The sequence below is a fragment of the Danio rerio genome, chromosome 6, assembly GCF_049306965.1.
Source record: "Danio rerio strain Tuebingen ecotype United States chromosome 6, GRCz12tu, whole genome shotgun sequence".
Taxonomy (NCBI): Eukaryota; Metazoa; Chordata; class Actinopteri; order Cypriniformes; family Danionidae; genus Danio; species Danio rerio.
Window position 1 is genome coordinate 44,291,078 of NC_133181.1, and position 72,089 is coordinate 44,363,166.

Consider the following 72,089-nt stretch of genomic DNA (forward strand, 5'->3'; position numbering starts at 1 on the left):
GTAAACAGGATCCCTGAAAGATTATGTAATAAAACACTTGTGCTGTATAGTCCTTTTTTCCCCCAAATGTGACGTTCTGCAGCTTCAGATTACCAAACACCTTCTGCTGTCGTCTCCCGAGAGAGCTGTAAACGCAGCCTGAGAACATGCTGTGAAACTGTGATCAGTGGATGTTTGCTTGCTCTGGGCTGAATGAGACATGAAGCAAGCGTGATTTAGGGGCTACTGGGACTGAAAAATACGCAGTCATTGCCAGTTTGTGCACTTTTGTTTGGTTTGTGTGAAATCAGCTGAGGAACATGATTTATACTCTTAAAATAAAGGTTCTAACAGGGGGAATCTGCTGTGATGCCAAAAAAGAACTGTTTTCAGTTTCCCAGAGAACCTTTTATAAATGCTTCTTATACTGCAGAATAAAAGTACTTAAGAGTTTTGTCTCGTTTCTAGTCCAAATAGCTAACAATTCTTAAATCAAGAACCATTTTCAAGACAATTAAAATATTGTTTTGTTTTTAGAAGTAAGAATCAAAATTAAATTAGCTTTTCCTTAAATCAAAGAAAATAATCTGCCAACGGGGTAAGTAAAACAATCTTATTATCTCAAAGGGAAAACAACATTACTTTGCTTCAGTTTTAATTTATTATTTCTGAATTATTATTCCTTTCTTTTTTTTTGCTTGTCTAGAAAATGCTTCTTGATTTAATACTTTTTACATATTTGGATTAGAATAAGAAAAAAATCTGTAAGTAAGCATTTAAAGGATTTTTCACAATGTGTTCTTTGTTCTTTTTACAGCATAAAGGATCTTTGGTGCTACAAAAAGTCTCTACATATTAAATAAATGTTCTTTATTAGCATTTCTGGTTTTAGGAAGAACTTTTTAAAATGCATGTAACCTTTTCTCTCCAAATAGTGGGTTTTGTAGTGGATAACGGCTCTTAGGTTTTTAAAATGTTCTTTACACTGAGAATAATATGGTTCTTTTAATTATTTATCGGTTCTTTGGCATCATCAATGTTATTGCTATTAAAACAAATGGTTGTAATATTGATAAATTATTAATATAATATTTATATTGTTGTTAATATTTTCTTTTAATTTCTGAAGAATCACTAAAGGCTAAAACAACTCCAAAATATTATTTATTTATTGTCTTGTTTCTAGTCCAAATATATTCATTTTCTTAAATTAAGAAATATTTTAGCCAAGTAAAAGTATTGTATTGTTTTCGTAAATAAGTAAAAATTGAGCAGGCTATTTCTTTAAATAAGCCAAAATCTGCAAATGGTATAAGAAAAATAAAATTATTTTTGCATTATTTTGCTTACACCACTGAACTCTTAAGATCTCAAAAATAAACAACAAATTTCAACTATATTAAAGGGCACCTATGATGAAAATCAACTTTTGTAAGCTGTTTGAATAGAACCTAGGTATAGTATGTCCACAGTTATGTTGGAGTGATATAAAGACAACAAGTCTCTTTTTTTTAATGTCCTTACGTTAAAATAGGACCCAAATCCCAGTGATTTTAATGCCCACTGCAATGTGATGAAGGAGTGCGTTTTTTGCCGCCAACTAAATTAATTGACAGGCGCCATGTTTGTATAATAACATGTATACACATTTCCACTGCACATTTTTTGCAAAGAAACTGAAATTAAAATATCTGCTCCAACTCTCTGTGATTTGGATAAGTTTGATAAATTTAAAACGTTTTTAAACAGTTCTCATTTGTAATAAAAAACGCTAATAAAATTCTTAACTACTATATTCACCACGACTGCATAGTGTCAGTAAACGCACTTATATTTTCACGTGTTTTTTCACGTGTGTTTACTGCAAGCGGCGTTTGTGTGTGACTCATCATTTCAGAAAGGCTTTAATATACTCTGCCACAAATACATAAACTTACTTGGTATTTTAATAATAAGGTGCTGTATTTCAGTTTCATCCGTGTCTCTCTCCATTACTGACTGCTGCTTAACTGCTGTAATGCAGGAGAAGCAGACACTCACATGGGAGCAGTGGGTGGGGAGAAGCAGTTCATTTACATTAAAAAGCCACAGGTTACAAAGACAGCTACACTGTACTCAGACACCAAAATGGACAGATTCTGGAGGCTTTAATAAATGATCTGATGGGTGTTTTGATCTGAAACTTTACAGACACATTCTGGAGACGCCAAACGCTTGTCTTACATCTTGTATAAGGGGTAAAATATGTGCCCTTTAAAATCGAAAATGATTTTAAATTGTACAATTATTTAATTGTATATGCTACTGTTTTTACTGCTGTTTTGTTTTACTGTGATGCACAACAGATTTGCCTACAGTTTAAAGTACCTGTGCTGTATGTATCATTGATCTGGTAATTGGACATACGTGTGTGTCTGTTTGTGTAGGGATGATGCGTTCTCTGATAGTCTGAGTCAGAAGGCTGACAGCGAGGCCAGCAGTGGACCTTTACTGGACGATAAAGCTTCATCCAAAAACGATCTGCACTCCCCATGTGAACCTTCGGCTGATTACAACTTCAGCGGGGTCATGGGCCGGTCAGTGGCTGATTATGATAACTTCTGCTTGTATTTATTTCACATAGTTTAACCCTGACCAAAAGCAAAATAGTCTGTATTAAAGTGCTTAATCCCATTTCTCCTTGCAGCTGAATCACTCACTCACCTCTACATGTTTTACTGTTCTCTTTAAATTTCTTTTTGTTTTTTTATACATCATTGAAAAAGTGAGAAGATGCCATATTTCTCAGTTTACAGTTCCTGTTCAATATGTATTTGTGTAAAACTTATTTTTGATTCATTCTTTAAACCAGTGGTTTATCCGGTGGTCTCAACTGGTTTGGCCATGGGACCCACATTTTTAAATGGTCATCAAGCCGCGACCCAAATTTTTAGGAACTATAATATAATTTTAGGAATTACAAATAATTTGTATTTGTTAAAATACACAAGTAGTGACAGATAATTCATCAGAAAATCAGCAAGACTTACAAATAAACAAAACTTTATCTCTGTCGTTTAACAAAATGTATCAAATTATAGTAATAATACAGAGTAAAAATGCCTAATACTGTAAAGAGTGGTTAAGGTAAGGAAAAGTTCAGTTACCATTAACTAAACTCTTCATTTCATTTCATTTTCTTGTCGGCTTAGTCCCTTTATTAATCCGGGGTCACCACAGCGGAACGAACCGCCAACTTATCCAGCAAGTTTTTACACAGTGGATGCCCTTCCAGCCGCAACCCATCTCTGGGAAAATTAACTAAACTAAACTGTTAATAAAACGTCAACACTGATCCTGTTGAACAGAACAAACCAGCAAATGAAATTAAAATGATAAAAATAATCATAACCCTTTTTATAATAATCACCAGTTATTTGCTCTTCTCCTTTTGTGTGGGCTTTCTTGGCCTTTGCTACACGGTGAGCACAGTAAGATGCCCGGAGTGCATGTACTTGTTTTGAACATGAAGATGTTAGGCACTTTTGTGATGCCCTCAGCTATTAGAGTCATCTTTGAAAATAGTCCACAGGTTTGTCCTTGCAACTGGGATGTTTAGTTTCTGAATGTCGTTTTAATTTAGAAGGTCTCATGCTCTCTTGTGAGAGCACCTCACTACATATGACACACTGAGGGTTTTAAGCCTTTTTTGTCGTCAATATATGTAAATTCACACTTTACATATTCGGGGTCGTACTTGCGCTTCAACACATTTGTTGCTATAATGAAATTAAATTTCACATGTCAAATGATACGGTTGTCGCGCGCGCATTTTAAAATAAAATCCTGATATAAGCAAAATAAGTTAAAAATTAAACTCTTGTTGTATTTTTGACCACACTCAGCGAGCCACTGAGAATGTTCCCGCAAGTGGGTCACGACCCACCAGTTGAGAAACACTGCTCTAAACAACTGATGGTATGTTTTATTATATTTTTCTTTAAAATAAAATGTTTTCAATTTTGCTACAGTACTCTAGCCTTTTAAATGCTTGGACTCTATTTTAACAATCTAGACGCAAAGTGTAAAGAGCAGGACGCTAAAGGTTGTGTCCCAATCCACTTTTGCTATTTTAAGGATGGAAAAATATGCTCTGCGCTCTAGTGCGTGGTCTAACAGGACTGTACTTATTTTTTTAATAAGTTATGGGTGTGTTTTGAGCTGAAAAACTGAACGCTTCCCTAACAAGTTAAGTTAAACAGACCGTCTGCAGGGAGGATAAGGAAGGAGCCTCCTCCATTCTGCCTTTTTACTTTCTCTTTTCTTTATTTTTACTCTTTACTTCACTCCTTTACTTGCGTGGATAAGGAAACGGTGTTGTCTGCACTCCACTGGAGACATCTATTAGCCTACATATTTCATTTTGTTTGTTAAGTGCAATAAAAGCAACAAATCACACTAAACACATCTTGCACCTTATTATGCGCTGGGTGTATGAAAGCGACCCTTAAATGCACAATATGTACGTTTTTATTTTCATTAAATTGTCAAAAAAAAAAAAACACTAATACTACTGTCATAAATTCTGTTGACTTATGAACAGGACTTGCATTATCCCAAGTGTATTAAAGAATGTTGAAATACAGATATCTGAGGCTTAAAAAACATATTGTGCCTTTAAGTACGATTTACATCTGTACTTTCAACTTTCACTCAAGTATAATTTCGGCCAAATAGCCAAATGCACTTTCATTTGAGTATCATTTGTGACTTTATTTTTACCATTTGGTTGTGTATTTGTGCAGGGTGAGGTTGCGTTCAGATGGCTCTGCTATTCCTCGACGCCGCAGTGGCACAGACTCTCACAGTCCTCCTCGGGACACACCGCCGCGGGCCGCCGCTTGTCCCAGCAGCCCTCATAAGGTGGCCGTCAACAGGAGCCACATCGAAAGCCCTGAGAAGAGGCGTCTGGGCACGTTTGGCAGTGCAGGCAGCATTAACTACCCTGAGAGAAAGATCTACCCTGAGGGTCACCCGCTCAGACCTGTGCCTGGAGCAACAAGACACAGCAGCCTCGGAGACCACAAATCCTTAGAAGCAGAGGCTTTAGCTGAGGTGAGACTGTGTGTATTTTTAGAGATCTCATATATTTCAGTCAGTTTCACATTTTTTTGTTTATTTTACACACACAGTACAGTGTTCGAGCATCTCTTCACTACATAATAAGTATTATGTAGTGAGCATCTTTGAACTGCATAATATAAAGTGTTAAAAATAAAAAAATTTCACAATTATTTAAAGTTAAAAAGAGAACAAAAATGTAACATGCTAAATGTCACAGATGGTTTTACCAACAATAACTTGACAAAAGTGGCAAAAAATGTCATTTTGACTATTTAAACTATTTATTGTTCTTCTTATTATTGTTATTAATATTATTATTTTGTATTTATTTTTTTATATTTTTTATAGCCTTAAAGATTACAAACTATTTAAAATTATTTTGACTTTTTTTTTACCTTAGATGTTTTGTTTAGATGTTAATGTATTTAATTAATTAATTTATTTATTTATTGCATACATCACTATCTCAAATGAAACCATTTTTAATAGAATTACCATAAAGATATTATATTTTATATTTTGTAGAGTTTATATTTGTAAAACAAAAGTCTTCGTTCAATTTTGTTTTATTTATTTATTTATATTCATTTAATATTTATTTTATGTTTATTTTTATATTTATTGTTGTATTTATTTTATTTTTATTTTTATATTTATACATATATTTTTTATATTTATTTTTATATTTTATTTAAATTTTTATTCAACGAAAATTGAGCAGAAACTGAAGTCATGGCTTACATTGCTTTTGGGCCAAGTAATAAAGCGCCACTAATTACTCTCTGAAATTAATTCATAATAACATGAAATGCTTCAACACAAATCTCTGTTGCTGTAAGATCAAACGTTGAAAAATTCTCAGCAAGTGTGCCGCAAATCCACTTTAATGTTTTGCACCCTTATAAATCAAAGCTCGAAAGGATTCAAAAGCACTTTTAAGTTATAGTCATGAAAGATTTGGCTGTTTCTCTCGAGTCCCGCTATTAGCGCAGAACTGAGCGTGGCTGAAGAAGCTGGCAGGGTTTAGACTAGCAGAAACAAAGGGCTGGCACTGAAGCAGCGTGAACGGGACAGGCTGGCACTCATCCATCTGTTTCATTAGCGCACGCTTAAATAATGAAGTCCGTGACACACAGAACAGTTAATGATCTTTTGTAATGGCCCCTTTGTGTCTACACACACCTAATGAATGGCTTATGTGAGTGCAGACATCAGAATGAAAGCATGAGGAGTGAATTGTGTTGTTATATGAATTGATAATGTGTAGATTTTAAGCATTATCTAAATGCATTTTGGATGTATGCGAGCGTGTTTAGTAAGAGTGTGTACACAAATAATCTGTGTTGTTCACTCATAAATTAACTCATTGAATCACAAAACTGTCAACACAACTGGCTGTGCACTTTGTGCTCTGAACATTCATCCAGACACAGCACAAAAATAAACTAATAGAGCACAGTTTTTGCAATGCTCTTCGCACTGCCGAATGACCACAGATGGAAATATGTTTTGCATTTGCTGTGAGTAGATTAAATCATGATCAATAAATAATACATATTTATATTTAAATAAGAATTGAATATATATTTAATTACATTTTTATTATTTATATTAAATTATTCATTCATTCATTTTCTTTTCGGCTTATTCCCTTTATTAATCTGAGGTCACCACAGCAGAATGAACCGCCAACTTATCCAGCATATGTTTTACGCAGCGGATGCCCTTCCAGCTGCAACCCATCACTGGGAAACATCCATACACTCTCATTCACACTCATACACTATGGACAGTTTAGCCTACCCAATTCACCCATAGCGCATGTCTTTGGACTTGTGGGGGAAACCAGAGCACACAGAGGAAACCCAGGCAAACATGGGAAGAACATGCAAACTCCTCATATAAACGCCAACTGAACCAACCAAGGCTCGAATCAGCAACCTTCTAGCTGCGAATGTGCTACTCACTGTGCCACCGTGCAGCCTATATTAAATAATAAAATATTAAAACACTGTTTAAAAAATGCTGGTTGAAATGACTTGATAATTGGTGGATGTTAGGTTGTGTTAGAAAGTCACCAAAATCCAACGTCGAGCCAACATCTTAAACCAATATCATGTTGAAGTCAAATACTGACATTTATTTGTCAGGTATGGCAACCAAAATCTGACATCTCATAGACGTCATAGTGGTAACGTCCACACAACATCAAGCTGTAACATCATTAGACGTTGATATTTTGTTGTTTTTAGGTTGTGTTGGAAAGTAACTAAAATGCAACGTCTGTCCGACGTTAGACATTGACGTTGGCCTAACGTTGTGTTCTGGCGTCATTGCGATTTTCATTTCCAAACAAAATGCTATGTCCAACGCGTTGGGGTACAGCATCAGTCTGACGGCATGTTGACATCCTGTGCCTGCTGGGAAGTAAGGCATAATGTAAATCTAGGTAGTTGTTCTGATTGTTTGCCATTGGGTGGTTGTTGGTGAGCATCTATCAGGCTATTTTGTTTCGGTGTGTTAAGCTGCACTCACACTAGCGTTTTATCATCGTGCAGTTGTAGCAGCAGTTTTAACAGTCGTACAGTACTGCAAGAAGGAGCGGGATTAAACAAGATGATTAGACATTAAAAAAGCGAGCGATTGCTTTATACTTTACATTTCTGTCCAGAGAGGTTATGTTTTGATCTTCAATTGGTCCTATGCTGTCACATGATGCGATTTCGCAGGTCAGAGTTCACCAAGCTTGAACTTTCCAACGTAGCCAACTGCAAAACCTGAAAGCTTGTGTTCCCGGTCTGCCACATTTGCATTTGTATGAATGGAAGTCTATAGAGAGAAAAGTCCAGTGTGAGTCCAGCTTTACATGTCACCCACGTCTGAAGGAGTTTGGCCAATTCAGCACGTAGAATCATATTCTGCTGCCCGTGAATGAGAGTGCTCTGATTGGCTGTTAAGCTATGAATCAGAGTGAGGGAACAAAAACTGAAGTGAAAAAAATTAAATGTTGTTTTGTTTTATTTAGTTTTCGATTATTGTTAATTTTTTATGCTATTTTAGTTAGTGAAAATGTTTTTTGTCCAATAGTTTTAGTCATAGTTTAAGTTTGTTTACAAAAATATTTTTGGTTCTTTAGTTCCGCTTTCCCCTTTTGAATTGACAATACAAACCAATATTGCTGTGAGTATGAAAATGTGCATCCTCGCATGCAGACGCAGAATGTACATTCTTGTTTCAGTTGGCTGCTGTCCAATTGGAGTGTTCAGGTGCAGCTTTTTAGTCCAGACGGAATCAGACATAGCTGACGTGAAGCGACAACACAGTTGTTTTTAGTTGCTACTGTTTTTTAATGTTGACTTGGTGTGTCTCAGGCTGAAGATTGAAGGCCTTCACTCAGCAAAAAAAAAAACACCTAGATGCACATTACCCTGTTTATTACATGGCTACTTGCCCCAGAACTAAACAATTAGGCATAAAACATTGATCTGAGCTGTAATAATCTCTTAACTCTTTAATTAAATGTAAAGCTGACATAAACAAAAATGGCTGAATGCAACCTACTTATTATTCAATCACAATATGGTGCCAAACAGTCAAGAAAATCCATGTGAAAGATAATCATATAAAGACTGTATTCACTAACAGTCAAATGATTTAAAGTACCCAGATGACCCTGTGTTTCAGTGGTTGTTATCTGGGAATAACCCACCTTGAAATGTTGTGATTGACCAATCAGAATCAAGTATTCCAAAAAGCTGTGTAATAATGTTATTTATTAATAACACATGGTACATAATGGATAAGCTTCTTGCTAATATAGTTTAATTAGTGCATTTGGAAATTTGCCAAAAATAATATTTGATTAAAAAAATAAAGACTCTCTTATTAGACCTCATTTAAATAAATATTTTATTAGCATTAAAATGGAATAATTGTAAAATGCAGTATAATTCTTTTATTTTGAGGTGTGTGTGTGTGTAGGGGGTAGGGTATTGATGCCATCTGCTCAGTAATAAGACCTTGCAAAGTATTTTTGTGAGTGTGTATGTGATCGTGTGTCTTCATGAGCCTTTTATCTTCTGTGCATTAAATTTTTATGGCCTGCTCAGCTGTGAGACAGAGCGGAGATGGTCGGTCTTGAAAGAGGACGGGGAGGCAGTGAGTTTATAGTCTATGGGCTTGGCAGAGACACTTTGTGTATATCAGACATAATCTGCTTGTGTGATATATACTGTACCGTTACGCAAGAAAGGAAGATGAAGCTCCCGGAAAGATGAGCGATTTCTAAGGCCATGTAGTTCCGTAAATACTTTCTGTCAGAAACCGACCAAATTTATGTACATTTCTTACAGTGTTAGAGGAAATCCCTAAATGCATGGATTTACTGTATTAGCAATACTGGATACATTTAGAGAAATTAGGCTAATCCACCTGATAGACAGCTAATTTCAACATAATGCCTTAAAAATAGTTTTTTTTTTTTATTATGAATATTTGGATCTTTGTTCAGTGTTATTCTTGTCCTCAAAATGTAGAAAATTTTTATTTTAAAGTTAATTCCTTTTTCTTAGCCAGCAGCTAGGTTTCTACAACTCTCACATAGTCGCCCACTGAAGCTAAGCAGGGCTGCGCTTGGTCAGTACCTGGATGGTTTGCATGTGAAAACTAGGTTGCTGCCGGAAGTGGTGTTAGTGAGACCAGCAGAGGGCGCTCAACTTGCGGTCTGTGTGGGTCCTAACATCCCAGTATATTGATGGGGACTCTATACTGCTCAGTGAGCACTGCCTTTCGGATGAGACGTTAAACCAAGGTCCTGACTATGTGGTCGTTGAAAATCAAAATGCCAGGATGTCTTTCGAAAAGCGTAGGTTTTTTTTAGGATCCCCATTAGGGGATATTCTTCCTGAGTACCATCAAACACAAAACAAAATTACATTAATACATAATAACAATTTGTCCATCATGGCCTTCTAAACATCCCCCTTTTATCATTGGCTTCATCACTGTCTCCTCTCCACCAATCAGCTGGTGTGTGGTGTGCGTTCTGGCACAATATGGCTGCTGTCAGGTCATCCAGGTGCATGCAGCACACTGGTGGTGGATGAGGAGATTCCCCCCAATAAGCAAAGTGCTTTGAGTGTCCAAAAAAGCGCTATATAAATGTAAGGAATTATTATTATTTTCTTTCTTTTTTTTTAAGAGACAACAAATGCTTGAAAACAAAATAAATTTTTCAATAAAACAATTTCATAAAACCCTTTAAATATAATTTTTATTTACATTCATTCATTTAGTTTTTTTTAGGCTTAGTCCCTTTATTAATCAGGGGTTGCCACAGTGGAATGAATCCAGCACATGTTTTACGCAGCGGATGCCCCTTCCATCTGCAACCCATCAATGTGAAACACCCATACACTCTCTTTCACAGACATACACTATCGACAATTTAGTTGACACAATTTAACTATACCACATGTCTTTGGACTGTGGGGGAAACCAGAGCACCTGGAGGAAACCTACGCAAACACAGTGAGAACATGGAAACTCCACACAGAAATGCCAACTGACCCAGCCGAGGCTCAAACCAGCAACCTTTTTGATGTGAGGCAACAACGCTACCCATTGCGCCACAGTGCCGCCCCGTTTTTAAAAAAATTCTGTAAATATTTGTTTTTTTTTTTAAATATTCTGCATCCAAAACCAAACTGAATCAATTAAATTAATAAAATGCTTACATAATGGTTTAAATTTAAATGTAATTTTTTTAAATTACTTGATTTTAAAAAATTCTCAGCGTTTAGTCATTATTACTTTCTAACAACCTTTTTCTTTAAAACAACCATTTTGTTTTTCAATATTTTCATTCTTTTAAACACAAATGTAACAAAACTAGTGAAGTGTATTATTTTTAATTATGAGTGATGTAGACAGAAAATCTTAATTTTAAAAAAGTGCACTTATGACTGGATTTTGGTCTAGAATTACATCTGTGAATGAATAATGCAGAATAATCAATTGATGTATACTTTGTTTGAAAGTCAATATTTGCCTGAGGTGCAACTGTTTGAATATCCGGAATCTGAGGATTTAAGATAATATCTAAATACAAAGAAAATTGCCTTTAAATATGTCAAATAAATTGCTTAGCAATGTATCAAAACTGAGTTTTGATATATTTCCAGTACACAATTTGCTATTTTTTTCACAGAACATGATATTTAGTTAATAATGTAATGGTTTTTGGAATAAAAGAAAAATCAGTAATTTTGTCTTTTGTGTACTTTGGATGTACTTTAGACTTTTGCCATTTTGTTGTGCTGATTTTTTTGGTCCAAGGTCGCAAATACCTACTTCAGGAGTATCAAACTCAGTTCCTGGAGGGCCGCAGCCCTGCACAGTTTAGTTCAAACCCTGCTTCAACACACTTACTTGTAGGTTTTAAACTAGCCTGAAGCCTTAGTGTAAACTGCTGTGTTTAATTAGAATTGGAAATAAACTGCAGAGCTATGGCCCTCCAGGAGATTGACATCTGTGATCTACTACTATACAATCAAACAATCAAAACTCAAAACCAAACAACATTTGTGTTACAGGACATCGAGAAAACGATGAACACGGCACTTCACGAGCTCCGCGAACTAGAGCGTCAAAACACGGCCAAACAAGCTCCCGACGTGGTTCTGGACACCTTAGAACCACTCAAGAACCCAGTGAGCTCCGAACCAGCTAGTCCGCTACACACCATCATGATCCGAGACCCCGACGCGGCCCTGAGGCGCAGTAGCAGCTCCACCTCAGAGATGATGACCACCTTCAAACCGGCTCTATCCGCCAGGCTGGCTGGAGCCCAGCTCAGACCTCCACCCATGAGACCTGTCCGGCCTCCGCCAACACAGCACCGCTCCAGCAGCTCCAGCTCCTCCGGGGTGGGAAGCCCGGCCATCACGCCAACCGAAAAGATCTTTCCCAACAACCCAAGCAATGCTGCGGCTTCCTCTGCCAATTCAGGAGAGAAACCTGGAACCATGTAGTCCATGGTTTTCCTGCTTTGGTGAAGGCTGACCAGATCCATGATGGAAATCAAATTCAGGAGTGGTTTTCGTTTCTTTTCTTTATTTTGGAGCCCTGAAGAGTTCTGGAGGTCAGCATGTGAAGATAGAAGTCGAGTCGGCTCAGGTGATTTCCCATTTTTATTCATCATTTTAGACTGAAACAAAAAGCCTAAAAAGAAAGGAAAACCTTAAGACATTTTCAAGAGTAAATTTCATTCATATTAATCTTTTTTTAATAAATAATGATGATTAGTTTTACCTCAGAATTAATATTACGTTCCTTTTTTTGGTCACGTTCTTATTTTGAACTGAGGAGGATTAAAGGAGTGGTTTGTATTCGTTTTTTTCTCTGCACTGGTTGGTTAGAGGAGTTCTGTACTCTCATTGGAGGACTGATCAAACAAGCCCCTCCCTCCAGAACTGGACCGTATGTGTATATATATAATAGAAAAGCAACTGTCACTCAAAGACAGTCTAGCCTTTGAGCTGTTGTAAATAGAGATATACTGTACTTGAATTGTAATGCCTTTGGTTTGTAGAATAAGCGATATACTTCTAAGTAACGACATAGCCGAGCTGTATACATATATGAGATGCAGAAAATCCAATATACCAACTAATTGTAAGAAACCTGTGGTAAAATAGTAGATTTACTTGTATATACATTTTGGGGTAGATTCTTTTTTTATGTGTCGATCTTGTACAGCCGAGGACAAGAGCAGGCAAGGAGACTAGAACGACAACATTTGCAACCAATAAGTAAACAAATGATTAAATCTACAGTCTGAGCCATACATATTAGTTTGGGGAGTGTTTAACTTACTTTCCCCCTCCCAAAAAAACCATCAGTGAATTTTCAGTGTTCCATTCTTTATGGCATTCACATGAGCTCTGTGCAAGCATTCATACTGGAAGTTAGAATTGTGTTCCATAGCATATACTTTGTCAGCTGTTTTTTGAATATTAGTACTTTGTAATATAACCAAATGGTACATTTAAAACACTAAAATAATAGGGGAAATGTGATTAATTACATTAAAATATTAATATAGCAAATTAACTAAAAAAACTAATACAAAATATAGGTCACATTTTCATATGCAAAATGTGTTTTCATAATTTTTCATATTGTTTTTAAGATGATTTAGACATCTTTATGTGCGGTTCAACCAACAACAGTCTTGTTTATATCAGATATATGATGCCAAGCATATTCCCCACTGTAAATCTCTCATACCACCACCTAAAAACACTCATCAGACATGCTGTACAGTGCAAAGTAAATCAAATGGTCCAGTGTTATAATTGATTTAAATCCATCCACATTCTCTCTTAGTCAGGTCCAAACTTTTTCATTTATTCATTCATTTTCCTTCGGCTTAGTCCATTTTTTCATCAAGGGTCGCCACAGCGGAACGAACCGCCAACTTATTCAGCATATGTTTTATATAGTGAATGCCCTTCCAGTGCAACCCAGTCCTGGGAAACCTCCATATCACATTCACACACATACACTATGGCCAATTTAGTTCAATTCACCTACAGTATACCACATGACTTTGAACTGTGGGGGAAACCAAAGCACCAGGAGGAAACCCACACGGGGAGAATATGCAAACTTCACACAGAAACGCCAACTGACCCAGCTGAGACTTGAACTAGCAACCTTCTAGCTGTGAGGCGACAGTGCTGAAACACCATGTCACCCCCTAACCTTTCCTTTCAACTTAAAAATTAAATAGCCTTGACCATGATATAGTACAAAACAAATCTAAAATTAGTTCTCAGTTTATATGTAAAATATATTTACATACATATTTTGACATTTTGCTTTTGGGATTACACTGTAAAAATGCTGGGTTCCATGCAATCAATTTGTGCTGAGAAAGCATGAAGGAAGCAAGTTAGCTTATTAGTTTTTACAAATTTAAATGAATTTAAACATAAAATATTTAAGTTATCACAAAAAAACTCAAGAATTGTGTTGTTTCAGCTTAATTTATATAAGTACCCACACAACATCATAAGACGTTAATATGAGGTTAGATGTAGGTCATGACGTCAGGTGATCAAAATTCAATATCTACCCAATGTCTAAGGACATTTTTATTATGACGTCCAAAATGGCATCCAATTACGTTGATATTTGGTTAATTTTAGGTTGTTTTGGAATGTGACTAAAATCCAATGTCTTATAGATGTCATAGTGGTAACATCCACACAACGTCAAGGTGTAACATGATTAGACATTAATATTTGGTTGTTTTTACGTTAGACATTGTTCTGACGTCAATCCGATTTTCATTTCCAAACAACGTCTTGGGGATGTTGGGGTACAACATCAATTAGGGATGGGTACCGAAACTCTGTACTTTATCGATATCGGTGCTAAATTATAAAAGACTGAATTATCGATCAGCTCCGACGATAACGGTTCTACTGGAAAATTATTGCTGAATAAACATTACTTACAAATGCATTATTTAACTGAACAACCTCTTATAATTTGGCATATTCCATATTTGTCTGCACACTTTGCAATCTCACAAGAGAAACGCTCGTGTTTCCGGCGAGCACGTCAAGTTTAAAAGCCTTCGCAGATTTTGGCTGTGCGCACGCACTCAGCAAAGACTTTTTTCAAAAAAAAAAAAAAAAAAGAAAGACTACAAAAAGAATCGATAAGAGAACTGTTTAAGTACCAAACTGATACCTGATATCGACAAAAGTAGTAATACCGTGAAAAACTAATTGATACTCATTCCTAGCGTCAATAAGACGTCATGTTGACATTCTGTGTTTGCAGGGTAGTTCGAACAAAGTGCAAGCGTCATTTTTTACTGTATCCAGTTATCATTTAACTCAAAAAATAGTCTTTTTAATGTAAGATATATGATTCAAAGCAATTCATAATTCTCAGTTTAACGAAGAAAGAATAAAGTCTAGATTTTTCATCTCAGTTTAAATGGTAAATATAGACATAATTATCAAAAAAACAGTATATAATCTTTAAAAGTAGGCCTAATATGTCTCATGAAAAATATTGTTTCTTCTTTTTTCTTTGGTTTTGGGATGATACAACCTCTCTTCATGTACACTCTCTTTGGTAAACCCCCCAGATCCCTCCTCCCGATTTAAATATTCAATAGCCCTAGAGAAAGCAGCAGCTCCAACAAGAGAAACTCCACTGCCCCCAATCTGTCACATCATCTCGGGTTGATCTTCAGCGTTCCCCCCCTCCTCCCTGAGCTCAGCTTGAGGAGGGAAAACCCAGTCGTGAACAAAATTCGCCCGACTGACCTAGATATTCCCTTAAAGCCCACAGCTCTAATCGTATCTTCTTCACCGATTCTACTTTTGCCAGAGGATTCGCCACTTGGCGCAATCCAATCAACATGACAGTATGCTTGCGCAGCCTAACGTTTATTACATAAAAATGGAAAACAGCAGTTATTACACACACTTTTTAATCTAAAAAATATTTCAGATTTGTGTTTAAAGACACACTCGAGCTGTTACATCATTAGTTTTATGTTTATATTTCTCACCATTAAAAAAAAGACTTCCTAGACACTATAATGCTGCCATCTTAAATTACCTTTAACAAATGAGCTTCTGTCTGAATTTCTCAGCTCTGTATCAGCATGGGCATGCTTTTTTCCGCATGTGAGGGAGACTGATTTGCACGTGCTTCTCTTTACAGTGCTGGAGAAAGACTGATTGTGGTGCCTTTCCCAAAATACAACACACAATGTACCTGAATACAGATTAGACACAAGACAGTGAAGCAAATCTGGCTCTTGTGGATGCAAGGATTAAGCTTATCTCAGGAAGTGATGCTAATTTTTAGTCATATTATGTATAATAATTTCAGTTCCCAATAGGCTTCGTTTTAGCATTAGACTATTATTCATGATGCTGGGGTGCATATCTAATTCTGGCTGCTCTGAAATAGACCTTAATGAATAAGGGGTTTGGATCTATTTACTGTTAAGAATGCATGAAATGCATCATTTGGTAAATAAAATGTTGTTTTTTGGTTATCCTTCTGTGATTTGCAGCTTATAGGGTTCCCATCCCAGGTAGCAAAGAATTCTGGCCCAGATTTGGCATAAATCTGGCACAGCAGGCATTCTTCCAGCACTGGCATAAAGCATGTGGGCTAAACTGGTTTGGCAGAGGTGGCACCGTCTTAAAGGCGGCACTCAATGCTTAAGCCTAATGTAAAATGTAGAATTTGGCCCAGATGATAATAATTGATATGTGGGCCGTGTAAGTTTGACTTATCTTGACCCACATTTAAAATACATTTTTAATTTTTTTTTCCGATCAAGTCGTTTCGAGAAAAAGCACACCTATTGCAATGCCTAAAGTGAAATGATTCATGAGTTTATCAATTTCATTGCAGTCGAGTCACTCCAACCTAGTTCAGGCTCAGTTATGAATTACCAACTTGTCTGAGATTTGCCCAGGTATGATCCATGTTTGACCCTTGTCTGGAAGCCAGACTTGGTTCAGTCATGTACCGTAATTCACTGTGGCATGTGGGCCATCAAAAGCTGATTGTGTTGGCCAGAGCTGGGTCAGAGATATTTAGCTATGTGGGATGCTTTTAGAAAACCTGGAAATATCAGGGAATTACTGTATGTAATTGAGGTTTCATGAAAGTTGTCCCTATTATTATTATATTTATTTTGTAGGTCTTCAGAAATGATTTTACATGCACTCAAGCTCAAAAACACTTTTATTTTTCTCATAAGATGCATTTCAGCATCAGCTTTTTTTTACTCTGTGTCAGTAATTGTTTATTCAAAGTCTGGTTCTTGCGAAGCTCCTCCTTTCTGAGAGCATTCTTTGCTCTGATTGGTCAGTCTGATGTGATTGGTCTAGGGTTTACTGACATTATTGCATCTGTTCTAAAATCACATTGATCTTTAAGATCTTTTACATTCATAAACAAATATAAATGAGACATTTTCAAGGGGAAAAGGGTTGAATTAGGGGATTTTTTTAATGCTTTTTATATTCCGACACAATAAAAAAATTATAATAAATTATGCATTGGAGAATTATTATGTGAGAGCAGATTAAAAAATGAAAAAACATATGTGTGTTTTTTATAGGTTGGTCAGGCCAATATATAGCCTGACTGACCTATAAAAAACATACATATGTTTTTATTTTTTAACCTGCTCTTACATAATCCCAGCAGCATTTTGTTAATTGTTTGTCCCCCATTTTTGGCTAATAATTTTTAATTACTCATCAAAAATTTAAATAAAAAAGTGAGGAACAAATTAGGACATTACTATTAAACAAACAAACAAACAAACAAACAAACAAACAAATAAGATAATGCTTAAGGTAACAATATTTTTTATTTTATCACATTATTTAGTCAACTTAAACTAACTATAAAATAATGTTTATACAGCATTTATTAATCCTAGTTAATTTAATAGTACATTATAGGGCTGCACAATATACAATATTCAGCATCGATATCGCAATGTCTGTGTCTAAAAAAAGTCACATCGCAGGATGTGCAGTGTTGAGGGATTATAGATTATCAGCAACTGAGAATGCATAATATTTGTTGAGTCATTGCAAATATATATAAAATTATATATATATATATATATATATATATATATATATATTWTATATATATATATATATATATATATATATATATATATATATATATATATATCGCTGAAAAACAAAATATCTCAATGTCAGAGTTTTCCAACATCATGCAGCCCTACATTAAAAAGCTACATTTAAATCTGTAAAACATTTCATAAACAATACCGTTACCAACATGAACAAAGGTTAATAAATGCTGTAAAAGCTCATTATTGCTTTGTTTAATGCATAAATTTTAATAGAATAGACATTATTGCTAAGTATTACATGTAAATCCAGTAACCATTGATAGGTGAAAGATATATAAAGTGTGGGAACCCTTGCATTACAGGTTAGGTCTCATTTAGTGTGAATTTACCAGAGAAACCTTTCTTTACACATAAGTTCTAAGATAAATACTGCCCTCTGGTGGTTATACATGACATTTACCTGCTCACAGTCTCCCTCCATAGGTCAGTGCTGGTTTTGCTCTCCCGTCGTCAAAGAAAAACAGTCAGACATGAAGCTGTTACAAATGTGAAACTACAGTCATATTCCTCAATGTTTCTCTTCAGCATATCCTGTCATAGTGTTCGTAACTGTAGCTTGCGCTAGCAGCCGTGCACTAAAGGATCACGAAAACGTGTACAATGAAAAATTCACAATCTTGCTTACACTGTCTTAACTCATGCTGTAATCATTTGTCGTGAACAAATACTTGAGTGTTCGGCTTGTTCTGTCAGCGCATTAAAGGCATAGTTCACCCCAAAGTTAAAATTTATTCAAGAGGTTACATGAGTTTTTTTGTTCTGTTGCAAACAAAGAATGTTGATAAAGACCGATAGTCATTATACGCCCATTGTTGTTAATTCGTTCTATGGGAACTTGAATAACGTATTTGTTAAAACATCCAACATGCTCTATAGAGGTTAAAAATTGGCACTTGCTGGAAACTAGGGTAATATATGAATAGTAAAAGTGACTTTCTACAAACTGTGAAAACACTTAAAGAGATCGTTCACCCAAAAATAAAAATTCTGTCAACATTTACTCGAGCTTGAATTGTTTCAAATTAGTGGGTTTTGTACTGTCAAACACACAGACACACAAAAAGATATAAGAATAGTTGAAACCTGTAACATTCTTCAAAATATCATCTTTTGTGATGAACAGAGAAATAAATTGTCTGGAACAAGTCAAGGGTTCATTTTTTGGGGGAAATATCCCTTTAATCCCCTTTCCCTACACAGTAAACAAGTTGTAGTATTCCCAGAGCAGAAAACGACACGGAACAAACTCTGTAATGTTATCATTAAGACATTACATGAAGTAACTATAAAAAATAACTTTGAGAATAGACTTTCACTTTATAAAAAAAATCTATTCAATCCCATCATCTTTTGAGGCAAAATTACATGATTTTAAGAGTTTTCTATTGTAGTTTATGTGCAAATCCATGTCATTTTAATGATTATTTCAGAATTTATCCACATCTTGGTGTTTTCATTTTGCGTTTTTATAATATATAGTAAAATGTGCATACAAGCAGGTGGATGTAAACAGCTATTTACTTCCATAGTTAGGGAAAAATACCATAGAACTAAATTCTTTAAAATATATTCTTTTGTGTTCAATAGAAGAAAGAAACCCAACAGATTTAGAACCAATAGAGACTGAGTTATCAGATTTTTGGGTGAACTATCCCTTTAAGTTCTCTCATATCTGTTGTACAGCCTGTACAGCAGGGCTAACACAACAAGACAATGTTTGATAATAATAAATGATATCAAGTTTACAGAAACTGCCATCCGAAACATGCTAAAAGAGTCTTTCATCTGTGTTGATCTCTCCTCTGCCAGTGAACTCAATCAAGGCTATGCTGTGAAAAGCGTTTACTTTTGCTGTTAAGTTCAGCCTTCTACCCAAGCTATAATGCATTGCAGTATTTAAGGCTGATTATAGGATGTTGTATGGTACTTGCACGATTACTAAGGCACTTGGTGCATCCCTGTACTTAATAGACTGTATGTGATGTTACTGGAAGTATGATTTTGGGAATGTATGCTACATTGAGCGTGTATTGTATGTATGTACGTATGCCACAGTGGGTGTTTATTGTATGTATGCTAAGATAAAACAGAAAATATAGGCTTTCTCCTTCTCCGGACAAGATGTTCAACGGGACAAAAGTGGCGTCTGTGTGTAGTAGTGGGTTGTGAAAACTGTCATTTGGGTTTATTTGCTCCTCTGAACACTTTTTGTCTAGTAATGCTGTGTTTAATGAGTGTCTGAATGGTTGGATTAAACCCTCTGTGATGTTTATTCTACACCATCCCACTGTTTGGATGTCAACCATTCTGAAGTCCAAATAAATACTTTTTTTTGACCATATGTTTGTTGTTGATGCATTCATTTTCTTTTTAGGTGAAATCGATTGTGTGACATTTGTTCCATAATGTGTAATGGATTAGAGCTGTTCAGTATTACTATATTTCTTTGATTTAATTTGTTGATATTGAAATGTCCTAACTTAAACCTAAAATAGTTTATTTATAAACTAATTTCGAGAGGAGCATGTGCTTATGACTCACTGCGGCTGGTCTCGCATTAGGTAATGCATGATTCATCAATCATAATTCTTAACTCACTATAAATACAGTAACTAGAGTTTATTACCTCAGTCATCTTCGTATTGAAGAATCCTACCTTCCCACCCTACCCCTACTACACTTTTCTTTTCCTCGATAGGGCAGCACGGCAACCCAGTGCTTAGCACTGTTGCCTCACAGCAAGAATGTCACTGGTCCAAGTCTCTAACAGGCCAGTTGATGTTTCTGTGCAGAGTTTACACGTTCTCCCCGTGCTAGTGTGAGTTTCCCCCGGGTTTTCTGGTTTCTTCCCACAGTCCAAAAACTTGTGACATAGGTGAATTGATAAAAACCATATTAGCACCATAAATGAGCTCTTAATCAGTTGTACATTTCTCTGTTTTGTCATTAGCCATAGCAGGGAAGTTAGCAGGGGAGTTTTCGAGACTTACCTGAGCTCAAACTCCCCTCTCGTCCTGCAAATGGGAGGGAGCCCTGGGCTCAAGGATCTTATGAGCTCAGGGCTCTCTCCCGGGACAGCATACCAAACACGCTTTGTATTCAATCATTAGCTAAGGGTGAACTTTTGAAATGTTTATAAAACATAAAAAGCATGCAACAATTATTAGAATTAAAGTCATATCAGTATTTTTTTTACTTGAAATGTAAAATGTCGTAAAAATGTAAAAAATTCTAACAAAATATTTTGATTTTTTTTGCTTAGTGAGGTAAGAAATTAAGTTAATGTACTAAAATTTATAAGCTTTAAACTGAAACAAAAGTTAATAAAACTATAGACCTTTAAAAACAGCATTACTACTACGTGTACTATATATATATATATATATATATATATATATATATATATATATATATATATATATATATACGGTGTGATTCACAAAGAATACCACAACTTTGAAAATATATATTTAATCAAGAAACATTAAGGAACCTTGCATAATTAATCAATGTGATGAGAACTTAAAGTTTTATTCAAAACTTCAGAGCTTTCTTAAATTGACGCCTTTGATTCTTTGCAGAGTTCTCAATTTTCAAAGTTGTGTTATCCTTTTTTAATCATCCTGTATATTTGTTTAAATCATGTAGCATATCAATATGTAATTTCAACACTTATCATTGACTCATTTATTTTCCTCTGGCGTAGTCCTTTTATTCATCAGGGGTCACCACAGAGGAATGAACCGCCATTTTATCCAGCATATGTTTTACACATGCCCTTCCAGCTGAAACCCAGTACTGGGAAACATCCATACACACTCATTCACTACGGCCAATTTAGTTTATTCAATTCACCTATAACTGCATGTCTTTGGACTGTGGGGGAAGCCGTAGCACCTGGATGAAACCCATGCCAACACGGGGACAACATGCAAACTCCACACTGAAATGCCAACTGACCCAGCCGGGACTCGAACCAGCGACCTTCATGCTGTGAGGGGATAGTGCTACCAGTCACCGTGTTGCCTTTAACATTTATCATTTTAATAATAAACTTTAGTAGAAGTAATGCAGTCATGTGTGCTTAATTGTCACAAAAAAAAGTTATAAATGTCACACGTAATTTAATAAAACGTGATAATATAAGAGTTTTCATGACATTTTCCTATTTATTTCCTGGAATGCACAGTGTTTTTGTATTAGTGCTCAACAAGCTCACTTGCAGTAGTGATGGTGACCGCTAGATGGCAGGAGACGATTAGCTCTGAATAACAGTCTTTGGCGGGCTGTTTGTGGCGCCAAATGTGGTCGGTCCAGACTAAGGCAATAAAGACTGCATTAAGCCCGCGGTGAGTCCGATGTCTTTCAAAGTGTATTTCCCTTTCTCTGCCATAGCGATATACTGCCAATCAATTATTAATTTGTCATATAATGCTACACAATCAGCCGTGAAGTGTAGATAAACAAAATCCCATTTGTTACACCCGAGGGACTCTTAATAAACAAGACGTAAACATGAACAATTTTAGCTCTCTCTTCCCTTTTAGTGACTTGATTTACTGCTTAATCTATGCTCTGCTTCCAGTTTCCCTCTTTTGAGGACATTTGACAGTTTGAGGTAACTATGCTTCCCACATGAAGTCATTTTATAGTAACCTAATAGTCAAGACACTTCAAGACAAGTTGGCTTGTCATTTCAACAATATACAGTGCAGTACAGAGTGAAACGAAACAAAGTTCTTTCAGGACCAAGGTGCTACATCAAACTACACAATTTGAAAACATAACACAGGACTAAGCACTAATATAAAAAAGTAGAAAAATTAAATATAATGAGATAAGATAAAATAAGAATAAGAGCGCAAAGTGCTCTTAGTGCTAATAGTGTTTTTAAACCATACCAAGTGTATTAAACAATTTATAGTATTTACAACACTTGGTTAGTGAATGAAACAGCAACTATCGTGAACTAAGAAACTTAAATAACACTGAAGTATACTATAGTATTTACTAATAGTTATGCCTATTAGTAGTTTAGTATTAGTATAATTATACAATAATTGTACTATCACAGTAAATAATCACCTCAACAGATAAATGTTCTTTACTATCCTCGCAGTGCTGTCTCATACGTTAATATTAGGTTAGAATTAGGTTGTGATGTCAGGTGACCAAAATTCAATGTCTAGTCAGCATCTAAGGACATCGTTATTTTGACGTTTAAAATTATTGTGTCAAATGAGTGTTGGAAAGTGACCAAAATTCAAAGTCGAGCCAACATCTTAAACCAACGCCATATGGACGTCAAATACTGATATTTATTAAGCCAACGTCATAGTGGTAACGTCCCCACAATGTAATGTAATGTGTATTTATACAGCACATTAATCATAGTGTATGGCCATACACCCAAAGCACTTCACAATCATGAGGGGGGTCTCTCTACACCATCACCCAGTGTACTGCATCCATTTGGATGATGTGACGGCAGCCACAGGACATCGGCGCCATTGCGCTTACCACACACCAGCTATAGGGGGAGTGGATATATCCAATTCTGTGGATGGGGATGATTGGGAGGCCATGATGGGTAAAGGCCAAAGAAGGGAATTTGGCTAAGGCACCAGGATTACACTCTTACTCTTTACAAGAAGTGCTGTGGGATTTTTTAAAGTCCACAGAGTCAGGACCTCGGTTGGACGACTCATCCGAAAGACGGCACTCACTGACAGTATAGTGTCCCCTTCACTTTACTAGGGCATTAGGCCTCTGCGGTCTGTGTGAGTCAAGCTGCAATGTCAAGCTGTAACATCATTAAACGTTGATATTTGGTTGTTTTTAGGTTGGATGTTGGACATTGATGTCAGCCTGATGTTGGGTTGTGATGTCAAACCATATTTAATTTCAAAACAAAATCCAGCTTCCCCACGACGTTAGGGTACAGCATCAGTCTGACATCATGTTGACGTCCTTTGCCTGCTGGGATGGTTCAAAAACGCTTGTGGGCCGATTATGAGGATTCTTTTCATGTGGGTTTAGCTTAGGGCCGGAGTGGGACTCACTTTCAGCCCTGGAGTTTCAATCCAGACCGGCCCACCTGAGTTCACGACTGATTCCAATTCAGTTTCTAATGGTACTATCACGTCTTTTTCAAAAAAAAAAAGATGCTTTAGAAATTAAAATGTTTAACAACCCTGGCAGTATTATATGTCTTTACAATAAAAATTAAAAAAAATTAATAACAATTTTACAGGTGAGATGCGAATACAGGTCCGCGGCGTTGAAACCCATCGTGCTTACCACTGGACCACAATGGCACTATAACTGAGGTAATAAAACATAAGTAATGACTTGTGACCCTTAAGGCACAGCACTACTTTCTTTTGATGGCTCAATCTTTTTCTCCCCTTTTTAGATTTCTGATCAAGTTATGTCAGATTTATAAATGCAGTGAATCATTTGATTTTCATTGAGCAGGTGTATTATTCATTAATATCAATTATTCGAATTCTTATATTCACTAAGGTGCCGCTGTTTGGTGTCAATAGTTACATTACATCATCATCATTAATGTTAGTTAACCTGCAGGCTGCATTTTGCTCACAGGGCTATGAGAAAATAAATAAAAAGAGCGGCACTGCGGCAAAATAATGAATAAAAAGAGTAAAGCTATGGTCAAATGAACAAATAGATGAAAAAAAGTGTGACTGCTGAGAGTGTAAGCAGCTAGGGACACCAGCCCTCGCGGCCAAAAAACAGACCGGCCCACCGGGAATTCTCCCGGTCCTCCCGATTAGCCAATCCGGGCGTGGTTTAGCTGATTAAATAAGGTTTGGTGTAGGCTACAGTAATTCTATATGTAAAATATGCAGTCAAGTTATTAGATATTAATAACAGTTTGTTAATTACTATAACGTATTACGTAATCTAACATTACAAAATACCCCCTTTTTGTAACCTGCTTATAATCAGGCCTAATGATGGATTAAGGGTTAAAATGGTTTCACAGATGTTTAAAAATAGGTTCAACTTTTATCTAGTAGGATACAAATGTGTTTAGATTTTTCCTCTTCAAATTTCTGCCTTGCACTCGACCTCTTATAAATAAAAGCGTTTCCTCAGTGCTGCTGTGATTGTGAGCTTGAAGTATGAAGTGTTATGACAGCAGAGCTTGGTAGGGTGGATAAATGTTCAAAGCCACCAAGAGCCTTTCAAAACAACATGAAACTGACATTCAAGATCAACACAAGGCACTGGGGAAAAGTTCAGTCTTATAGCACAGACTTATGTATGGTTTGCTCAGTGTAGTTCTGCTGTTTCAGAATGATCAAATGAGCTCCAAACTAGATTAGCTTTTTACAAAATGATGAATAAATACAACCTGTTAGAATTCGTAGGACAAGTTGGCTGCAAATGATTGATCTTAAATCGCATCCTGTCTTAAGGATTTATTTTATTTCCATAAAAATATTAATGTGTGTAATTGGAATTTAGTCTATATGTACTACATTTGCCCTGTTGTTATTGTCATATTTGTTGGTATCAAATTTTCTTGTTGTAATAATTGTTGAAGTTTTTATCATAATGATGACATAAAAGGCAAAATAAAAAACATTATTTTGTGCTCAGAGTTCAAATTTGAGTCTATCGAAATAAATGTGAAAGCAGCAGCTGATCGTGCAGTACTATTTATAGAAATCCAAGATACAGCAATGCATACTACATATATAAATTACAAGTTAATGTTTTGATTTTAAATATCTATCAAAATATGTCATATATGTACATATACTGTTGTGAAATGTTTTATATATGAATATGACAGGATGTCTGTGCCCTGAACAGTTTGAGGAGCCAGCCCAGATGCCTTCGAGCCCAGAGAAGTTAACAGCGCTTCTGGACACTGTTAACATAGGGCTTTTTTTGCCACAGAACAGTTTTCACTGGCATTTGTGGATGTAACTGTAATGTGGTATTTATTTGGAATGTGTTGCAGGTCTGAATGACAGGAAAGGATGTATATTTACAAATGAAAAAAAGTTGACCAAACAAAACATTAATTGTATTATAATATTTAATTTAGGCGTTGTATTAAAGTCAATTTTTTGTTATTGTGACAACCTTACCTTACATTATATGCACTATCTTATGCAAGATAATTATAATGATGCTAAATAATCCAGCTTTAAAATCACAGGAATAACAGATGTTTTACATTGTAAAAAACTGTATTTGTATTACTGTATTACTGTATTTTTTTAGCAAAAGATTACAGCATTTTTTGAGCCAAATGATCTTCTTTTAAAACGATTAAAACAATACCGCTAATCTCAAACTTGTGTATCTACTGTATGTTTCGATTCACAGGACTGTGTGTGCACCCTCTGGCCCAACCAACGTAAAACAAACAAAACAAAACGAAATGGGTAGCATCGCTCTCTGGGTGACAGGATTGGCTCCAGGTCAGATTAGTAAGAAAACACGGGATGGATAAACTTCAGGTGCCATTCCCACCTCTCCTCCATCTGACATCTAGAGTGTTACACCTTTCAGATCTGACAGCTTTAACTCTGCAACACTAAAGGCTACGAAACCAAAGAGAATAAGCCTAGATTCTAGTGGTGATAATACAATGGTGGTTGCACCCTTACAACAGGATATTCACAGAGCTTTCTGCAAACACCTTGAGTTCAACAATCTAGTTTTACAGAGCAGAGAGGCCTTTATCATTATATGAGCTAATCAGGCAAAAGTTATGTTTGGTTTATATAACTATTAGCAATGGGTAAACGCATAATAATGTATGGATGGAACCATGTTGTCATTATGACTAAATGATATTTTTTTAAGTTAATGGGTTACATTTTTTAGTATCTATCTATCTATCTATCTATCTATCTATCTATCTATCTATCTATCTATCTATCTATCTATCTATCTATCTATCTATCTATCTATCTATCTATCTATCTATCTATCTATCTATCTATCTATCTATCTATCTATCTATCTATCTACCTATCTATCTATCTATCTATCTATCTTTCTTTCTTTCTTTCTTTCTTTCTATCTTCTGTCTGTCTGTCTGTCTGTCTGTCTGTCTATCTGTGTAAGGTATAATCAACAGATTGCTGTACATTAAAATATAAACAAAGGATTGCCTCTGCATTGCATCAGATGGTTAAAATCCTTTTATACTTGACAAGCTGTTGATTATATTACATAGTATGTGGTCGTTTGCCAGGTTATTGACAACTTAAAACTTTTTTTTGCTGTTTGCAGCGCAACTTTTGATCTAATTAGGCTCAGTTATGACATGTTAGATATCCTAGTCCCTACTTTTAATTAGTGATAGGCAGAGAGAGAGAAAGATACAGGCTTATTTATTACCTCCTAGTCACGCATATTAGCTACCTCTTCGCAAGTACAGTGCTCAGCATACAGTATATAAGTACACCCCTTACAAATCTATCCTATAAATTCCTATTTTTAATAGGAAGCTGTACATTATTATATTTGTGCATGTACATTGGATTAGTCAGTAATGAAGCCAAATCTGGAGCTTATGATAACAGTCCAAAAACTACACATCTAAATATATATGTTATAAAAAATATTAAATACAAATTTTAAAAAGAGGAAAAATCAAGAGAAGCAAAAAATGGACAAAAATTTAGTTGAAATTTTGTAATGTTTTTTTTTTTTTCAATATTTGCTTGAATTTAATTGAATTATCTTTAAATTTCTAAATATGTTAAGGTGACTAAAATATTATTTTATTAAACCTATCTGTTTAATAAATTTGTTTTGTTCAAATGCACCAAAATACATTGCCTATATTATACATAGCAGAAGTGTTCTGCAATACAGTATGAACACATCAAGTTCAATGTATTTATATTTTGATGCAAGTACATAGTAGTTAGGGCCACTTAATAGAAAGTGGGCCCAACGATTTTATTGTCCACGTTCCAGTTAATAATTCAAGCTGTGGAATGAAGAAAATACAATGTTGGAATGTTTTTTTTTAATTTTAAAAATACTCGAGATGTGAATGCACAGTCGAAGCACTCCTAAAATGAATAGCTCTGATCAACAATTTGAGCAACGTTTAATTATAAATTACGGTATGATCATACACATTTGACCTACATTTAGGTGTATCACTTTTACTGTCTTTGTATTGTATTATGTATTTAATCTAAATTAGCTGTTTATTATTTATTTAATGAGGTTTAAACCATGCATGTGCTAAACTGCATGTCTGCTTTATTACAAGTTTTTTGTATAGCACAACTAAAAACAACCTGGAACCTGGAACAATGTGCTTCCCAATAAATAAAATCCATAAGCAACAACAGTAAGTCAAAGACAAAAAAAAAACAAGTAAAAAAAATACAAAAGAATAAAAGAATATGAAAAAAACTTTTACCCACTTAAAAGCCAGTAAAATATGAAATAAAAACCAGTTTGCGTGTTAAAAGCTGTCAAAGAGGAATGCTTTTAACTTTGATTTAAAACCAAACAGAGATGGTGCTAAATCTATTGAAAAATCTTCATTGGAAAATCAATCTTTAATTTTGAGATTCCTCCGTCAAATAAACTCTTTTTTTATGTGGGAAATATGCTCATATGTGCTCATATAAGTGCAGAAAGAATATAATATAAACACTTTCTCTTACAGTTTTTTATGATAATCAAATTGCCCTATTTATAGTCTGCATGAAATCAAAACTGACAACATTTATATTAAGGCCTTTAACAATTTAAATGATCAGCTCAGAAACATTCTAAACCCTGTAAACCCTGTATTTTCTTAAATAACAATTTGTCTGTATATACTGTAATGACAAGCATATGTTCATAAACATTTACAGATACACATAATATTATAAAATATATATTATATATAATATTATTATAACAATAATATTTATATAATAATATAATAGTAATATATATATAATCATATTTCACATTGTACATTCCTAAACCCCTTGTTAATGTTTTTATTTGCAGTGTCAGTGTCCCTGACTGGATGAAAACAGTATGTTCATATACTGGCAAAACATGATTTCCATGACTCCTGATGAAACATTGAGGACTTATGAAGTGAAAAGATTGTTCAGGGCAAGAAACTGAACAGTATTTACAACATTATTACCTTATATGACATAAAGGATGAGGATGAGCGCAACTTTCTTCAGTTTCATGCACAGACTGACCATTTGGCTTTATAAGACCTCAGTGTAAATCAGTATGCACTTCTTAAGTATGCTGTTTTGGAGCATAACAAAACAATGAAATGAATTATTCATTCTTTACCTAAAAAATACATCAGTTGTGGTTAATGTATTCTAAGTTGCACATGCATTGGCATTAGGCATACAAACAGCACTTTCTACTCAAATAATTCTGAATGAATCCAGATGGTTTAGGCTTGGGGGTTTGCATTCAGTGTAAATTAAGCAGAATTATTTATACTGCTACTTTAATGACATGAATTATAATAGGATTGCCTGGTTTGAATTAACATCAATAATCTGTATTAACCGCTATAAAGAAATAAGAATCGGGAAGAGGACGTTGTGTGAGTTTCTCTAATTTGGCTTTTTCTCTGCAGTGTTAAGCAAGCAAATGAGCACATTCACCGTAATTACGATTAATTGTTATTTTTTATGTCAGAACAAGACATGTTATAATATCTTTCAATCTCTTGTCTTCTCTCATTTCAGCTTTATTGGGGCAAATGAACTGCTGGCAGTCACTGTGCTAATGGAAAACCCTTGAGAACAACTGCCATCTGAATTGCATAATGTACTGTCATTATAAAATGTGTTTGCTGAGACAGCGGAGAAAACAACAGATATTGAGATCCAAAGACTAGAAAATTTCATTTGGTTGTGATGGACTGTGTTTTGTGCTTGTTTTAGAGAACTGGGTTTGGGTCTGAGTTTATGATGGTTCTATGTATATTTTCTGATACTTAAAGAATTTGTTGAAGTAAAAATAAAAATTCTGTTATTTACTCACCCTCACCTTGTTCCAAACCTCTTGAGTCCATCGTCCATTGTTCGAATGCACCATGGCGTGACACAACTGACTCTTAAGGGAACGATAGATGAGACTCTGATTGGTTGCGTGCTATGTCCAAAACATAGCCATAACTCATTAAGAGAATGAGCACAACTCTTTTAGACCATGTAAAATAGCAAAAGTAGATTCAGACACTCCCTTAGTGCTTTGACGTCAGTTTTCTCTCCTCAGTGTCAGTATAGGGCGCACGTTCATGAGAGCGCTCTCATGAATGCATATACTGGCTGTTTCCTAATTCTAAGAAGGCAGAGAATGGACCTGCGTTCTCGTAGAGACCTGTCTTGCCAGGGGACCTTAGAAGAACGAACTCTGAAGACCGCGAGAACACAGAACGCATCCTCTGAAAAAAGAGATGTTGCGTTTTTCCTGATGATCACTTGAACTTCACACGGAAAATTATTTAAACATTACAGCATTCCTACAATGATTTATTGTTTCCCTCTTTTGAATTTATATTACATGTACAAAAGCCTTATAAATATACTTTGCACAACACAAATATCACAGAACTTACGAATTCAGCAAATAAACACAGCAAATAAAATTAATTTTTATGTGTTTATGAATTTATTAAGATTTTCATTGTGAATGTTTTCACTGTCTCACTTTGGGAAACTCCTGAGATAAATAAGTTTATATATATATATATATATATATATATATATATATATATATATATATATATATATATATATATATATATATATATATATATATAATTCTGACTTCAAATATATATATATATAAACAGGTGAAAAAAGCTGCACTTCCCACTTTTTTTCAGAATGAGCCGTAATGATGTCTTGGACTTTTTGAGCAGGTTTTGCGCTCAAGTCTGCATTGATGCATTCGTGATATCAAAAACACATACAGGAACTTTCACTCATCCTATTGTACTACATTATAATATAATACACTATATTAAAATATAGTAGTTCAGTGTTTTAACATTTTTTCTGTATTAATGTGCGTATATAGCTAGATTTTACTTGCAGTTTTCTGCTTTGCAAAGTTCAAAGTTATGCAAATCTTATCTTATTTAGTTTACTTGAAATTTGTAAAGCTACCTTTATCTTATTGGTTTGATTTCTCTTTTCACTGTAACAGAAGAATATGTCCTTTCTGTGACATTTATGTGCTTTTTGCAGCTAATGCTGCTGCCTCTTCAATCAACTTCTATAATCACATTTACAGTCCGACTGTGATTGCATCCTGCAGCCTGACAATGTAATTATTGTGTTTTTTTTCTAATTAACTATTGCTTTTTTTGTATAATTGACATTGTCCACATCCCATTGGCATAATATATGACAAAAAATATGAGCCGCCATTTCATGTTCTCTTGGGGGGCCACTAAGCAGTTTGCTATCATTTCAACTGGGTTTTTTTGAGGGAAAAGTTGAGCTTACTGTCATTTTTTTAACATTTCCATTTTCAAATAGTTGTCAGATATTAAATGTTTTGCCACTTTGCACACGTTCGATTTCCATTTTAAAGTGACAGTGAACTTGTGGACTTGTTTGAACTCTGACTAACATTTAAGCCTTTTTGTCTACCTGAAAGATGAACAAAAGCAACGTTTCTAATTACTGGGTTTGTGTCGGTTCTAGTCCTGTCATAATGCATAGCATTATTTCCTGCAGTGTTTAATGACCTATATGTGATCTATTAGAATGTATAAAAACAATTTTGTGAGCGTCATGTTTGATTAAACAACCAGGAGATTGCATATTTTACTCTGTATATGATCTTCTAAAGCGAATTGCTACATTTTACATGAACCAAGCCTTTGGCAACATTTTTTAGACATCCCTTCATCTTTGCCTGTTGATGTATATTTATGTTCTGCTGTGTTTATGTGATCTGGCTTTATCTTCAGATTCCAAGTTCAGAGAAGGACAAGAAGCACCAGAGAGATGATGAACATCACAATGCAGGAATGTTAAGCACAGAAGTAATTTAAAGGTGTGCATTTTGACATTTATTCTGTAAATTTAGTAATAATATAGGCTGGTTTGTGACATAGTATCCTGTATGGGGAAAATTTGCTCAAGTTAAAAAACAATCCTCTTTGAATATTTATTGGCAGGGCATCAAAAACTAGCAAAGTGTTATTGTTGGCAAAAGTGGAGCAGAGATAACAGAAATGATGGATGGTTTGTCAGTTTAATGCTGAGATCAGTGTGAGTCCAACTCCACTATAAAACTAGACAGTAAAGTTCATCGAGACAAACTTTGAGGCTGGCTTGACAAAGCCTGTTGGTAATAGTTTAATTAGTTTCAAAACAGTTTGAAAAAGTATAAGTAGCATGTTATTAGCATGATTCTAGCATGGATTAGCATGTTATTAGCATGAATTAGCATGTTATTAGTATGATTCTAGCTTGGATTAGCATGTTATTACCATGAATTAGCATGATTCTTTCACGAATTAGCATGTTACTAGCATGATTCTAGCATGAATTAGTGTGTTATTAGCATGATTCTAGTAAAATTAGCATGAATTAGCATGTTATTAGCATGATTCTAGCATGAATTAGCATGTTATTAACATGAATCTAGTACAAATTAGCATGTTACTAGTATGATTCTAGCATGAATTAGCATGTCATTAGCATGTTTCCAGTATGAATTAGCATGTCATTAGCATGATTAGCATATGAGTAGCATGTTGCTAGCATGATTGGCATGTCATTAGCATGTCAGAATTATTAGCATTTTATTGCACAGCTAATTACAGTCTATGGGACAGTTGCTAGGGTGCAGTATGTGGTAGTTAGGGGTGTGGGTAGAAAGTTAAAAGGCCATCAGTGATTGGCTGCTGGCTAGACTGAGTTAAATGAGCTCAGCCATTAGTCTGTAGGACAGTCTGATTCAGAGTTATGAGCTCACAAAGTTTGATCCCATGTTAAGTCAATGAGAGTCTTTTGAATCGAAGTCTATGGGACAGTTACTAGGGTCCAAAAGTGGTTGCTAGAGCGTGGCTAGAAAGTTTAAAGGTGATCAGTTATTGGCAGTTTGATAGTCTGAGTTAAATGAGCCCAGTTAGAAGTCTGTGCGACAGTCTGACGCAGAGTTACGAGGTCACAAAGTTTAGTCCAATGTTAAGTCTATGGGATTTTTCCGACAGTCCTTTCGGAAAACCGAAAGTCAGATCAGTCTGAGGAGATATAGCAACCCGAGTCAGAATAGTTTGGAGGTCTGGTGTGAGTTTAGTGGTCATAGCTCGAAAGCTCTAGGAGGAGATAAGAGTTTAATTTTTAGTCTCAGAAGAAAAATAATAATAAGTTTAAATAGCATTTCAGTAGTCTGGCTTTGACAAGCCAGCCTAATAACTCAGTCAGAGTTACATGTCATCATCTCTTTTACAGAGCGTTATAATCACGTAATGGAATGAAGTTTCTTGGTTTAGTGTCTCCACTCTTGGTTCTCTGGAGAGCCGTTGATTATTGTGTCTCCTATTCATCTTCACTGAGGCAAATCAGGAATGGATATTTTTTTTTTTTTTTTTTTGTCATACGTTGCCACATTTTAAATGGATCAAAATGCATGGAAAGTGGATTCTCAGAGGTTTTTAGTCTATTTCCCATGCTTTAACAACTGTGTCATTTCTGTTGTGCAGTTACAGTAAGTTTCATTATGGATTTATAAATATAATATTAATTCAAAGAAATAGTTCACAAAAAAATGTAAATGATTTTTTCATCCTATTTTGTTTCAAATCTATTTGTGTTTCTTTCTTCCGTTGAACACAAAGGCAGATACACCGAAGAATGTTGTAAAAAGCAGCCATTGCCTTCTATAATGTACACTGGGTGACATAGTGACATATTTAAAGTTTAACTAATCATTTAATTACTGATTAATATTAATTCATTAAATGTTTGGTTAGTTTGTGGGTTAAGGGTTAGTTACATGTACAGTAAATGCATAACTACTATAGTAAGTGCATAGAACATGTGTAACTCCCCATAACTTCATGAACATGTTAAACTCCCCATAACTTGATCCACTCCCCATAACCATTGCACTACTTTATATTTCACAATTAATACAGCACATAATCATTGCATTACACTGTACATATCCACTGCACATACACATTTGTAAATGTATGATATTCATATTCAACAACCTGTATATTTTGTAATTTTTATTTGCATAACTCTGATTATTAATAGCAACCTGCACAGTATGTTCATCCATTTATAAATATCTGATTCTAGTTAATTTCCAAGAGATGGGTTGCGGCTGGAAGGGCATCCGCTGCGTAGAAACGTGCTGGATAAGTTGGTGGTTCATTCCGCTGTGGCGACCTCGGATTAACAAAGGGACTAAGCCGACAAGAAAATTAATGAATAAATGATTCTAGTTAATATGACTTGTATATTATGTTTATAGTACATCCTAGTTGATCATCTGATATCAGAAGTGCCTTATATGAAAGGCAAAGGCCTCTAGATTATGCTCATTTTACCAAAATAAAATATGATTATGCCTAGATTTTTAATTATTTAATTCGGACATTTAAGTCTGACTTTGCTAAGACAAAAGTTTTGTCACTTAACAGAAAAAATGTACAGTGTAGAATATAAAGTTATGGTGGAGTGGAAAAAGAATTAATATTGTGTATGACTCTCATGAGCTTGAAGGACTGCATCCATACATCTCTGCAATGACTCTGCAAAGAAAGTGTTCTTGCAGGACTAACAGAGTTCATCAAGATTCTTTGATTCATCTTCAATGCCTCCTCCTTCATCTTACCCAAGACATGCTCAATAATGTTCACATCTGGTCAATCCTGTGGCACCCTGACCTTCTTTGCTTTAAGGAACATTGATGTGGAGGCTGAAGTATGAGAAGGAGTGATATACTGATGAAGAATTTATACACTCAGGTGGAATGTCTTGTCTCAAATGTCTTGATACCTCAGGCTGTTGGCATCCACTCTGCAGATCTCTCGCCCTCATACTGAATGTAACCCCAAACCATGATTTTTTCTTCACCAAATTTTACTGATTTCTGTGAGAATATTGGTTCATGTGGGTTTCAATAAGTTTTCTGCAGTATTGGCGATGATTAGGATGCAGTTCAACAGATGATTCATCTGAAAAACGTCTTTTCTGACACTTTTTCAAATTATTTGTTGCTTTTACAACTATGATCAACAACAGTCAGGTAGTGTATATTCAATATCCAATATATTTGCTGGTATTGCACACATGGGAATCGACAATAAAGTTAAATCTAATCTAATTCTATCTAACTACATTACCCTAAGTGAAAATGTTATATTTTTTTCCTACAATGGATGTCAATGGCTGCTTTCCCCCCGAACTTTCTTTATATTTTGTTTCGTGAACAATAGAAGGAAGACATTCATTAAAAAAACACTTCGTGTGAGGAAATGGTGAGGACTTCTTTTATTTTGGGTTTAACTTTATCTCTTTGTTTAGCTGGAAAGGCACAATTCTCATTGAATAATAATTCGATTGATATGTTTTTCAATGATGTGTTAAAAGGCTTTCACAATTGCTAAAACTCAGCAAATTCTATGGAAATAGTTTTTCAAAATGTGAATTTTTGTTTAAAGTTTTGAAAAAAGTATTGAAGCGTTCAATAAATGTGTTTTAGCAGTTCAGAAAAAATACCAACAAAATTATGACTTTTTTTGTGCCTTTTTTGTTCACAGAGCAAAGAAAATGACAGATTCCAAACAAAATGAGGGTGAGGAAATGTTCTGATTCATCATATAATGTAATCAGAACTTAAACTTTTTTAGTCCTCAGAAGCATATTTTTCTTTTTTCAGCATCAAACCCTTAAAAGGACCTGCAGGAAGTTATGATGCTGTCACAATGCTGCTACCATGGCGATGGCTCCTATATGCTTGCTTGTGCATTGTGGTAATGCTCCTGCAATCAGTCTGAATTAGTGCGCTTTGGCAGATGCTCACTGCGCTGTTTCCACGTGCACTCAACAGATCGATAAAGCACCTCATACAGAGCCAGAAGAGAGAGACAGATCTCACACACACGCACACACTAGATAAATGTAGTGCATCCCATAGAGGGATTATATCAATGATGATCAAATACTTTGAGTGCTGGTTTGATTTCAGTCAAAACCAGTAGACATCTTTATGTAGAGTTACTGTGTGCATACTTGAAGCTCAGTACTAGGTTAAAATACATATACAATGCAAATAAAGTGTCTGCTTTAATGTAATAGAATAGTGGCAAACTATAGTTTAAAATTACAATTAATTAGAACATCAAAAAATGGCTGCTTCTGAAATTTTTAAGTTGAAATAAATTAACCTATACAAGTCATTTCAACTTATACAATTAATTGACTTAAAACGTTAAGCTGGATCTCGTTTATCTAAAACAATCAAGTTGTAACATGGTTAGCTTATTTGTGAAAGTAACATCAAACATAAAAGTGACCATGGGCATTGCTAGACTAACCCCTCCACTAAAAAAAAAAAAAAAAAAAAAAAAAAAAAATATATATATATATATATATATAATATATTATATATGACAGTATTATTATATATATATATATATATATATATATATATATATATATATATATATATATATATATATATATATATATATATATGACAGTATTATTGTTATTTTACATTTATTATTCTGAATAGATAAAAGAAATTTATCCCAAATGTAACTGTAAAACAATATTAAGACACAACTGGAGTGATGCTAAGGTAATTTGAGAAATATTTAGCATGAGTATTCATTTTATTAGAATGAAATTCTATAGACAATTCAATAGAATAAAAAAAGAAGATGTTTTATAGAATTATCTGTTGTGTGTTTTCTTAGACCCGACTCATGGCCGAGAATTAGGTTTAAGTCTTACCTCCCTAACTTCATCGTTGTTTTGTCGACTTGCAAAACTTACTGCGTGCCGACACCTCTGCATAAAAAAGACTATTGTTAAAGGCTATTTTTTTGGCATGCGTGTTCGAAACCAGGACTTACATTGGACGCAGAGCAGCGCGTCAGCGCCAAGCAGGAGCGATGCATGAGGTGTGCAGGTATTATTATTTTTTTTATTTCTGCGCACATGCTCAGTTTTATTTTGGATTTAACTACATTGCTTTCATTAGCGTTGGTTAGGTTGCACATAGAGAATAACGTCTTTATTCTATGATTACCACTCTCAATAAATACACTTGCATATAAAGTAAATCTTATCTCAAACCATTTACTGGGGCACTGGTAATTTTTTACTGAGGCACGTGCCCCTGTAAATGGGCTCTAGTGACGCCTCTGTATGTGCCCCTCACTGTAAAAACATTGACTCAACTCAAAATAGTAAGGCAACTTGCTGCAGAGCTTTTTTGAGTGGACTTAACTTTGAACCCAAGTACTGCACTTGACTCGATTTGAATTAAGTCAAAAATGTCGTGAACCTGGTTGCCTTAAAATTTTAAGTTGAGTCAACAAAGTGCTGGTCCATTCTTACATGGCATATGTATATTTGTAGGAATAACAGTGAATATGATCTATTTTATTTCATAAATTTGTTTTAAAAATTTGTTGGAGAAATTGAATTAAACTTTGTGGTAACACTTTACAATAAGGTTTATTAGTTAATGCATTTACTAACATGAACTAATCATGAACAACACTTCTACAGCATTTATTAATCGGAATTTAAGATTTACTAATGCATTATTAACATCCAAGTCCATGCTTGTTAACATTAGTTAATGCACCATGAGTTAACATGAGTTCACATATAGTAAATGTATTGTTCATTGTTTGTTCATGTTAGTAAATGCATTAATTAACATTAACTAAAAAACCTTATTGTAAAGTGTGACCAACATTGTCTACCATGAAGGCATTTTTGTAAATTTCATACACGCAAATGTAAATTCAGTGGGCCTATTAAATAGTTTTTAACCCTCAGATTAATACTTTCAAAAAGTTCTATTTGAGTGAAATATTGTTCTATTTTAAGTATCCTATACATCAATAGAAAGCATTTTCATTAAGATATAAGATATTACATACATCTCAATTTCCATAAATGTAAACTTATGACTTATTTTGTAAACCCAGGCTCATTCTGAAAACATACCGCAATATACATTTCTGGAGATTGCCAAGTACGTCCTAGGAGCCAGTATTTTTTGCAGTTTTTTTTTCGTAAATCCACCAGAGGTTTTCTTCAAGCTCAAATTTCTCTCGCGAGTGCCAATTATGCCTGCTGTTCTAGCATAAATCCACCAGAAGCTGTTGTGGACTGACTGACTGACTGATCGACTGACCCACCCTCCTTTTTACCTAAACCCAACCAGTAGTGCTTTTAAAAAACACTGATTGACCCGCCCACCCACTTCCCTAAACCTATTTGACAGTTTTAAAAAGTAATCCAGAAAAAGAAAAGTCATCGACTGATTTTTACCATGTTTTCAGATTTTTACCACATTTATTTACATTTTTTTGGCTTCTGTTTTTGTTTACCCACTTTCTGGAATTGTTCTTCACTGACTCAAACCCCATTGCCGTGGTCAACTCCTCTCTGCATCTTAAGTCCACAGACGGTGATCGAGCTGGGCAAACTAGTAGCAGTGGAAAGCTGTCTGTACAGAAGTAAGTGGTCAGCTAGTAATCGAAAAAAAAATGAAAGACATCTCACCACCCGGTAGCGTTCATTTTTAAGACGAAATGCAGAATGTATATGGGGCTACATTTTCAAAATTAGTCTATGTTTTTTTCTCATACAGTATGCTGAATATAAAGGGTAAAAAAGAAAGTGCTAGACCATTACATTGTCAGAACATAAATATGTTTTAAAACAGCCTTCACAAAGTGGTTGTTTCAAAGTTATTTTGATGTAATCTTTTTGTAAAACTAAGAAATTTAATTGCATGCTTGGAATGGTTAAATGTGGCTAAACTTTGACTCAACTACGTTGTTGCCTAGATATGTTGCCGTTCAAATACATTTATGACATACCTAGTCATTTTTCTGTCCTTTACACACCCCTGAACTGTGGAAAATGTCAATGTAAACTTGAGAGGCAAATTAGTACATTACTGGTCTTGGCAGCATTATAAGTGACTGCTGAGGGGTTTAATTGCAGTGTATTTTAGAGCATAAAAGGAAACGTTATGTTTTTGCGTAACACTTTGTACACTGTACCCTTCAAGAACTGTACACGCTTACCATGAACAACTTTTAAAACCAGACATTTCCCCTGTCTGAAAAAAAATGCTTCCAAAAAGTTTTTTTTTTTTCTTGAAGGTCCATGCCATTGCGAAGAGGCCATTGAGTTTACCTGTCAAAAAAAAAACCCTCTCTCTATGTCGCTGAAGTCTAGAGACAGCAAGCCTTTAATTCTGTAAATTTCTCTCCCAGGAAGAACACAGTCAGTCGTGGACTAGTAGTCTGAAAAAAGGCTCTCTGCTTTCTCTGAGTGGACATCGGGGGCTGTAGGGACGTGCTCTGGGAGCAGAGAGAGCACTTTGGACCATACCCATAATCCAGCAGTAATCTGTTCTTAAATGCTAGACTCTGGCTGAAGGAGATGAGGGGTGACAGAGAGCCATGAACAGCAATAAACAAGAATCGGCTTGTGGAAAAGGTTGAGTATTGAGCTTCTGAAGGAAAGCCTTTACACTTTAGCTGAAGGTGAGTATCAGTTATTACACAAGTCAGAAGTCCTATTAAGACATGAAGGAATCAAAGTAATTGCTCATTCACTCAGCAATCAAGAGTTAGATGACTTTTTTCCCGTCAGTAGAACAATAAAGAAGATTTTTAGCTGAAATTGGTTCTTATTAAATGCAAGTCAATGGCTATCAGCACTTTGAGAGTCAAAGAAACATACAGGGAAAACAAATGTAATACCTGTGGTGGCTTCTGGTAATACTTTGAGGTCTTATTATCTAAACCGATCAGTCTGTGGAAGAAACTGAGCATTATTTACATCCACAGCCTCTACAAATAAGTTCACAACACCCTGGAACACATAAATCCTGTCCATGATGTTGTCTACCAAACAACATAAATTTTCCCAGTTAAGATTATGTTCCCGAATATACCATTTAGATGAACAACTAATGCATCCCAACTTTCTATTTTAAATGAACAGCTTCCTAACTTCCCAGCAAGCATTTATTGTGTTTAAACGAAGTGTAATGGATGTCCAAACATGGACAGGTTGGCTAAAAAAGGCTATATTTGGACTTTAAGTGAAAATCTTATACACGTCGAAGAAAAGTCCAAAGCTTGACTAAATGTATGAAGACTAATCTGGGTATTTGCTGACTAGTCTTTTGGGCTATTCTTAGACATCATCCATTATATTTTCACTGACCGACTCAATTTACCCTAGTTTTAGCCAAACTGTCTAAGTTTCTAGAGCTCATACTTAGATAAGGCCAGGCGATGTTAGCAGGTTTGGCATGCTGTCCCGGGAGAGAATCCTGAGCTCAGAGATAGATGAGTCCAAGGCTCCCGCTTGTCAAATAGGGATTTCTCCAGAGCCCCCCAAATTCGTTTGGTCTATTCCTTGATGTATGTATGGGCACTAAGAGAAGCTCAGTATTAGTTGCTTGTGACTGTTACTATTAGGTAATACACTTGTGTCACATGTCTTTAGACTTTGGGACGAAACCTGAGTACCTGGGGGAAACCCACGCAAACACAGGAAGAACATGTCAACTTCACACAATAAAGCTGACTGGCTCAGCTACGACTTGAACCAGTAATCTTCTAGCTTTGAGACTGCAGTGCTAGCCACTGAGCTGCCATGTGGAGGAGGGAGATGGGGTGGATGGGGAGGGGTCTTCCAAAAATGGAGATAGAAAGTAAAGTTTAAGACTGATTTATACTTCTGCGTCAAGCGCATGCGTATGCTATTGCTGTCGCAACGACGTGTAGTGCAAGCTCTGTGGTTGGTCGACTTGGTAGACTGAGAGCCGCGCAAGCCTGATGAAACGATTGTTTACAAGTGTGGAGTCCCATGAAGAAGCTCAGGATGGAAAGTTATGTTTTGTGTTTACCATATGATTAAAGTTGTTGCACGTCCGCCGGTTCCTGCCTCAAAATGAGCTAGTTTGAGCCACATGTACATAAAGGAAGCGTTCAGAAAAAACAAAACACCTGCAAAGAAACTCCGCAGAGAGGAACATTAACACCTCACTGCCAACTAGCGTTTCGGAAGTGTTATTGCAGAACAACAGAAACAGCGTGCAGAAGTATAAATGCACAGCTACGCACATTGCATGCACCGTGGGTCACGCCGATCACTTGATGCAGAAGTATTAACCAGGCTTTAGGCTGGATATTTTTGTTAAATTTGGAATAATGCGATTGGCTAGCTAATGATAGATACAAAGTTGTGCTGTTGTGTGAATTCTGTGGTTTAAAGGTAATAATTCTGTGAAAAAAGATCAGTCTATTGCACAGACCAATCAGTTTGTTTCAAAAAACCTTAATGCATCATCAGGAGCCATTCGTTTTATTTTGCCTGTATATGTCTTTTTGACTCTCAAAGTGCAGGAAGTTGGTGACTTGCATTTTAGAAGCTACCAATGACCACAAGCTTCGTTAATATTGTAAGGAAAATATCTTTTATTTCTTGCATGGCCTGATGGTTAGGACAGATTAATTTTAAAACATTTTATTGCTTCCACTTTAAACCTTCATTTTGTGAACAACACATTAGAAAGAATTGGAAAAGATGTGCATTTTGAGATGTCATAGTTTTGGGTGAATAGACCCTTAGTGGAGAGAGTAAAATCTCAAATTTTTATTTTTTTTAATAACTTGTGTTTTATGGGTTTAGAATACCATAGCATAAAGATGGGTAAATTTATGCCATAAACATGAGTAAATGATGACATAATTTTCAATAGCAAAACAGTTCGCTGCATATATAAGAAGCACTTTTTTTTTTTTTTTTTTAACCAACATTTGGGTTTACTAATAAAGGTGCAGTAGGTGATATGTCAAAATGCTGTCTGTTAGCATAATATCTTTAGAACATAGTCCCTCCCCTGCCAATAATATAGAGAGCGCGTCACAGGTTGTCATTGTTCAAAAACATATCAATGTGAATATAAAACCAATTTCCCCTCAGTAAAGCAGGCCAGGCAGAATATCGCTATTTACTTTTGTTAAGTTATTAAACTACATAAAAATCGACAATATCGTTGCTGTAAAAGGGACCTGATGAAATTGAAAATTTTTGCCAGAAGATTTCAGTGGATGAACAACACTTCTGTGTATATAACCTATTCGTAAAACAAAACAATCTACACAACCTTTGCGTGATAAAATTGTTTTAAAACATAACATTACCTGTCTAAAAGAAATACTTCAGCCATGTTGTCGTCCTTATTGCAGCATGCAAATGTAACTGCAATATCGATTCAGGATTTTAAAAAGTTTTGTTCAGATTTGGTTCAGATTTGTTTTTATTGCTGTCAATAAATTTTAATTGCATGAACATTTTTTAGTCGTATGCCTCACCCAGAATATAAAAATACATCTTTTACTTTAATCATTACTATTGGAATGTGAAGAAACTCTCAACCAGCACAACAAAATGTTTCTAATGATGACAATCACCTGCACCTTTTATTTTGATTCATATTAGAGCTGGAACAGAATGCATGATGTTCTGGCATTTTTAGACAGAGACGAAAATACAAATTATATAATTTAAAATCAAAATATATATTTGGATTTGGATATTTGAAGGGTAAAAGTCTACAAAATAATTTTTCGCAGCTCTAAAATGTTTTTCCAAGCCAGTAATTTTTGCCAAGCACATTGGTTATGCTGTCCATGTTTACAGATAAGTACCAAAGAACACTGGATCTTAGCTATTGCAAATTGTACCTATAAGCAGCTCCAGGGAGCTAAATTACTCACGTTTGTGGCTAATGAAAATGCACGGAGGAGCACAATGTGAGGCTAAATGAGGCAAAACAAAACATGCTTGGGATATTTAGCAGAAATCATCCGTGCCATTTTTTCCTCGACTTCTTTGGTGCGAAAAGTTGCATGTGCACATGTACCTTTACACAGTAATAAAACATAAAGCGTGTCCTCATAGCGAACCACTTAAACTGGTGGCTGAATGAAATGGACAGGAGAGTGAAAGCAAGCAAGAGGAAAGAGTGTGTTTGCATTTGGCTCTGCTATATAGCCTTCAATCAGTAGAGAAAACCTTGAACAGTTGGTGATGCAATTGGGTGACTCAGCTAATGGTTTGTCGTATTAAGCTGATCTCTCTGTAGGAGACATTAAAAAGCAAGATTACGACCAATACTGTATTATATGCTCATTGACCTGACATTTACGAATTTTACAATGAGCTTCAAAAGTCTTCATGTAACCAATGAGGAGCTGACAGGTATAAGCTGGTTGTTTCCTGTTGCCCTTTGTCCTCCATATAAATGCAGCTGAAATTTGTTCCCATGTAATGGCGTTCATTAGTTTGATGACACTATCTATAGTTCACAATGTGACATCAACAGACAAGGACTTGAGTCATAAAATTGCTTTGATATTCAAATACATTAACATTTTTCGCAGTTTTTGACTTGGAAAATAGCTTTTTTTCAGAATTTTCTTCACAACTGTGAGGATGTATCTTGCAGTTTTGGCACAATTGTATGTTCACATCTCAGAAATACACTGTAGAAGTGTAATGACAAAAAGTCAACAAAACCCATTTTTTATGTTGCTTTAACTTAATTAAATGAGTTAATCAGGTTTCAACTAAATTTTTTTAAATTACACAAATTTGAAATTGATGTTGTTAGTCAGTGTGATTGATGTACGTTGAGATAACTAGAAATGTTAATTTGATTGAGCTAATAAATTTAAGGCAGCAAGAATTATTTTAATGTAATGTGTATTTATATAGCACACTTACAGTATTGTGTATGGCCATACACCAAAGTGTGAATCATGAGGGTCTCGTCACACCACCACCAGTGTGCAGGATCAACTTGGATGATGCGACGGCAGCCACAGGAAAACAAGGCATTGCGCTCACTACACACCAGCTGTTGGTGGAATGCAGGACAGTGAATTCAGTGGATTGGGAGGCCATAATGGGTAAGGGCCAATGGAGGGAGTTTTGCCAGGACACCGGGGTTACACCCCTACTCTTTAGGGGAAATGCCATGTGATTTTTAGGCAGGACCTCACTTTAACGTCTCATCTGAAAGATGGTGTTCGCTGACATTATAGTGTCCCCTTCATTTACTGGGGCTTTAGGACTCACACAGACCACAGGTTGAGCGCCCCCCTGCTGGCCTCTCTAACACCAACCAACAGCAACCTAGTTTTCTCATGTGTCCTCCCATCCAGGTACTGACCAGGCTCAGCCCTGCTTAGCTTCAGTGAGTAATTTTACAGTGTAAGATTTATTTATTTGTTTATTTATTATTTATTTATTTATTTGGTGACGCGGTGGCGCAGTGGGTAGCACGTTCGCCTCACAGCAAGAAGGTTGCTGGTTCGAGCCTCAGCTGGGTCAGTTGGCATTTCTGTGTGGAGTTTGCATGTTGTCCCCGTGTTGGTGTGGGTTTCTTCCGGGTGCTCCGGTTTCAACCGCAAGTCCCAAGACATGTGGTGTAGGTGAATTGGGTAGGCTAATTGTCTTTAGTGTATGTGTGCGAATGAGTGTGTATGGATGTTTCTCAGTGATGGGTTGTGAGTGGAAGGGCATCCACTGTGTAAAACATATGCTGGATAAGTTGGTGGTTCATTTCGTTGCGTCGACCCCTGATTAATAAAGGGACTAAGCCGAAAAAAAATGAATTAATTTATTTTATTTTATTTTTTTCTAAAACCTGCAATTTTGATTTGGAAAGTCTGAACTGCCAGCTACATCTTTAAAAATTGTTTGTCCTCAGATTTGTGGGGATCCATCACTCTGTCTCCTCCACTAATTAGCTGGTGTGTGGTGTGCGGCCTGGCACAATATGGCTGCCGTTGCGTCATACAGGTGGATGCTGCACAATCGTGGTGAATGTGGAGATCCCCACCAAAAATGTGTGAAGCGCTTTGAAAGTCCAGAAAAGCGCAATATAAATGTAAATAACTATTATTATCATAATTATGATTTGTATTATTATTATTTTGATCTCACAATTGGAAGTTAACATCTCACAAACCCCCCCCCTCTCCCCCAATGGTTAGTTTATATCCTGCAATTTTAACCAGTTTTGACATTTAGGTTTAGGGAAGAGGAGGGTGGGCTAATCAGGCAGTCAGTCGACAGCCGCATCTGGTAGATTTACATGAAAAGAGCAGGTGCGAATAGCAAATTTGAGATCTAAAAAAATGCACACAGCAGCCTCTGGTGGATTTGCAAAAACAAAAACTGCAAAAAACTCCTGGGACATACTTGGCGCTCTCCAGAAATGTATTTAGCGGTATGTTTTCAGAATGAGCCTGGGGTGTTCAATGTATAAACTCGCATTTGGCAGTTAACATCTTGAAAATTTTACTTTACCCCATAATTCAGAGTTTATATGTTGCAATTTTGACTTAAAGACTAACAATTGTGGATTAACATCTTATTAATTACTTTTTAAAATGTGTTTATATCTGGCAATTGTTACTGGTATTTGGACAATCACCAGTTAATATTAAGGATGTCAGACTTTTGTGAGATGAAAACTTTTTCAAGAAAATAACGTGGATAAAAATAATGTGGATAAAAATAATGTGGATAAAATACTCAATTCCTCATTTGATTTCATTCATTCATTCATTTTTGCTTTTTTATTGTTCAGCTACTGAAAGAATAGAACATGCATTTCAATCGCTGTTTTTGTTGTCTACCTTACAAATACTCTGACAGCCTTTACCTCTTTGTGAGAATACCAATGAGTTCCTACTAAATTAATGACTCTACTATTCTACAATTAGTTAGTGAAGTAAGTGTGAGGGTAAAGCAATGGTCTAATTGCTCACTTAACATCCAAACACATACTTAAAAGTCCATGTCTAAGACTCATGCTCTTTGAGTTTAAGAGTGGTGCAGAAACCAAAGATGATTTTGTGCTCCTTTGTAGAATTGGATAACAGAAGAGCAACAGGGCTCTGTAAAGTAAAGCACTGTAAAGCACTTTTGATTATTATTATTATTACATATTCTAGAGAAATTCTAGAGAAAAAAAATACTTATACACATTCTTACCACACTGTAAAAAAAATGTTTTTTTTATTTTTTACAATTTATAGTGGATTGAACATAAAACAATTAGGTTGTCTGTAAAAAAAAAAAAATCAACAATGGTGTTGTTCAGCTCATTTTAAATAAGCACTTTCGACAAACAGCACACATTATATTTTGTGCTGCACACTGTAAAAAATGCTATGTTCCACAGACTCGGAAAACATGAAGGAATAAACTAAAAGTATCAATTTGTACAAATTTAAGCAGATTGAACATAAAACAATTACAAAAATAAAATAAAATAAAGAATTGTGTTGTTTCAGCTCATTTTAAAGAAGTAGTTTTGAACAAAGAGCAAACATAATTTTTTGAGTGCTGCATGCATAGACCTAAAAAATATTATTGGACAATTTATTCATGTTGATTTTGTTGATTTTTTTGTTGATTTTTTTTGCATGTCATTCCAGGAAGGCAATAATGCTTGAAAAAAAGCTGTCTGTTAACATTCCCGCTCTTCTCAATGCACTCCAGGACCCTGTGCAAGTGCACAATGTGAAATCTTCCATCTTTGGTCATAAATGCTGCATGAGTAATCTGGAGGCGCAGGTAAACGGCTTGACATTTCTTAAGTTTAGTCAAGACATACTTAAAATAATTAGTTAAATAACATTAAAAAAACGTTGAAGTTGACTTCATTTTTAAAGTACGAATATTTTCTCAAATGCACCATTGCAAATTGGTTTATTTGATCATTATCCACATTTCGCAATAAACAGCTTGTATTACTTCATAATATTTTTATGTAGTTAGCAGTGTCTTAGTTTGAAGTTTATATTTAGCAGTTGCAATTCTACCAGGTGCCTAAAGGCAAGTGCTCGCATTTCATGTTTCCCAGATCTGACAGGCTGTCTGAGAGTTGCCCTTATATAATCTCCTCGCATCTGTACATTTGAATTCTGAACACTTTCGGAGAGAAGATGTTTGTATGTAAATGCAAGTGCTGAAGGGGAGATTTGAGACACTGCTAACTTATTCATGGATGTTTTATAGCAGTGGTTCTTAACTGGTAGGTCACGACCCAAAACTATATTGAATTTACAGGTCTCGGCTGACAAAAGGAAAACAATGCAAAGGAACAAATCAAGGTAAAAAAAGCTTCCCACACTTTTAATGTGGGTGTCAAGGCTGTGTTCCCAATCAGCCAATATTGTGCTGCAAATTCAGTCACTTGACGGAAGCCAGCCAAATTAGACAGATGGTACATGCCGCACATCTCATCATTCTCATCAGCCAACTTTGCAAAAGTAAAAGAAAGTATGGCATTAAAAAACTAGGATAAAAAAAGATATGTGACAATAAAATAGTTTGTTGAAGTTTTCTTTTCAGATGCAAACTTTACAGTAAGACAGCATTTACATTATGGGTATACATATTACTTTAAAAATAAGAGTACACGGAAATGACATACCCTGAACTTGATACACCAGGTTCCTCATTCTCATGTAAATCCTGTTAGCGTAGAATCCCAGTGAAAAACAGGCCAGTCGAAGAAAAAAGATTAATAATCCACCTAGAAAATCATTAATATATATATGAACATGTACATATTTGTAGTTTTAATAGTTAATATACACTCACTGGCCACTTTATTAGGTTCACCATACTAATACTGGGTTCGTGGCATAGATTCAACAAGGTACTGGAAATATTCCTCAGAGATTTTGGTCTATATTGACATGATAGCATCATACAGTTGCTGCAAATTTGTCGGCTGCAGATCCATAATGCGAATCTCCCGTTCCACCACATCCCAAAGGTGCTCTATTGGATTGAGATATGGTGACTGTGGAGGCTATTTGAGTAAAGTGAACTCATTGTCATGTTCAAGAAACAAGTCTGAGATAATTCAGGCTTTATGACATGGCGCATTATCCTGTTTGAAGTAGCCATCAGAAGATGGGCACACTGTGGTCATAAAGAGATGGACATGGTCAGCAACAATACTCAGGAAGGCTGTGCGTTGACATGATGGTACTAATGGGCTCAAAGTGTGCCAAGAAAACATCCCCCACAACATTACACTACCACCACCAACTTGAACCTCCATGCTTTCATGTTGTTGATGTTAAATTCTGAAATCAAGACTCATCGGAACAGGCAACGTTTTTCAATCTTCTGTTGTCTGATTTTGGTGAGCCTGTGTGAACTGTAGCATCAGGATCCTGTTCTTAGCTGACAGGAGTGGCAGCCGGTGTGGTCTTCTGCTACTGTAGCCTATCCACTTCAAGGACATGTTGTGCGCTCAGAGATACCGCGGTTATACTATGTGGTTCTTTGAGTTACTGTTGTCTTTCTGTCAGCTCAAACATGTTTGGCTCTGACCGTTCCAACCTTCTGTGTAAACCCTATAGCTGGTTATGTGATAAAATCTCAGTAGATCAGCAGTTTCTGAAATACTTAGACCACACATCTGGTACCAACAACCATGCCACGTTCAATTCCACTTAAATCACCTTTCTTCCCCATTCTGATGCTCTGTTTGAACTGCAGCAGGTCATGTTGACTATGTGCACTGAGTTGCTGCCATGTGATTGGCTGATTAGAAAATTACCTTAACAAACAGTTGGCAGGTGTACCTAATAAAGTGGCCGGTGAGTGTATGTGAGCATACAGTATGTACTGTACATGCTTGTAGTTTTAATAGTTTGATATTTAAATATTTGTAATTCTAATTCATATACTGTATGTTAGCATGCTGTATATGAACAAATGTGTAATTATGTGGTTGCTTGACATCTAATTAAATATATAGTTTACACAAACATGATACCCATGATCATTTGCTAACCCTATGCTTGTTTCAAACCTTCAAATCAGTTAGATATTTGGACAAAAATCTGAAAATGCTGACTTCAATAGTAAAGCACATATGAAAGTCAAAAGTTTTAAACATTTTTTAAAATATCCCCTTTTGTGTTCAACAAGAAGGAAACTCAAATAGGTTTGAAACAAGTAAAGGATTAGTAAATGACAGAATTTTCATTTTTTGGGTGAACAACGTCTTTAAATTAAGAAAATATTAGGTAAGAGAAAATATTACAGTAAAAAATATTGTTTTATTTTCATAAATATTAAGTCAAGATGCATGTTTTTTTTTTAAACAAAAAAACAAATCACATTTTCAGGGAAGCTCATGTCATTTTAGGAGGAGCTGATCTCTCGCCAGCTTCTCCAAAGTTTGCTTCTTCTGTAAATCTAAAAATATTTGAATGTTTTGAATCAATGGTTGCTGTTTCACGAATGCACAAATGATTTAATTATAAGGATGATTGTTTAATTTCACTCTCTTACTTTCTCACATGAAAATATATGAGAGAAAGAACCTTCGAAGAAGCTCCTTTCCTCTGCTCGGTTTAATTCCTTTTCTAAACTCAAGCATGAACCCTGCCAGTTTTGATCACATTGACTGGCCTGATCAGACCAGACAGGATAATAATTAAGGTCTTGCTGGATTAAGAGGCATTTGTACACGATCAATTACACACACACACAGGGACATTTACAAATAGTGAAAAATATCATTTTACCTGATGAACCATTTCTGCTGCCATTAGTCTAGCCCATTTTTAAGCTCACAACAGGAGATAATATAGACTATGTTTGCTTTGTATCTAACTCTGGTTTTTCTGACAATAGTTGGTAGTGATACTAGAGAGTTATGTTAATGGATTTGACTGAGGTGAGGGGTTCTTTCTGTTTCTCTCCCTAGGCTTATTAAATATGAATGCACATGCAGGCTTTTAAACTGTTTCCCTACATTTATAATTTATTGAAAATTTTATTTGAATAACAAAGAAGACTGCAAAACCTTCACAAATATAGAGATAGAAACATTGCATTTTCCATCTACTACAATTAAAGAAGAGTCAAGCTTTAAACTGTTTAAAATTTTAGAGTGAGATGCTAATGGTCTAATAGGATTTAATGATTTATGCTAAGCTAAGCTAAACGTGCTCCTGCCAACTGTTTAACTCTAGGTGACTTACAAAATGAGCCTATTTTTGTAAGTCTTTCTGTAATTAAACAATTTACTAAATTTATTACTATTACTAATATTTTCATGTTAACACTTTTTTGGAAGTTATATTGTCCTTCTATATATCAATACTGATGAGACATCAGTGAGTTGCAGTCAGCTCACAACAAACATGTCTAATGACGACAACTCAAATCAAAAGACATCACTGAATAGCAAATATATTTGTTGCATCTGATTTTATTTAAGTAAATGAGATACTTTATGCTTCTCTCCCCTGTATATACAGTACACTCACCGGCCACTTTATTAGGTACATCTGTCCAACTGTTTGTTAACAAAAATTTCTAATTGGCCAATCACATGGCAGCAACTTATGCACAACCATCTCTATGGTTTACAGAGAAGGGTCTGAGAAGAGAAAATATCCAGTTCTGTGAGTGCAAATGCCTTGTTGATGCCAGAGGTCAGAGGAGAATGAACAGACTGGTTTGAGCTGATAGAAAGGCAACAGTAACTCATATAATCACTCGTTACAACTGAGATATGCAGAAGAGCATCTTTAAATGCACAACAGGTTGAACCTTGAATCGGAAGGCCTACAGCAGCAGAAGACCACACTAAGTGCCACTCCTGCCAGCTACGAACAGGAAACCGAGGCTACAATTCACACAGGGACCATAGAAGATTGGAAAAATGTTTCCTGGTCTGATGAGTCTCGATTTCTGCTGTGACATTCAGATGGTTGGGTCAGAATTTGGCCACAGCCTACCTGTGTATTGTTGCTGACCACGTCTATCCCTTTATGACCGCAGTGTGCCTATCTACTCATGGCTACTTCCAGCAGGATAACGTGCCATGTCATAAAGCGTGAATCATCTTAGACTGGTTTCCAGAACATGACAAGGAGTTCACTGTACTCAAATGGCCTCCACAATCACCAGATCTCAATCCAATAGAGCATCTTTGGGATGTGATAGAACAGGAAATTCACATCATGAATATGCAGCTGACAAACTGTATGACGCTGTCATGTCAATTTGGACTAAATTTCTGAGGTATATTTTCAGTACCTTGTTGAATCTATGCCTCAAAGGATTAAGGCAGTTCTGAAGGCAAAAGAGGACCCGGTACTAGTAAGGTATACCTAATAAAGTGGCCAGCCAGTGTATGAAAAGATTTAAGTTTTAAACTTTTTGATCCATTTTTTTTAACCAAAATGTCCAAAAACTTAAAGTAAGTTCCTAATAAATGATGTCATGATAGCTACTTTAGTGGTGTTTTTCAAGAGTTAGCCCTTAGCTAATGATTGATAATAAAGCTAGTTTGGCATGCTGTCCCGGGAGAGAGCCCTGAACTCGTGAGATCCTCGAGCCTGGGGCTCCCTCCCGTTGCAGGGCGAGAGGGGAGTCAGAGTTCGGGTAGGTCTAGAGAACTCCTCTGCTTGTTAATGTTGGAAGTGTCTATGCTTTCAATTTAGATTTGTCAATTTACTTATGTTACATGTTTTTGGTCTGTGGGAGGAAACCGGAGAGCCTGGTGAAAACCCATGCAAACACGAGGAGAACATGCAAACTCGGCACAGAAATGCCGACCTGGCCAGGAAATGTGTCTGAGCCGGTGACATTCTTGCTGTGCGGCCGTGGTGCTAACCACTAGGCCTCCGTGCTACCCTGACAAGGAAATGGAAGGAGTAGGGGTGGAAGGGGGGATTCTTTAAGACGAAGATGGCTGAAGTAAGATACTGTGGTTATTTCTAGTGGTTAAGGAGTCGTCTGATTGGTAAATCAGTGTTAGCTAATGTGGACCAGGTGCTATCAATCATAAGCACATGCTCCTCTCGAAATTAGTTTATAAATAAACTTCACTTAATGCTCCTGGTCATTTTGCACTTTCAGCCCATTGAAACAAAGTATTTTGTGGTCTGCGATACATTCAGGTGAAAACTACAGCGGTCCCTGAATCACAACGATCGTTTTAACAGCAAAAGTCTGGGTTTTATTTCTTTTCCTCTGATTGTTGCGGAATAATTACGGAGGTCAATTCACAAACACACGCAGATGCTCTCGGGGGACTTGTAAATGTCACAGGCAATCAGTTTTCTCTGGCTCAATTCATTTCATTAGTCTGACTGATTAAACACCCGAGGATAAGCCAATACATCCTCAGTGCTCGATCTTTTAAACTCAGGAACAGTGAAAGATCTGCTTTTAGAAAAGAAAGGATTTCGAAGGCATGATAATTCTTTGGTCAATTACCTTCTGATTTTGTGGGAGTTTTCATTTGTTTTCTTCGTTTTAGACAAATTAGAAGCTTGAGAAGCACCTGGGTTTTGTTAATGAACTTTTGTGTACAGATTGGGCGCTAGTCAGCATTGACAGAGACATATGGGCATAAATAAACAGGCATATGAAATCACTCAGCTTTTTTGAAAGACGTTACATCACAAAGCAGGTTCCTACCAGCAAAAGCAATTATTCGCATTCACAAATGCTCTCGCCGTCACATAAAAACGCTGTTGTAGGTAACCAGATTCTTTGTCAACCAGACATTCATTGCCTCAGGGCTCAGAAGCTGATATTAAACTATTCAGAGCTGTTTCACTCCAAGCAGCAATCGAGTTTGGAGCAGGATGGCATTCAATTGCTGAACACACCATCACACAGGAATCTTGTTCTCACTGTGTGGCTGCTATATAGCTCAGCTTTCAATCAAAAAGGCAGCCAAATATTCTATTAACGCAAAAGCACTGCCTACCAGAACGACAAAAATACCTCAAATGCAAATACCGATAAATAAAGCAGATATTTTTCTACAAAAGACACTCCATTGTGGATTGTAAAAACTCAGGTTTGTTGCACAATGCACATTATACTGAGAATTATAGCATAATGGGCATGGTAATTATTTTCAATTATTCCTGCGTAACATCTCATTATACCAAAACAGTAACAACAATTTAGAATTTTGTGCATAAGGCAACAGTCATAAAAAAGGAATACGTGCTTTTAACATCATCGTGTGAAGCTGTGGTTCTAAAATGTTTTATATTTTACATCGAAATGGTAACCTTGATATGGCAACCATCAGTCATTATCAGCAAACACACTAAATGGAGTTAATTGTATGTTAGGCTATTATGTGTAGTATATTTGAATAAATATTAGGAAGCAGAAGTATGGAAAATGTGAAATGAGTTTAATTTATTTAATGCATTCCTCAAGTGGAATGGATTTGACTGGCACTGCTCTAAAAAGTAAACAGACATCCATGCTGAATTATCTTCTTAAATATGGAATGCTTCTAATGGTTCCAATGTATATTGATAAATAGGGTATATTGTTTATGACCCCCATGAACCATTATCAACCATTATCAGTGGTTATCAGCTGATATGGGCCAGTAGGACCTTCTGCGCCTACTGGTTGGGTCAGAAGGCTGTCATCATCCATCCACATGGTTAATCAGCTATACTAATAAAGAGATCTCCAGATCTAGATCTGTTTTTACATTACTGTGACGGTTGGGTTTAGGGTTTAAGTAAGAGTAGATGTTAATAGAATACAACTATTGGGAAATATGATAAATAATAAATAATTATCGTTGCTTCCAGCCACAGCTGTATATGATCTAGCTGATTAACCATGTGGGTTAAGAAGGCCTCTACTAGCCCACACTATAAGCTGACAATAACGCCCATTCAATCGAGTGATAACATTCTTATTCTAATTCTTGAAAATAAAAAGCTTCTGACTATTTATTTTTGAGAGGGTCCAAAACTTTATTATTATTATTATTATTATTATAATTATTATTATTACTATTATTATTATTATTATTATTATTATTATTACTATTATTATTCTTTTCTGGTGAACACGAAAGATGTTTTTTAAGTTAATCAGTAACTACTGATAGTAGTAAAAACAAATTCTCTGGAAGTCAATTTACCAGCTTCCAACATTTTTCAAAATATCTCCTTATGTGTCCTACAAAAGAAAGAAACTCTAAAGAAACTAAGCGTGACAAGTCAAGAATGAGTAAACAATAACAAAAATGTTATTTTTGGGTGAGCTATCTTTTTAATCAAAAAAACCTAAATGTAGTAATGGCGAGGCAGTGGCGCAGTAGGTAGTGCTGTCGCCTCAAAGCAAGAAGGTCGCTAGGTCGCTGGTTTGAACCTCGGCTCAGTTGGCGTTTCTGTTTCTGTTTCTGTACAGGTGAATTGGGTAGGCTAAATTGTGCGTAGTGTATGAGTGTGTGTGTGTGAATGTGTGTGTGGATGTTTCCCAAAGATGGGTTGCAGCTGGATGGGCATCCGCTGTGTAAAAACTTGCTGGATAAGTTGGCGGTTCATTCCACTGTGGCGACCCCAGATTAATAAAGGGACTAAGCCGCAAGAAAATGAATGAATAAATACATGTAGTAACTGATATAAAAGAAATATATACAGCAAATTGTACCCAAATTTTAGTAAAAACAACACAGCACTTTTTCTGTTACACTTTTCAGCATGTCCTGTTCATGCAGTGATGAAGTAGTAAGTTGGAAGTAAGTAAAAAATATGTACTGTACGTTTACATGTATTAACTATTAGAATTGCACATATGTACTTATAAGTTCACATATATGAAACTATTACAATTACAAATATATAGGTGGTGCGGTGGTGCAGTAGGTAGTGCTGTTGCCTCACATCAAGAATGTCGCTGGTTCGAGCCTCGGCTGGGTCAGTTGGCGTTTCTGTGTGGAGTTTGAATGTTCTCCCTGTGTTTGCGTTGGTTTCCTCCGGGTGCTCCGGTTTCCCCCACAGTCCAAAGACATGCGGTACAGGTGAATTTGGTAGGCTAAATTGTCCATAGTGAATGAGTGTGTGTGGATGTTTCTCAGAGATGGGTTGTAGCTGGAAGGGCATCTGCTGCATAAAACATGTGCTGGATAAGTTGTCGGTTCATTCCGCTGTGGCGACCCCAGAATAATAAAGGGAATAAGCCGAAAATAATATGAATTAATGAACTACAAATATATGCTAACATATTAACTATTAAACTATTAGAACTACAAATATGTATGTATTAACTATCATTATATGTGTTCATATATTGCCATACTGTATATTATATTTCCAGTATGATATTTAACAGAACAAGGAATTTTCCACCGTATTTCCTATAATATTTTTTCTTCTGGAGAAAGTCTTATTTGTTTTATTTCGACTAGAAAAAAAAAATCTGTTTTAATTAAAAAAAAAAAAACTATTTTAAGGTTAAAATATTTAATTAACCTTAAGCAATATTTTTTTTCAATTGTCTACAATGATTTGCCTAATAACCCTTATTTTCCCAATTAACCAAATTAACCTAGTTTAGCCTTTCAATTGCACTTTAAGCTGAATACTAGTATCTTGAAAAATATCTAGTAAAATATTATGTACTGTCATCATGACGTACATTTTAAAAATCTGTTATTAAAACAATTGTGTTTAGAAAAAGCCTTCAGTGAAACGTCCTCCCTCTTTTGATATGTATATAGATTTACCTTCGGTCATGCATGCTATGCAATGCAAATACAGAGTTAAATCTTTGCACGTTTAGATCTTTCCTCATTACTCAACAGAATCACTTCAACTGTACCAAATTACAGCAAGAATTTCTTCAGACTGCAGGTTGCAAGTCATACTTCAATTGCATTGAGGTCTGGGCTCTGTCTGTGTTATTCCAGAATATTTCATTTCTGTTTTGCAGGTCGTTGCTTTATATTTACATTTTGCTAAAGGTCATTGTCCTTCTGGAAAATCTGAATCTTAAGTGATATCTCTGGCTGAGTCAAACTGGCTGATTCTCCTCAAGGATTTGGATTTGGCTCTGTCAGTTTTCCACTTGTTTCCATTGAATTTTCCAGTTTCTTTAAAGACAGAGACCTAATGTTGCCATAACTGTTCTTGATTGATGATAGAGAAGGTGTTACTTGGTCAACAGTGTTTAGCATTCACGCCAAAAACCACAAATTTAGTTTCATCACTTTCAAATACTTCACACAGCTTCTCGGTCAGTGCAGTTCTGACTTAATGGCGTTTCTCAAAACTGGCTTTCTTTTGGACATTTTCTTATAGAGGTCAACAAATCAAGTTTTGAAAAGTGTCAGCGTTTGATCACCACTCTTGTAATTGCCATGTCTGTTTGGTTGTTCAATTTGGTTGGACTTTTTTAATATATATATATGTATTTGATCTGGAAGCTTCAATGATCGTTTCGTGAGAACAGAAATGATCTGACAGAATCCTTTAATTCAGAAAGCCATTGATGTTTACTGTTAAGTAATTAAATGTGTATTACTACACTATGTGATTGAAATCTTAGCCGATGTAGAACAGTGCGCCAGTGATGGAGTTTTAATTTTCCACCTTTCAGTTCGTGAAAATGCATGAAGGATGTTTGTCCTAATCTCACACTGTAAAAAGTTTCTGTTAATTAGTTTCTGATATTTTGTGATTTATTGATGTTTGGTCACAACTTTTGGTGTTGAAAAGTTTACCAAATGTACTTCTGTTGACATTTTAGTAGTTTAGCAGTATGAAATGATATTTTGTCTGCATGGGTTATTCATCTAAATCACATGTGTCAAACTCAGTTCCAAAAGGGCCGCAGCTCTGCACAGTTTAGTTACAACCCTAATTAAACACACCTGATCGAACTAATTGAGTCCTTCAGTATTGTTTGAAACCTACAGGTAAGTGTGTTGGAGCAGGGTTGGAACTAAACTGTGCAGGGCTTTGGCCCTCCAGGAATTGAGTTTGACGCCCCTGATCTAAATCAACGCACAAAATTCTGTGTTACGAGCTGCTAGTACTTTTTCTGTTATTCCACATACAGTATACAGACACATCATTATTTTGTTGCACTTTATTTTACAGTATGGATAAATAACGTAGGTGCTTTACGGTAGCACAGTAGATAGCATGATTGCCTCACAGCAAGAAGGGTGCTGGTTCGAGCCTTGGCTGGGTCAATTGGCATTTTTGTGTGGAGTTTGCATGTTTGCATCTCCCTGTGTTTGAAAGGGTTTCCTCCGGGTGCTCCGGTTTCCCCATCAGTCCAAAGACAAGTGGTATAGATGAATTGGGCAAGCTTAATTGTCCAAAGTGTATTTGTGTAAATGAGTGTGAAACATTCTCAATGATGGGTTGCAGCTAGAAGGGCATCTGCTGCCTAAAACGTGATGGATAGGTTGGCGGTTCATTTCGCTGCGGTGGCGACCGCAGATTAATAAAGGGACTAAGCCAAAAAGAAAATGATTGAATGAATGATTAATGTACTTACCTAAGCAGATACTAGGTTATATAGTAACTTACTTGCTCCCGAGGCCATTTATATCTAAGTTGATATTTAGCCTTCTTGCTTTTCTTGCTGTTCCGCCCTTGGTAACTAACTACCATTACAATATATACAGTAGTTTCAAAACTTAGTCTTAAAATGTCAATGCATTTTACTTTGCTAAAAAGTATTTACATCTTACTGCAGCATATACTGATATACTGTCAATACTGTAGTATGCTTTACAAGTAACAGTAAAATAATAGACTATTATAGTATTTATTATGGTGTTTAGTTTTTGTGTGTGTGTGTGTGTGTGTGTGTGTGTGTGTGTGTGTGTGTGTGTGTGTGTGTGTGTGTGTGTGTGTGTGTGTGTCTGTGTGTGTGTGTGTGTGTGTGTGTGTACTTTTTACAATACAATGATCTGCAATGAATTACATAATTTAAAATAAATAGTGTTAGATATGGGGGACAGTGATGTCTCGATCAGATTTTTTTGCCATGAGTTATTTCATTTTAAGTATCTACTGATACCGAAACCTGATTCAATACTTCTATAATACATTAAAAAAATTAAATAAACAAGAGCCAAGAAACAAATCCAGGATGCTCCTTATTTTTATTTAATTCACCCTATTTTAACATTCAACAACCCTGTTAACAAACAGAGCATCTCTGTAAGGCAGCTTGAACAATCAAGTCATTAATAACATTAATTCTTCATTCTTGGACTTTAGTGCTACAGTAATTTAAAAAAAAGTCTAATATAAAAACAAATAGCACCTCAAAATACCTTGGGCAATCCCAAGTATACATATCTCACAGTTTGCTAGGCAATGTTAAAGAGACTATAAAGGGGCGTTAGGACCTACACAGACCACAGGGTGAGTGTCCCAAGCTGGCCTCTGATTGTACTGTGGCAACCCCTGATAAATATTGGAGGATAGTGAGTGAGTAAAATAATACATTTTTTAAGCAAACGCTCAGGTCAAATGTCTGATTTTCTGAAGCATGGCGTTAAAGGTTATGAAGGCAAAACATGCACCCGAATGACCGCATATTCAAGCTCCATTAAAGGCTGTAAAAGCTATTACATATACAGCATGATATAATTGGAGAAAATATGTAGTAACTTATAAAGTGATTTGTGGTAACACTTTACAATAAGGTTCATTAGTTAATGCATTTACTAACATGAACTAATCATGAACAACACATGTACAGCATTTATTAATCATAATTAAACATTTACTAATGCATTATTAACATCCAAGTGCATGCTTGTTAACATTAGTTAATGCACTATGAGTTAACATGAACTAACAATGAACTACTGTATTTTCATTAACTAACGTTTACTAGCATGAACAAATACAGTAGCATGTGTATTTTTCATTGTTTGTTTATGTAAGTAAATGCATTACTTAACATTAACTAATGAACCTTATTGTAAAGTGTGACCTGATTTGTTTATTACCTTATAATTGTTGCAAGTGTAGTAGAATTACCCCACAAAAAAATCACATCTTTGGAATTCACTGTTGTAATCTTTAAAAACCACAGGAAATTTAATTCATGTTAGGTAGTAAAATTTCTCTTCATATAGGATTTCTAAATTAATTTTCATATAGGAAAATAAGAGAATCCGTTGAAATCATAGACTGGTTTAAATGAACGTCATTGATCATCACCCAACACAGCCACATGCTAAGGTCCGGCTGAGCAACTTTACCAGTGAACAAATTGTTATGGCAATGCTCCTCCTGCAAGGTCAGTAGTGGTCCTAAGAGGGACAAAAATGCAGTTGGGTGCCTTAGGCTCGTCGATACACGAGGACAATGAAGGTTATACTGTCTGGTCTGAGACATTAGAAGACCTATATGACACAAGTTACGCAATCAATAATGATGCTTATGGGAGGAATGTGTCACACTGCTGCATAGCAGGCTGTCAAAAGCATCTATAATGAGCGCACAAGTGTCAGAACTGGACCTTGGAGTTGTGAAACAAGGTCACTTACTGTAATTTAATAAGTCTAGTCTTATTTTACATCACAATCATTGCACTTTCCCCATTGCAGCTCTTCCCATGACGCTTTGGCCAGAGAAATGATTCTGCCCAGTTGAGCCTGCTTTCTCTCAAGGTTTTTTTTCTTGCTTACATCAATTGTTAAAGTTTGTTCCTTGCTACGGTCACCTCTGGATTGCTTGACTTGGACTGGTGGAGTTGCTCTTCAGTAGATCTGCCTTCAGCATTAATCTGAACTAAACCAAACTCCATCAGTAGCATTATACTAAGCTGATCTAAGTTAGTTTTAATTTACAAGATCTACACCAGCATTCCACATTACTCTGCTGCTTGGCTGACTTGCTGGAATGTTATCCACAATTTGAAATATTATGACTTTTAGTTATATTTTGTATTTGTTTACTCATCTATGGTAAGCTGTTTTGACACAAAACATGGATACAGAATACAAAGATTTGAATTGACAAAGACGGCAGTGTACATGTATGTTTTCCACCATTTATCTGTTGGAGAAAACGCAGTAGGATGCTATCAACATAAGTCAATAAGGTTTTTAAGCAATGTTTTGCAGAGAAACCCTGTGTTGGTCAGTCTTTGGACTTAATTTGACATTAACATTGTTTCAAACTAGGTACAGCTCTTCATGTCAAATGGTGTTCCATGGTAGAAGTGGTCTCAGGCAATAGGATAGATTAGTGTGATTCCACCAAGTAGGAACATTTAACACAATTAAATTTATCTTCATTTGTGTAGCGCTTTTACAATGTAGATTCACATAGAAGATTATAATGAATTGAAACAGTGTAGTTCAACAAACCAATCAGCCAATCATATTTAAGGTTTACATTTACAGACAATTAGGGTTATGTGTAGGTTATGTGCTTCCATGTCATTGTTATATAGCTATAAAGGATTATATTTAGATATGCTATGGATTTTATTTTTGAATAGGAATAATGTTCCAGGAACCAAAATACATGTTCATCCAGGATTGCATCCTACTTGCCAATGTCACACCCAATTATAAAAGCTGACATATGGTTTTTAAGAACATGAGGAGTTCAAGACTTTGCCCTGGCCTCCAATGTTTTTAGATCTCAAAACAAGTGGATGTCTTATGTGGGTTTATCAGTCAATCTACAGCAGCTCAAGGATCCACAAGGATCTGCTGCCAATGTATTGGTACAACAGTACCACACACTCTCAGAAGGTATACGCGAGCTGTCACTAGGCTGGTACCTTTTTCAAAAGGTACACATTTTACCCAAAAGGTACATATTGGTACCTCAAAAATATATAGTAGTAGCTAAAAATTTTAAGAGGAACACTTTTGTACTTTTTTAGTATAAAAAATATACTGGGTCATTCAAGGGTTATTATACCCTTGAAGGATTAATATGGACCTATAAGGTACAAATTTGTACCTTTTGAAAAGATACCACCCCAGTGACAGCTCTCGTACCTTTATTTCTGAGAGTGCAGGAAAGCTTCAGTAGTCTTACTGAGTCCATGTCAGACTTTTATAACCATAAAAAATGTACAAAGCTTTAGCAGGAACCGGAAGAATGTGCAATAATTAATGGTCTTAAATAAAGGTACAAACTGAAGCAAAGGGATTTGAGGGAATAACAAAACTCCTTTAATTTGCCTCAACAAATACTACTTAGCAACTGTTTTGTGTGGCATTAAATATTCATGGCAATGTTTTACTGAAAGTTTTATGAAAAAAAAAAAAGAATAGTGTGCATAAGCTTTGTCTTGTTTACACCTATTTCATTCTCGGTTTCTCTCCCATTTATAATATATATCTTGACCCTCTCTATTATTATTATTCTTTTTTTAAGTTGGAAAGCCGAATTGGAGTTATCTGTATTTAATGATGTGGTTTAATTATGTATTTCATTAAAAAAAATTCATGTTAGCTACTAAACAAACTGCTACTACTCACTCTTAAAAGAATGTTGTTTTGAATTAAATTGGCTCAGCCAAATGCCCACTGCTCATATTTTACATTAGATTACCGCACTAAAAGATTTTCAGGCCTGTTCTTTACCTCACAGAGGTGCTCATCAAAGTTTAGCACATCGCACATCCAACTCTAAAGTGTAGAGTGGACGTGAAGACCCTAGGAGCCTATAATTTCATGATATCCACCATGAGAACAAAATAGGCTTTTTATTTTATAAAAGGTTTTCATATATCTTGGCAGTCACGAAAGCAGTCACACTTTGCTATCCATTACATTTTGCCCACAAAGAGAGGCACCAGTATCATGAGAGAATATCCACTTTCATGTAAGTCAATTGGAAAGCATATCTGTATACTTCTGCTTGTCAGTCAGTCAGACTAGTTTGTAATCATATTCATGTAAAATAAGCTGCCGAGAAGTGCAACTGATCCTCAAGGTAGCATATATTTTAGCTTTCCATTCTCAAAGTCCTGCTAGAAGCACTTAGGTTTGATGAGATTAGCTGTAAACCAAACTAAGCTAAACAGTCACATATGTGTGTGATTTTACTGCAATACTGTATGAACAACAATTTATTTTTGCTAAGTGTTTGCTAAGTTAGCTTAGCAGTTCATAAAGCAATTGGATTTGACTCATCTGACTGTTAAGTCTAAGTTCTATTTGTGTTTTTGTCCAAATGTTATGTTTAGCTACTTCATAGCAGTTCTTCTTGACTTTGCAACATTATTGAATATTCGCATGGCATTCATGTTCAATTTCTTTATTTGGCATATACTCTAACCTATAGCAAAGATAAACAGATTTAGCTTATAATCTACGTTGTATTCACAGATATTTATTATTTCCCCTGTCCTTGACATTTACAGAGGCAAGAATGATGAGCTCTATGTTTTTCCAGACTACTCGAGGTGCATGACTATAAACTTATTCTTTCAATCTCATACTCTCTCACTCCTGGCTATGATCACTGATCCGGTTCAGTGACACCCTGTGTGCTGTGAAGCCTCACTTTCATTGTCATATGCCAAAATATTTACAGCGCTTCAGAGTATTAATGATTAGATGTAGCATTAATTATCGTCAGTTATAAGGATTAATATTAAATAAGGATTAATATTAGAAGTTTGCCTTTTGACCTCTTTCCATATCCTATAACATTAGGAAACCATATCCATAATTAATTTGTGTTATATATATACTTAAATGGATAGTTCACTCAAAAATGAAGCTTCTGTCATCATTTGCTTCCCTTCACTTTTTTAAGACCGATTTAGTTTCTTTCTGCTGAACAGCAAAGAAGATATTCAATTCAATTCAATTCAGCTTTATTTGTATAGCGCTTTTACAATGTAGATTGTGTCAAAGCAGCTTCACATAAATGGTCATAGTAACTGGAACAGTGTAGTTCAGTTTTTAGTGTTTAAGTTCAGTTCAGTTCAGTTTAGCTCAGTTCAGTGTGATTTAATCATTACTGAGAGTTCAAACACTTAAGAGCAAATTCATCGATGCGTAGCTCTACCAATCCTGAACCATGTGAGCCAGTAGCGACAGCGGAGAGGGAAAAAAAACTTCACCTGATGGGAGTGAAGAAAAAAAAACCTTGAGAGAACCAGACTCAGTTGGGCACGACCATTTTAATTTCTCCGCTGACCAAAAGTCTTGTGCAGAGCTTCAGTCACCGCGGTGGAGGCTGCAGGCTGGTTATAAAAAAAGATATTTTGAAGAATGCTGGTTGACTTCTCAGGCCTGTAGCCAGGGGGAGTGTTCAGGTGGTTCGGAAGACTCACCGCTGACAAAGGTCTAAAATTTGTCCCGTATGCGTGTGCTCATTTGTCCTATTTTGACTGCTATAGTAACCTGGATAGTACCCGGAAATTAACACGTCTTCTGCAATTGGGTTATTGACTTTCTGACTAACAGAACTCAGAATGTTAGACATGTTCTCCACCACCGTCAATCTCAACACAGGTATACCACAGCCTCTTCCTCTACTCCCTTTTTTTACCCACGATCGCAGGCCCATAAATGAATCCAACACCATCATCAAGTTTGCAGATGACACCACAGTGATCAGTCTCATTAACCACAATGATGAAACTGTCTACATGGAGGAAATACAGCAACTGGCCACTTGGTGTACACACAATAATTTGCTCCTCAACACCAGCAAGACCAAGGAGCTCTTTGTGGACTTCAGGAAGGGACAAGTAGGGTCACATGATCCTATTCACATCAATGGGATGGCCATTGAGTCTGTTTCATCCTTCAAGTTCCTGGGGACCCACATTTCAAAGGACCTGTCCTGGACCACCAACGCCTCCAGCCTGGTCAAGAAGGCTCACCAGCGCCTTTTTTTCTTAAGGTAATTTAAGAAGAACCAGCTGTCATCAGCTGTCTTGGTGATCTTCTATCGCTGCGCAATAAAGAGCAACCTGACCACAACTGTATCACAGTCTGGTATAGAAGCTGCTTTGCCCAACGCATCACAGGGTCCCAACTTTCAGCCGTTGAGGACACCAGAAGAAACACTGTCTGCGCTAAGGACTCCTCTCACCTTGCTCACAGATTGTTTTCTGTTCTGCTTTCCAGCAGGCACATCTGCCCCATCCTGGTTAGACCTAAACTGCATTTCATTGCTTTGTAATTGTACATGTGTAATAAAGTTGAACCTAATCTAATTATGGTAAAAAAAATCCATCAAAAATGCTTTCAGACAAAGCCGAACGGCGTAAAGATGCTTCGGTGTGACTTCAGGTAATCAGTTTGGGCCAATGCTAACAAATATTTTTCATGAGTAGCTACAACATCCAGCTGTGCGAAAAAACATATGATCTGATGAAAAAGAAGTCATTTTTCACTACTGTATTTTAGACACATTTTACAAGTGACTTTTATTTTAAATAGTATACTTCTTGTACTTCTTGAAAAAAAGACCAATGAAAAGACGTGAAGCACCAAAAAAAAAAAAAAAAGAATTTAAATATTTAAAAAATATAAATAGATTTAAATATTATTTGGCTAAAATAGTCAAAAGGTGCAGTTATGATGACCACCCTTTTCCAGTTAAATCTGAATAGTGCTTAAAATGGCACTAAAAAGCAGTATTTTGAATTACATATTTAAACTGAGAAAATGAGGCATATAATTGCAAACCGATACACTTTTTGAGGAAAAAGAACCACCTTTTTACCAGGCTGGCCACGTGCATGCTTCTACAGTATTTTTCCTACTATGGAAGTAAATGGGCGGTTCATTCCCCCGTGGCGACCCAAGATTAATAAAGGGACTAAGCTGAAAAGAAAATCTAAATGGAAGTAAATGGGTCCTAGAAACCAGCATTCTTCAAAATATCTTATTTTGTGTTCTACAGAAGCAAGAAACGTGTAAAACATGTAAAGGTTTAAAACTTTTACACCAAGGGAGAAAAAATTATAAGGTCATTTTTGGAGTAAACTATCCTTGTAAAGTATGCTTCTTTTATCTCATTTCAGTTAGATTAACAAGAAAATGCTTCTCATCATCATATAATAAAAACTTTTCAGTTTGAACTTAATTAACTAAGAACATATATATCGAATTATTACTAAAGCATTATTAAAACTAAGTGTATAAAACAGAAGCAGCACAATAAAAGCGAACCCCTAATCGGAATTTTTGATAAATGGGTAAATGTTTACGATTTAACCGGAAGTGACGCTGTTGTAGGAAGTGTTCAGTGGAGCGCGCGGGAGTTTATTGTTGCTATCTAGGGAGCTAGTGTTTATTAGCGTCCCAATATTATCCAAATAACACTAAAAACAGCAGAGGAGTTTGTTGAGAATGGCTCAGCTAAATGAAGTGGACTTACCGCCGAACCTGTCATGTCTCAAAGTACGTTCAGTTTTTCTACTTTTATTTAACGTTAGATAAAAATATGAATTTATGCTACCAGTACACCAGTGGGTCACAAGCATATAACTTAAGATAACTGTTCCGTTCTTGATAAAGCACAACAAGTCTATTCACGATGTATTTGACTATTGTGTTTATGGCTGTTAATTTACTGACATTGATCGGAATTAACTACTTTGCATGTTTGTGTAACGTTACATCAGTAAGAATCTGTCATAACATTACGTATTTCCAGCGGTAACGCTGTTCAGATAGTATAAATCGTGAAATCGCATCAGATCTTGTATATTTTTGTGTGTATCAGCCTATGGATACTCTCCTCCGATGTCCCATCTGCTTTGAGTTTCTCAACATCTCCATGATGACCCAGTGTTCACACAACTGTACGTATAAAACGGTTACACACAGTTTATAACATGTAACGTTATGAGGGTTTATTTATTTATCTACCCATGAGCAATATGCAATTGACCATATTTCTTTTTGCTTTTTCCAACAGTTTGTTCTCTGTGCATTCGGAAGTTTCTCTCCTATAAGCTGTTGTGTCCTGTGTGTAACTCGGTAAGTGTCATGTCAAAATAATTCAATAATAATACATAATTTTCTTGTCGAATACTTTACAAGTTTAGTGTAAAATGTGAAGTCAGGGCTTAACATGGCACTGGTAAAAAGCTGATGCATTCATTTCATATCGAAAACTTTGCTGTTATCACAGTAGTTTAATTAAGTTTTTTTAAATAATGATTTTTATAAAACAGTTTCATTAATCTTTAACTCTGCTTGCAGCCATCAACAGAACAAGACCTCAGGAACAACAGATTATTAGACGACTTAGTTCAGAGCTTCCAGACGGCAAGGTAAAGCTTGTATTTGTTGTTTAAATGAGTGTTTATTAATAGAGTTTGGAATTTTGAATATATATATATATATATATATATATATATATATATATATATATATATATATATATATATATATATATATATATATATATTCTAGGAGCCAAGACACATATTGTAGTCCCTGGGTTTCTACTTCTATTTGTTATTTTCTTACACTTTAGGAGCTTTTGGGAAAGTTATGAAATGTGTCCTCTGATTCTAAGTGCACACTAGGACATGATGATCCTTAAGGCTTCACAATATAATTATTACAAAGTACATAACGTATAATAATTGTGCAGCTGCAGTAAAATAGTTACTGTAAAACTTTATTTTTAATTTGCATATGCTTTAGGGTCTGTTGCAGGGTAAACGTTTCAAGTAAGCTTAGAAAATGAATGCACTAGTAAACTACGTTTGTAGCTTAAACAAATATTTATAATATTTGTAGTTATGCAGAGAAGACTGTGGAGAGTTATTCTGATTATCATATCTCTGCACCAAATTCCTGAGAAAATATAAATGTGAATAAAAAGTAATTCATTTGTATTTAGGTCTATGCTTGTAAATTGTTTATTATAATTTAAGCAGATTGAATGCAAATAATAATTGGCTGTTGCTTTCAGTGCTGTTTCCTAAATAAAAAGTCTGATAGACTACTGTAAAACAGTATAAAATTGTTACTGTATTTTAGTGTACGAAGTAGCTTGTGCATGTAATACATCTGCACTATATAATACACACAGATTGCATACATGCTGAAAACATCAATAGGACCTTGTCCATTTTACATATCTCCACTATTTGTACTACACACACCCCTCACTGCTAGTCTGTCAGTCATTTTTTGTGTGGAAAGAGGAAAGTGACCACCACAATTTATATGAAAATGATTGCTTTGTTTTACAGTCCTTGTTTTATATATATATATATATATATATATATATATATATATATATATATATATATATATATATATATATATATATATATATATATATATATATATATAAAGACTATTGTATTGATACCTGCTGATTGAGGTCGGGCAATTTAAATGAAGGCAATATTCTTGCGAATTTTGTGAGTAAAGCAGATTCTAGTAAAACTCTCTAACACATGCTTTAATGGAGCAGCACCAGCTACACTGAATCCTAGTGCTCTGACAAACTATGCAAAATCATGTTCAAAATTGAAGTTGATTTTATAAAGCGGTATTGGCCATTGTTGAAAATGGTGCTACATCTGAAAGATCAGATGTAATTAGGGTTGTCATGATACTGGAATTCGCTACTAATCAATAGATAAGCTTTAAAAACTTCCATTTCCTGTCTACCGAGCACATTCTTAAACAGAGCTGATTTGCCATTGTGTTCATGTGCTTAACAGATAGGACTGTCATTGGCAGTGAAGGTCATCAGTTCACCAAATTCACCGCTCTTTACTGAGTGTAAATACAGATACAGGGACACTGCAGTGTTTCAAAGTCATGTCGATCAGCTGGTTTGTCTATAAGCTGATACACGAGCGATCCGCTGATGAATTGTGGCTTTAAAATGCTCCAGTGTCCCTGTATTTAAGTTAATTAAATCCTTCTGTGTGATGATTCAGCAATCATGTGTTTATTAGTCAAGTTGAAAGATGAAAGCAGTTAAATCTTCTTCTGTTAATCAATTTGGGGTTTTTCTAGGTTTCTTCTTCGTGTGTATTTGGATTTTAAATGGCCTAAGCCCTGAAATTATCAGTGTGTAGGCAGAGTGAAAGGAGAGTGGAGTGGAATAATTTGTACAGTATGAAAACCTTTGATAAAAATATTGCAGTTTTGCGGTATTATGACTTAATTTTTTTTATTGTGTGGGTAAAAACAACAACAACAACAACTGTTTTTTCCATTAAACACAACTTTTTATTTTCAGAAACATTTAAAATGTTTCGTTAAAGTAAACATGCCAGGCTAAAAAGTTAAAATAAATCATGGACTTCTGCTATTTTCATTAGTTTCAAAAATACAGATTCATTTACAACTTGAAAAGGGATATTTTGATTTTTTTTTCCCTTGGAGTAAGCCGCTGCACTGTTCAGGTCTAAAACATGCTTGGATGTTGGCGCAAAAGCGAATTTTTTTTAAAAAAGTTTCCTGAATCGTGGGCTGACCAGTAGCTTTTGATGAATATGGTGTTTTGCTGCTGGAGACAGGGCCGGATTAAGAACATATTGGGCTGTAGCAAATCCAAGGGCCCCCTTTTATCTATTTATTTTTTTACCTCACAAAAGTGTGTGTGTGTGTGTGTGTGTGTGTGTGTGTGTGTGTGTATATGTTGTTCTTATTATTAAATTGTTTTTTATTGTTGTTGTTGTTATTATTAATAATAATAATTTACTAATTCATATTATTATCTAATTTTCCAACAATTGATTTATATTTGGTTATTATATATTTTTCTATTTTATTAAAATAGGCCTGCAAGTAGGCTATGCATAATTAATGACATAATATGAACTTTAAAGTTTAAACAGGCTCCAAAAATCAGCAAAACAAAAAACATTTGCAATACTTCCTAAATCAGTGCTTTAAAATAAATTCTTTAAATAGGATATTACCTTTAAAAAGTTTCTTTCGAAGTTAAGCTGACCATGAATCCCTAATGATAGGATATCTATCTTTGAAATCCATGCGTCTAATATCCAAAATATCTTCTGAGTAACATAAGGCTAGCATCCTTTTTTTATTTTATTTTTTGCATCAGATATATTGTCTGATATAAGCCAGTGCCAATAATCCATTAGAAGACTAAATAAAACTAAATAAAATAGTTCTAAAAAACTTAAACCATAGGAACGTTATAACAGAAAATTTAAGCGGTTTTAAACCTTGATTTTTTTTTCAAACCGCGGTAAACCTTGAAACCAATTATACTCCCATACCTAGTCATATTTGGTCTTTATTTACTCAAGGATTGTAAAAGGTAGAGATTGAATTTGGTGCTTCTGTTACGCTGCATATGGAATTCCTTGTTATTGGAATGTCTTTGGTTGATATGACTGTGAATGGAATCATTCTAAAAGTACCATGAATCTTGATAACCTGGTAAACACTTCCCATTATTTATGTCTTTGTCTGGAACACTCATTAAGATTCAGCTACAGTCCCAGGCACGCTGACTGACCCTGTCAATGAATGTTTGATCGCAGGGGTTTGTGTGAGTAAGCACTAAACATGTTTGTCTTATGAATGATGTATGAGCTTCAATTCTGCCATACGCACACTGGCTTCCTGATGGAATTAGCCTAAACTTGCTCAGTGTCACAGCCGGTCTTGTTTATAGTGTAAAACAATCCTAAAAAAGGCAGGAAGACAGTAGAAAACTTTCAATGACACAGGTACTTAAATCTAATATTCGAAAGGATTCTATACAGCTTAAGATTGTTTTAACCTGCCTGAAGGGATCATAAAATCGGCTAATTTATAAGAATTAAGAGATTTGCTTTAGAATTAGTTTTAATACTCTGTTGAATGCAGTTGTTTCTTATCCTGTTTTACATCTCGTGACAAACCTGAACATGTGATTCATTTGCCCTAACAGCCTAGTCTGCTATGAAATTCTGGATTTCCTTTAACAATCAAATGGGATTTTATTTTCAATATTCAGGTCTACATCTTTGGCATAATTCACCTGCTGCAGGACTCAAGGAGGCTTTGTTTTTCTAAAAAGAGTCTTAAGTTCTCAGACTGTAGACATGTATCATGCAGTATTAAAACTAAACTGACCTAAATTAATTGTGGGGAGGTAAGCATGATCGAACACCCAATGAGGGTGGAGAGCATGCTCAGAGCCTGGTGGCTAATCAGCAGGCCAATCAGAAATAATAAACAACACCTGTTTAACCTAGTGATTGGGCCGTAGAGACTCCCTTCTTAAGCTGCGGTCACACCAGAGTTTGTGTGTACGTAATTCTGTCGTACGACTCTGCGAAAAAGGGCCGGATTAAACTAGATGATTAGATATTTAAAAAGCAGTCGATTGCTCCATATTTTAAATTTCTGTCCAGAGAGGATAATTTTTTGATCCTCGATTAGTCTCACTCTCCTAGTAATGTTATTTCGCAGGTCAGAGTTCACCAAGCTTGAACTTTGAACCGCAGCAACCTGCGAAACTTGACGCATGACCCCGCGCTTCCAGTCTGACGTATTCGCGTGCGTATGAATGGAAGTCTATGGGAGGAAAAGCCCAGTGTGACCGCATCTTTAAGGAGAACGGGAGGAGCAGTCGGGAGAAGAGGGAGAGGGCACACACACAGCTACTGGTGTTGTGCACTTATATAAAAATAAAAACTTCTACTTACCTTATATTGCCGACCCTGTCTTCTTCATCCCACACAACAATGAACTTTGCTACAGTAATCCACAAGCAAAGTTTTGTATATTTTTTAACCTGATGTGATATCTTCCATTAATACATTTTCCCGCTCGGTTCCTCAGATCAGGTGCAAGGTAGTGCATAGTCACAGTACACAGTAGATTTTCTTTGTGATACTGGTTTTTAATTCAGTCTCCGTAGGTGCCATCAATCTCTGTATTGTCTGTTTGTGAGTGTGCCTAATATAGTTGGATGTGGGAGTTTCAGATGGCCATCGGGATGAAGTGAGAGGTGCCTTATGGGATACTGTTTTAATTTCCTGTTTTCTCTGAGTGATGATGTCAAAGGTGTGCGTCATCTTTGTGGACAGGAGATTGGGGACAGTTATTAAGGCCTTTGCTATAAATATAGCATTATCTTTGTATGCATTTCTTTTAGGAAGTATATCTTCTTGCGAGTTTAGATTAAAAAGGGGTCATGTCATGAAAAATAAAGTTAAAATGATCTTCTGGCATAGTAGAGGTTTTTGTACCATTAGGACATCATGCAGGTTTTATAGCTTGAAAAAAATCCACTTCAATTTAAACTAAGCATTTATTTAATTAGGCTTTAATAAGACTGATATGATACAAAGTGGCATGACATCACAAGGCCAAATCTGTGGCTGTAAATAACCCACTGCTTGTGTTTGTGTGTGTGTGCGCGCGCAAAACATTAGTTATATTTTAAGTGAACATTGTAGAAAATATTAAAATAGTAATAATAAATTCCATAAGCTGACCCTTTTAAAAGCTTCATCCTTTCTCAATGTATACTATAAAATGCCTTTATTCAGAAAATAAAAAAATAAATATTGTATTCAAAATAAAAAAAACTCATTTGAAATAAAAAATTACTTAAATTTAAAGTCATAGCATTGAATGCATTAATATTTATATGTTATTTATCATTATAAAATACCTAAAAAGATTTTATTTGAGAGGCAAAATGATGAAATAAAGTATTGTTTTGCACAAAACCACAATTTTGTGGGTTTTGGCTTAAAATAAGAACAAACCTCTAGTTGGGGTATTCAATTAACTTTTTTCCTCTTAGAAATAGCTGTTTTTTATAAATTCAATGCATTTTGATTGATTTCAGAGGATAATTTTATAACGTTTTGCACAATGTGTCTATATTTGAAGAGTCTTTAGACATATGAACTGAAAAAAAGACAACATAAGAAAAACAGTGTGATCAGAAGTGTGATCTAACTTTATTTAAACACTTGGTGTGTTTTCGTAGGTACATATTTTTTTTCTCCCCCAGTTTCATCTAATAGTCATAGTTCTGTGTAAGAACTGGTTCTCAGTTCCCAACCCTAGTTGCTTGTAAATTTATTATAATTCAAAATCCTAACTGTGCTCCCTCTAGGCCACAGGTGTCAAACTCAGTTCCAAAAGGGCCACAGCTCTGCACAGTTTAGTTCCAACCCTAATTAAACACACCTGATCAAACTAATTGAGTCCTTCA

General features: G+C 35.5%; 2 protein-coding genes and 2 long non-coding RNA genes across 12 annotated transcripts in view; all 4 read left to right on the plus strand.

The window, feature by feature from the left end:
* srgap3 (SLIT-ROBO Rho GTPase activating protein 3) overlaps positions 1 to 14,769 on the plus strand; it is a 207,656-nt gene extending 192,887 nt beyond the window's left edge. For all 3 annotated transcript variants that reach the window (XR_012408115.1, XM_005166115.6, XM_684980.11), the window contains exons 20-22: positions 2,406 to 2,555; positions 4,764 to 5,073; positions 11,676 to 14,769. Coding sequence is in view for 2 of the 3 variants with exons in the window: in XM_005166115.6 (XP_005166172.1) it covers positions 2,406 to 2,555; positions 4,764 to 5,073; positions 11,676 to 12,113 (898 nt within the window). In the remaining variant the exon portion in view is untranslated. The remainder of the gene's footprint in view (positions 1 to 2,405; positions 2,556 to 4,763; positions 5,074 to 11,675) is intronic.
* A 7,313-nt stretch (positions 14,770 to 22,082) lies between these two features.
* On the plus strand, positions 22,083 to 30,539 carry LOC141386334 (uncharacterized). Of its 2 annotated transcripts, XR_012408118.1 has the most exons (5): positions 22,107 to 22,158; positions 23,652 to 23,942; positions 24,063 to 24,138; positions 26,177 to 26,310; positions 29,545 to 30,539. It is a non-coding gene; the product is annotated as an uncharacterized lncRNA (long non-coding RNA). The 2 variants fall into 2 exon arrangements; XR_012408119.1 differs by lacking the exon at positions 23,652 to 23,942 and having other exon boundaries at positions 22,083 to 22,158; positions 29,545 to 29,846.
* Positions 30,540 to 31,810: 1,271 nt separating this feature from the next.
* Positions 31,811 to 46,707, plus strand: LOC137495888 (uncharacterized). Its single transcript, XR_011015868.2, has 6 exons — positions 31,811 to 31,870; positions 35,598 to 35,632; positions 35,717 to 35,810; positions 38,482 to 38,540; positions 39,309 to 39,581; positions 46,569 to 46,707. It is a non-coding gene; the product is annotated as an uncharacterized lncRNA (long non-coding RNA).
* An 18,426-nt stretch (positions 46,708 to 65,133) lies between these two features.
* rad18 (RAD18 E3 ubiquitin protein ligase) overlaps positions 65,134 to 72,089 on the plus strand; it is a 78,766-nt gene continuing 71,810 nt past the window's right edge. For 5 of the 6 annotated variants that reach the window (XM_009302542.5, XM_073952702.1, XM_073952703.1 and 2 more), the window contains exons 1-4: positions 65,134 to 65,317; positions 65,643 to 65,721; positions 65,838 to 65,899; positions 66,125 to 66,195. In XM_009302542.5, the coding sequence (XP_009300817.1) occupies positions 65,267 to 65,317; positions 65,643 to 65,721; positions 65,838 to 65,899; positions 66,125 to 66,195 (263 nt within the window). In that variant the 5' untranslated portion in view covers positions 65,134 to 65,266. 6 annotated transcript variants of the gene reach the window in all.